Source organism: Pinus tabuliformis, chromosome 3_2 (assembly GCF_031772625.1).
Source record: "Pinus tabuliformis cultivar Carrire ecotype Pingquan chromosome 3_2, CPIR1, whole genome shotgun sequence".
In the NCBI taxonomy this organism is placed as follows: domain Eukaryota; kingdom Viridiplantae; phylum Streptophyta; class Pinopsida; order Pinales; family Pinaceae; genus Pinus; species Pinus tabuliformis.
Window position 1 is genome coordinate 948,421,860 of NC_142302.1, and position 72,089 is coordinate 948,493,948.

Below are 72,089 nucleotides of genomic sequence, written 5' to 3' on the forward strand. Positions count from 1 at the left end.
TGGCAGTGAGCCTTAGCAACCTTTTTGCTGGAGCTCCAATGGATTATATCTATCCTTTGCTAACCTAAACAACTGTAAACAAATTCACCATAAGCAAATCCTATCTAAATTCATGAAAAACAAGTAAATTAACAACCTGTAATTCGAATTGCATGTGGAAATGAAAACTCAAAGTGCTGAAACGAAATGGAAACAACACTACAGCAGAGGGGATCTATGGCTCTCAGGTTGGGCCCTAACCTGAGAGCTATAGTCTCCTTAGTAATTCAGAATGAGCCCAAATCTGCCTTCTTTATTCATAACCAAAAATCAGATGCCATGCCAAAACTGGCTTACAACTCGAATTACAACATGACTACCAACTAGCTGCAAAAATGACTAATTAGCTAATCCCAAAAATGACTAACTAGCTACACAAAATGACTACCCACTAGCTAACCAAAATGAGGCCCCAAGCCCTCTTATTTATACAATTTGAGGACCCAACAGTCCTCCTAAAAGTTAGGGACTTGGCTGCCCAAGACTTGTAGTTAACATCAGTCCTACTTGACTTGCTTGGCTGCCCTTGTGCTCATTGATTTGGTGGCCTTTGAACTCCGAGCTGATGGTGGAGAATTCGAGGTAAGGGCCCATAAATGAGGGGGACACCTTCCTACAAATCCTCTAGCTTGTTCTCCCACGAATTTGGCTGCCAAGTGCTCATTAAGACCTTCAATTTTGTCTCCAAGTTGACCAACAAGGCTACACAAAGCACCCATTAGACTTGTTGGCATAATGACTAACCAAATTCACTCTATTAACATAAAAATAATCAAAAACATGCAATAAACAAATGAGAATGGTGGACTAAGCCAAATTAGGAGGTTGAATGAGCCCAAATAATTGTACATTTTTGGGGCTCATCACCTCTTTTTGTACCTTTTGGGACAATTGCTAGTTTATTAGAAATCACTTTAACCTTTCGTTGATGGAGTTTCTTTACAACACCTTTCCTCAACTTCAGGTTTGGGCAATGTAACGCAGAAAGATTCAGCAATGACATACACTGTTCAACACCATCCAACTCTTCTAGTTCAAAGCACCGATCGACATCTAGTGATTCCAGCCTTGTTAGGTGGGCCAGATCGGGTATGCTCTTCAACTTGGAACAACCTGTTGCAGTCAACTCTTTCAATGATACCAATGCCTTCATGCTCGGTAGACTCACTAAACTCGTGCAATTGAACAAATCCATCTGTCGGAGGTTTGACAAGTTACCCAGGGACTTTGTTAGCCTCTCCAAATGTACGCAATCAGACAGCACCATGCTTTGGAGGTTTGTCAAATTACCGAGGGACTCTGGCAGCCTCTCTAAACTTACACATTTAGACAGCTTCAGGAATTCGAGGTTTGTCAAATTACCGAGGGACTCTGGCAGCCTCACCAAACTCATACAAGCAGACAGCTCCATGCTTTGGAGGTTTGTCAAATTACTGAGGGACTCTGGCAGCCTCTCTAACATGAAGGACACAGACAGCACCATGCCTGAGAGGTTCTTCAAGTTACCGAAGGACTCCGGCAACCTCTGCAAACTGCTGCACTTAGACAACTCGATGTGTTCGAGCTTCGTCAAGTTGCCGAAGGACTCCGGCAAACTCTGCAAACTGCTGCACTGAGACAGCTCGATGTGTTCGAGCTTCGTCAAGTTGCCGAAGGACTCTGGCAGCCTTTCCAACGACCAGCACTGAGACAGTTGCACGTGTTGAAGGTTCGTCAAGTTACCAAAATAATCTGGTAGCGCCTTCAGGTTTTGGCATCTTGCAAACCCCAAAACCTTCAGACGCCTCATCTGGCAAAATTCTTCTGGCAAACTTTGGAAAGAAACACCGCTGAAGAAAATCCGTTCGAGGTTGTTAAATTGTAATTTTGAACAGTGCGGCGGCTTTTGGAAAACCGCCCGGTCTCCCCGCACCGCCATTCACCAAAGGTGGTATCCATAGCTGAGGCTCCAACACAATCACACTCCGCCACGCATCCTTAGTACGACGCCAAAAACCGCTCTCCCCGGACGCTAAAGGTAGTTTTGTTTGCGCGACCTTGGCGAGCGAATTGTGTTGGATCGAGTTTGGTGGCTCGGATCTGCGCGAAGCTGCGCGGACTTTAGCGACCGGGCCCGACGAATGGGGTGGCGACACGTGGCACCGAAGTGACGTCAGCCGACCCCCGCCCGCGTCAAATGAATTTTTTTTTGTCGTTTTCCTCGTTGACCGCCGTGGAGGAAACGTTGTGGTCTTTAATGCATTTACGTAGTTTTGGTGGCGGCCTTTAATGAGATGATGGGCATACGTCCCATATGTTTAATATAGTTATGGGGACGTTTTAATATATGTTTTTTATATATTTGTTTTATATATGTCGTAAAAAAGGTCTACGCGGGTAAGTTTTTTTTTATGTGTTGTGAGTGGTGGCTACGCACGATAATGCGATTTTCTTTCGTAAATGCATAGCAGTGCGATATAGAAATGTGTATGTAATGTCTTGATTTAGCCATTGAAGAACAGAGAGCTGTTTTTGTAATATCCACAGCAGTGGAAAATCTGTGATAGTAACAGAGTTTGTTTTGTGAATCCCTCTTTGCACAGAGGATGAAATATGTATCAGTCTTTTTGTTTTAAATCAATAGAAATGTGTTGTGACTGTGTAATGGACTGTGTTCTGAGTTAATTTTTTTTAAAGAGGTTCTCTGCAAAAGATCCTGGACAGAGTAAACAGAGCATCGTCTCTGTGGTGAATATTTAATTGGTTTTTGGTATTTTCTCCATTGAAAAATACCCAACAGTGGTATCAGAGCAAGGCCCAGGCTCTTTAAAGAAGTTAAAGAAGCTGAAGGGAGAAGGTTGTTGCTGCAGCAAAACTTCTCAGGCAGACAGAAGACTCAGACAACGAAGGATTCAGGTATTCTTCATAGCTATCTTGTTTGTTATTGAAGAGACAGTCAGTTTTTAAATACACAGTCAAGGAATGGCTAGCACAAGCATTGGTATGGGTATGTTTAATACCCAGCTCCCACAGTTTAATGGGAAGAACTATGACTACTGGTCAATAACTATGAAAGCCCTGTTTGCCTCTCAAGACTTATGGGAAATAGTTGAGGAAGGTTTTGAAGAACCAGCAGATGAAACTGAGTTCAATGCATTAACTCAGGGAGAGAAGGATCTGCTGAAGAGCAATAGGAAGAAGGATTCAAAAGCCCGTGTGTTGTTGTATCTAGCAGTAGACCAGAGTGTGTTTCCAAGGTTAGCAGCAGCTAAGACATCCAATGAAGCATGGGAAACCCTTAAGACAGCCTATCAAGGCATGGAGAGAGTGAAGACAGCAAAACTACAACTACTGAGGAAGGATTTTGAGAATATGTGCATGAAGGAGTCAGATAACATTGACTCATTCTTCACTCATGTGATTGGTGTAATCACACAAATGAGAACTCATGGAGAAACCATTGAAGATAGAAGGATTGTGGAGAAAATATTGAGGGTCTTACCCTCAAGGTTCGATGCCATAGTCACCACCATTGAAGAGACAAAGGATCTCTCAAACTATTCAGTTGATGAGCTACATGCATCACTGATAACACATGAGCAGAGGTTGAGTAGGAATGAAAACTCATCTCTTGAGCAAGCCTTCAAGACCCAGATGTCCTTTGGAAGAGGAAGAGGTCAAGGAAGAGGAAACCGAAGAGGAAGAGGCAGAAGCCAGAACAGAGGTGGAAGGAACAACCCATCAAATGCACAAGGAAGAGGCAGCAATCCAAATCAGAACCAAGGCCAAGGCAGCAGCCAACAAAGAGAACAGTATCATGCTCAAGGACAAAGGTATGACAAATCTAATGTTCAATGCTATTATTGCAAAAAGTATGGACATTATGCTAGTGATTGTAGAAAGAAACAACATGATATGAACAGCAGACAAAATGCAAATGTTACAAGAGAAAATAACAGTCAAGAAAATGTCTTGTTAGCTTGTAACATGGCTGAAACACATAGTGAGGACATATGGTTTTTAGACTCAGGTTACAGCAACCATATGACAGGGAATATAGCCCTCTTTTCAGCCTTAAATCAGAATTTGAAATCAGAGGTCACACTAGGAACTGATAGTAAAGTGTCTGTTATGGGAAAAGGGGAGGTAAAAATATTTACAAAGCAAGGAGAAAGGAAAACCATAGCAGATGTCTACTATGTCCCCGGAATGAGATGTAATCTCTTGAGTATTGGACAGCTTGTCCATAAGGGTTACAATGTTTTCTTTAAAAATGATGTATGCACCATCATGGATATACCACCCAGCAAAAGATGCATTGCTGAAGTGAAGATGACAAGGAACAGAATGTTCCCTCTTAGAATAAGAGCAGATTTGAAGAACAAGAAGGAAATGGCAGCAGTCACCCAAGAGGCTTTCCAAAGCGTGCTAAAGGATGAAAATTGGTTATGGCACTTGAGATTCGGGCATCTAAATTTTGGAGGTCTAAACCTATTAAGCAGAAAAGGAATGGTAAGAGGATTACCATTGATAGAGAAGCCGGACAGCCTTTGTGAAGGTTGTATATTGGGCAAACAACATTGAGAGAGTTTTCCATCAGGGAAAAGTATAAGGGCCAAGGCACCCTTAGAGATTATCCACTCAGATTTGTGTGGACCAATGCAAGCTCCATCATTAGCTGGCAGCCTATATTTCTTGACATTCATTGATGATTTTACAAGAAAGACTTGGATATATTTCCTCAAGAACAAAAGTGAAGTCTTTGAGAAATTCCAAAATTTCAAAGCACTTGTGGAGAACCAAAGCGGGCTGCATATAAAAGTTTTGAGAACTGATAGAGGAGGTGAGTATATCTCCAACGAATTCCTAAAGTTTTGTAGAGAAAATGGAATTCATAAACAGTTTACAACTCGGTACACCCCACAGCAAAATGGAGTTGCTGAAAGGAAGAACAGAACCATCATGGAGATGGCAAGGAGCATGTTGAAGGCAAAGCATTTGCCAAATGAGTATTGGGCTGAAGCTGTACATTGTGCAGATTATATTTTGAACAGGTGTCCTACAAAAGCAGCCATGAACAAAGTGCCAGAAGAGGCATGGAGTGGGAGAAAGCAAGGAGTCACCCACATGAGAGTTTTTGGATGTGTGGCCTATGCACACATTCTAGATCAGCTAAGGAGGAAGTTGGACAGCAAAGGGGAGAAATGTATCCTTGTTGGATATAGTGATGAATCCAAAGCCTACAGGCTGTATATCCCATCTACCAAGAAATTTTTTGTCAGCAGAGATGTTCAATTCATTGAAGCTTGGGATGGAAGCATAGAGAAAACAGTGAATGTCAAGAACTGTTTGTCTCATGATGAAGATGAAGAGGAGGTGGCTGAAAAGCATCCCCAAACAGCAACACCAACACAAGGACAGCAAGGAACACCATTGAGGATCAATGAGAGTGCTTCTCCAAGCACACCACAAGGAGGAAATTCAAGTGCATCTTCAAGCACTTGCACACCAAATGAAAGAGGTAAGAAATTTAGAAATCTAAGTGATATTTATGATGAAGGAATGAATTCCTTATTTGCCTTGTATTGTCATGTTGATGATCCTATTCATTTCGAGGATGCAATCAAAGATAAGAAATGGATAGAAGCTATGGATGAGGAGATGAATGCCATAGAGAGAAACAAAACATGGGATTTGGTTGAGCTACCAAAAGGCAAAGAAGTCATTGGTGTGAAATGGGTCTACAAGACCAAGAGCAATGCTGAAGGCAAGATTGAAAGGCATAAAGCAAGGCTGGTTGTCAAAGGCTACAAGCAGCAGTATGGGAGAGACTATGAGGAGACTTTCGCCCCGGTTGCAAGAATGGAAACAGTGAGAGCAGTGCTGTCCATAGCAGCACAAAAAAAATGGAAAGTCTACCAAATGGATGTGAAATCAGCATTCCTAAATGGAGTGTTAATGGAAGAGGTCTATGTGGAACAGCCTCTCGGATATGAGAAGAAAGGTGAAGAGCACAAAGTGTGCAAATTGAAGAAAGCTCTTTATGGGCTGAAGCAAGCGCCAAGAGCATGGTACAACAGGATAGATTCATATCTATTGGATAATGAATTTGACAAATGTGAAGGAGAACCCACCGTCTACATCAAAGAAAAAGATGGTAAAATTTTAATTGTTGTCTTGTATGTAGATGATGTTATTTTCACTGGAAATGATATTTATCTTATTGAGAATTTTAAATCAGTCATGAAGGATGAATTTGAAATGACTGACATGGGTTTGTTGAGATACTTCTTAGGCATAGAAGTAGATCAAAATGAAAAAGGAATTTTTATATCTCAAGCAAGATATGTAAATCAAGTTTTGGGCAGATTTAACATGCAAGAATGCAAGGCAGCCATCACTCCCACGGTGATGGGATTAAAGCTCAGCAGAGAGGACAGCAGCAAGGATTTTGATCCTAGCCTGTACAAAAGCATTGTGGGCAGCCTTATGTATTTAACAGCAACTAGGCCTGATATTATGTATGCTGTTAGTTTGATTTCCAGATTCATGGAGAGGCCAAAGGAGGCGCATTGGCAGGCAACAAAAAGAATTTTGAGGTATGTCAAAGGCACCAAAATGTTTGGAATTTTATATCATGCCTCAGCACATTCAGATTTGGTTGGATACACAGATAGCGATTGGGCTGGAAGTGTAGATGATCGGAAGAGCACTTCCGGTTATGTTTTTAATATGGGTTTAGGAGCCATTTCATGGGCTTCTAAGAAGCAATCCATTGTAGCATTATCTACAGCAAAGGCAGAATATGTGGCAGCGACAGCAGCAGCTTGTCAGGCAGTATGGATGAGAAGGATGTTGAGAAGCTTAGGCCAAGAGCAGGCAAAAGCAACAGTGGTCTTTTGTGACAATAGCTCTGCTATTGCTTTGTCAAAGAATTCAGTGTTTCATAAGAGAACGAAACACATTGATACAAGGTTTCACTACATCAGAGAATTAGTGAACAATGGAGAAATCGTCCTAGAACATTGCAGGACCCAGGAACAGGTTGCAGACATCTTGACAAAGCCACTGGTTCAGAAGAGTTTCGAATTTTTGAGAAAATGCTTGGGAATGACCGAACGCGCGGCTGTTAAAATTAAAGGGGAGTGTTAAATTGTAATTTTGAACAGCGCGGCGGCTTTTGGAAAACCGCCCGGTCTCCCCGCACTGCCATTCACCAAAGGCGGTATCCGTAGCTAAGGCTCCGACACAATCACACTCCGCCACGCGTCCTTAGTACGACGCCAAAAACCGCTCTCCCCGGACGCTAAAGGTAGTTTTGTTTGCGCGACCTTGGCGAGCGAATTGCGTTGGATCGAGTTTGGTGGCTCGGATCTGCGCGAAGCTGCGCGGACTTTAGCGACCGGGCCCGACGAATGGGGTGGCGACACGTGGCACCGAAGTGATGTCAGCCGACCCCCGGCCGCGTCAAATGATTTTTTTTTTGTCGTTTTCCTCGTTGACCGCCGTGGAGGAAACGTTGTGGTCTTTAATGCATTTACGTAGTTTTGGTGGCGGCCTTTAATGAGATGATGGGCATACGTCCCATATGTTTAATATAGTTATGGGGACATTTTAATATATGTTTTTTATATATTTGTTTTATATATGTCGTAAAAAAGGTCTACGCGGGTAAGTTTTTTTTTATGTGTTGTGAGTGGTGGCTACGTACGATAATGCGATTTTCTTTCGTAAATGCACAACAGTGCGATATAGAAATGTGTATGTAATGTCTTGATTTAGCCATTGAAGAACAGAGAGTTGTTTTTGTAATATCCACAGCAGTGGAAAATCTGTGAGAGTAACAGAGTTTGTTTTGTGAATCCCTCTTTGCACAGAGGATGAAATATGTATCAGTCTTTTTGTTTTAAATCAATAGAAATGTGTTGTGACTGTGTAATGGACTGTGTTCTGAGTTAATTTTTTTTAAAGAGGTTCTCTGCAAAAGATCCTGGACAGAGTAAACAGAGCATCGTCTCTGTGGTGAATATTTAATTGGTTTTTGGTATTTTCTCCATTGAAAAATACCCAACAGAGGTGGGTCAGCTGCCCTATGGATTTTGGAATCTTCGAGAGCACACCAAAAATCTCCAACTCCCTCAACTGAATAGGTGGCTGCAACATGCGTTCAAACTGCTGTTAAAAATATTGAAGTGGATGATTGTCATCTACGCATCACTTATAAATCCTTCCGAGTCTTGTGGTGCAATATTAACAACCAGAAACAAACAAACTCCAGATTACCTGCAATCTACCTTGCCACAATGCTTTGAATACTGTCCCATACACCTTCAAAACCCTTAAATTCTTGACTGGAATCCAGGAAGGTAGGTAGGAGTATGGGCAGTCATACCAAGAAAGCCACAGGAGATTTGGGGAGTGCGCCCTCCGCAAAACGTGCTCCAAGAGATGCCCTCGAGTCTGAAGAAGTTGCAAATGGGTGATACCAATACCAAGAAAACGATAACGTGTGTTTTGCAATCTATTGTAAAGCTCCATCACGCGGTTCCGGAACAGGTCTCCACTCCTTTGCCACCATGAATCCGTATCCCATGAATCCGTATCATTATTAAGAAAGATCCTAATTCCCCGCACTTCGGTTACTCCCTGTCCATTCTCGAGAAACGATCAAAAATTTTGACACTCTATACATACTTTTACAGAAAATATTTAAAAACAATAAATGATAACACTTACAGATGGTTGTTGCAGAAAATCATGAATGTTTTCTGCTGGATCGGAAAAACGGCGGGGCAATTCACCCCGCGCAATGTCCCGTCCCAAATCGCGGAGCTGATCATGCATCTGTATACAATTAGCACCATCCACATCAACCAAACATTTGCTTTCTAGATTTTGAAACCCCAGCGAGCCTTTCCAGTACGGATCGTCCCATATTCGCACACTGATATCCCTCCTCTCTGCTATGAAAAAGCAGGCAATATCTAAAAACATTTCCTGTTCCTTTGTATTGAGTGCATCATAACTGATTTTTAATTGCTTCTGTATATCAGCTGGCAGTTGATGTACTTGGGAAAGTGTATCCCTCCAAAAAGATTTGTTGTCATTTCTTCCTAAAAAGAGTGCCCCGAACACTTTTAAAGACAACGGCAATCCCTGGCACGCCTCTATAAACTCATTTACCAGAGCTTCAAAACCTTTGAGGGGATAGGGTTTACAGAAGGCGTAAGAACAAAATAGCTCTCGCCAGTGCTTTGTAGAAAGACCTTTTAACTTATAAATGGAAGACTCTTCCACTCCTGACTTTCTGAGGACCTCTCTGTCCCGAGATGTAATTAAAACTAAGCTATCAAAACGCAAGACATCTTTAACTGGTAAAAATGCATCTAGCTGATCCTCATGATCTACGTCATCCAAAATTAATAGGACATGACAATCTCGGAGGTACCTTTTCAGAATCCCTGTACGTTGATGAGTGTTCTCTATATTCACATCCTGTTGAGTTAATCCTTTCAAAACTTTACTCTGCAACGAATGTAATGAGCTTTTTCTAGCATTTTCTCTTACATCTAACAAACAATAGGATTTATTGTAACCTGAATTCTTCCTATTGAAAAATTCTACGGCCATGTCGTTCAAACACCATGTCGATTCCGTGTATCTCGGCGAAAAGACGGCCACATGGACCGATGCAGCTCGAATAGCATGCACTATTTGAGAAGGGAAATCAAATCCCGCTTCCAGCTCCTGCTCGTCTAAAAAGGGTCTGAATCCATGTGAAAGAAGACGACGGTACAGAGGGCTTGCGAAGGTGGCCTTGGTGTCCGGACCTCGATGGTTTATGAACACGTCATAAACCATGGGATCAGTAGCATTGGACGACGAGGCGGAGGCAGAGGTGGAGGCGAAGGAAGATTGAATCATAGTTGCAGGAGAAGAACGTTGAATTTCCATTTCGATTTCAGATTTCCTTTGGGGAAAGGAGGATGCAGACATTGGGTAGTATGCCATTGCCAACTGCTTTGAAAAAATAGAGATAAATATAGAAACTGGATATGGGAAGCTCTGAAAGCAAGTCAAAGGGTAGTTTCAGAGGCGCCGGAGAACAACTGATAACCAAAACAGGATGGAGATACGAATGCAGTCCAAACGAAGCAATGTCTCGTTAGACTACCTCATAGAATGACGGAACTCCAAAATGTCTCCTCTCCGGCTTTTCACGGTTGCCGGACTTTTTGACGAGAAGTAAATCGTCCCGTCATTACCATTCAACGGAAAAAAAACGCAACATTTCATCTCTTTTATCTTTTTATAATTATATTTCTCATTATTTTACATTTATTATCAAAACAATGCAATTTAAAGTCAACGATTTTATTTTATGAAGAACCTCCACTAAGCCCTCTAATCTCACACAAAATAAAATAATAATTTATCTCGATAAAATTTATATATCAAAATAAAATAATAATTTATGTGAATAGAATTCATATAATCATTCAATATTATTAATTAAGTTTATTTTCGCGTGTAAATTAGTTGATAATACAATATGTTTCTAAAATATGAATTATTAATTCTATATATACGCGTGCAACTTGCCAATATTTTTAAATATTATTAATTAAATTGTTTTGGTGTGTTTAATAATAAAATATGTTTCAAGATATATTTTGAATTATTAATTTTATAATATATTTATATTTATATTTATTATTAAAAAGTTTTTATTTTAACTTAATGTGGATGAGCATCTATTGACTTTTTTTTTTTTTTGAAGGCCCATATTGATTCTCAAGGGAATATGTTTAGCATATGCTTAATCTTAATGGCTATAGTGTATTATAGAGTTTGTTAGGTTGCATTGACTTTTAATAAATTTAAAAAATTAGATGTCCACCATTTTCCTAGAGATTTTAGATTATTCTAATTTTAATAAGTTCCTCCATAATAAGTTACTCATTATTATTTATAACATTTATTTATATATAAGCTTGCAAAATGGCCAATTACTTTTAAAAAAATTTAAAAATTAGATTCTTGCCAAGTGACTCCCCACCCCACCAATTTCCTAGAGATTTCATATTATTCCAATTCTAATCAATTCCTCCCTGATAAGTTCATCATTATTATTTATAACATTCATTTATATATAAGCAAATTTTATTTAGCACAATGATCCATTTTACAATAAGATGTGTAATTCCTTTTTTTCTTAAGTTAAAGTTTACCCATAACCTTTTCATACATGCTTAATTAAGTAAATGCGTGAATTAGTAAGACATTTTTCTTGTTAGAATAGTTTTTCTGGTTATATTTATGAAGTCTTAGGCTATATCAACCACATTAATATTTTTAATGTGGTTGTATTAGTTGATAAGTATGTGTAACTAATATATATATATATATATATATATATATATATTAGAAAAACAAAGGTACCCACACACTACAGAACAATTCTACTACACACTACAGATCACATGGATAGATCACATATTTATGGTGCTTGTAAGATCCAACCAATTCCAAATATGATTAGGGAGCTTGAAATATTCTTTCAACATCCACCTACAATTCTGCAACCAATTCTAAACTGAGCATGGAAGGATTATCTTCCAAGTCTCTCCCTTAATTCTTACATGCACAATTACAATACATATTATAACAATAAAATTGATCTTTGTCTAACTGGTCTTCATTAGGAACTCTACCCACTCTGCAGTATTATGGACTCTGCTCTTTCTTTCTCGACATCTTCGAGCTTACCTTTCAACTCATTTAAAGTACACCCACTTCAATGATGAACTTTGCAAGAGCAACAATATTGACAACTCGGCTCATCAGGGCTTCCTCGATAAGAGCTGAAAAGTAATGAACTATCCTATGGACCAGTCACTATCTGTCAGATATTTCGTTTTTGTCTATCCATTAGTTGCTAGGCAAATGGTCTGAATTCTAAATGTGTTCAAAAGCTGATCTAACAGCTTGACCGGTTTCACACACATGGATCTCATACTGTAACCTGAAGTCGTTGTTCAGGGGTTTCCAAGCGCTAAGAACAACAAACCATAACAGTATAAACACAATCAAACTAGTGATGTGTTCAAGGGTTTTCGAGCACCAAGAACCACTAATTCGAATTATGCAACATTGTTCATTAATTGGCTCTGATACCAAGTAGAAAAACAAAGGTATGCACACACAATGGAACAATTCTATTACATACTACAAATCACATGGATACATCACATATTTATGGTGCTTGTGAGATCCAACTAATTCCAAATATGAATAGGGAGGTTGAGATGTTCTCTCAACATCCACCTACAAATCTGCAACCAATTCTAAACTGATGATGGAAAGATTATCTTCCAAGTTATATATATATAATTAAGTTTTTTGGTGTGTATAAATTAGTTGATAATAAAATATTCTTTTAAGATATACTTTGAATTACTAATTCTATAATTTATTCAATTTGCCTCAAAAGTGTCTATTTATTAAAAAATGAAATTATAAAGATATTATATATATATATAGATAAAATTGTGTGCAGTAATTAAAAATTATTTAGGTAAATGTTAAATACTTTCCAAAATTTATATGGATGTCAATAAATATAATGCGGCTATTGCGAATCTAAAGTATTGGGAATTTGGAGTATTTAAATATGATTAAGATTATTATGGGAAAAAATTATCGATTCAAAATGGGTCCCTTTTATCAAAAATAAAACGACATATGATGTGTTCGATGAGTTGAGAATATGACCATTTTTCTGGTTAAATATTTTTAAAAACTTGAGTTTAAATTGTTTAATTTGTACCCCAAGGGTTTTCAAATGTGTTGAATCTATTTATGCATTCAAAAATGTATTTTAAAAAACAAAAAACCTTGAAATTATATTGATAGATTTTAGTGAATTCTAGTGAAATAAATTATTTCATCTACAAATTAGACTATATATATATATATATATATATTCTTTTTTTAATGAAGTAGACACCTTTCAAGCAAGTTGCACATAATTATTAATAAATATTAAATATTATGGAATTAATAATTTAAAGTATATCTTAAAAGCATATTTTATTATCAACTAATTTACACACCAAAAAACTTTATATATATATATATATATATATATAATACCTTTATAAATTTTTTTTTAATGAGGTAGACACCTTTAAAGATAGTTGCACATACTTATTAATAAATATAAATATATTATAGAATTAATAATTCAAAATATATTTTAAAAGAATATATATATATATATATATATATTGACAAATTTGGTTGCTATTATAAATCTGAAAAAAAAGAGGGAGACTGAGCTCCTGAAATACATGCTGAGGTGCCAAGAAGAGCTAGGGAAGGAGTTACAGCTTAAACAAAATTCCTCCTTAATCCTGCCTTTTGGGCTTCTAAAAACCAAAGACCAAAGGTAAATCCTAACAAACTGCAGTAGTAAATAACAACATTTACAAAGCATATCAATCTATATTACTGTGGCTGATGTGTCGAGCAGTGGACTCTTCAGGTTTGTCGTCGGCGCCGACTTGCTTCAAGCTTGACGAACTTGTTGGAGCTACGTTTTTCTTTTTTGTTGTTCCTTTTCTGCTGTTCCGTTTCTACTATTCCACTTCTGCTATTCCTTTTCTGATGTATTTTCTGCTGTTCCTTTTCTGTTGTTCCGTTTTTTCTGTTGTTCCTTTTCTGTTGTTCCTTCGGGAAAAAGGAACAGGAGAAACCAAAGGTATATCGAATGAACTGAGATGTTGTTCGGATCCAGGAGGTCTCTTCATTATGGTATATGCTAAAATGATTCCACGCCATTGTAGATAAGGCAGCCCAGTGATCTGGCACAAGCTTTGTTGGCTTGACTGTCAGCAATTTTATTGAGCAATCACAAAACATGATAGTAGCGCACATCTTTCATGGTGTGCCCTAAAATTTGACACCGTCAGATAATCTACTGAAGGAGAGCATTGGGAAGATCCCTGTTCTGAACCATTGCACTGACGACTATCGTCGAGTCTCCCAATATCATGACTGTGTCTATACCAAGCTTCCCAAGTTGGATAAGACCTTGGTAAAGGGCGAGGGCTTCTGCTCTATTATTGGAAGTGTGGCCAAGACCCCACTCGTATGAGAGTATGTTATCCCCATTAGCATTAAAACTAACTCCTCCTACCCCTGCTGCCTCGGGATTCGACTTTGAGGCCCCATCGAAACAGAGATAATGCCTATTGCTATTTTTAAGCCAACCTGCAAATTCTTCCTCTCTTAGTCTGATCTTCCAGTTAGGGGAAACATTGTTGTTTCTGTTGCAAGCAGCGTTGCCCTTCTGATTGTTGGTGTTTTGGTCTAACAAGTGTCCAATGAAAATGTGTTCTTCTATGCTGAGTTCACTGACATTTATACTTCTCGGATTCTTAACTGTGATGATCTCAAGGGCAAGACTCCTTGCCTTGGTGCAAAGGCTTCTAACAGTCGAGTCCTTATCCTTAAAAACCTTCCGATTTCGTGCTAGCCAAATATTCCATAGCATATTGTGGGGAAGAATGTCCCAGACTCTCTTCACTGTGTTATTTTTCCTGTGCTGCCAGGGGTAGGTTTTTTTCCATTTGTAAAGAATTTCTCCTATGGTGTTTTGGGTGTTCCATGGGATTTGATTGTTATGAGACAAGTTCCTCCAACAGTTGATGGAAAAATGGCATTCAATAAAGAGATGATGCATTGATTCTTCAGCAGCTAGGACAACGAGAGGGGCCATTAATTCCCCTCTTTTGCAAATTTTCGGCCATGAGGACTTTCCCTTTGAGGATGGTCCAGAGAAAAAACTTGATTTTTGGAATTACCTCGGATTTCCAAACCACCTTCCAGTGGTGCCAACTTGGCATGGGGTAGCTGATGTTGCAAATATAATGGTGAGCAGCTTGGATGGTGTAAGAGGATCCGGATGGGTCCCAACGAAACCCATCAAGATCGTTCTTTTTGACAGGGGCTAGACTGTGCAAATGGGATTAAAGGACAGAAAGACTTGCGTTAAGACTATTGGGTATGGCTGGGAAGGCCCAACCTGACCAAAGAAGGGTGTGAGGATCCCATTGGGAGATCTGGTCTAGGTAATGAATGCATGTTATTTCAAGAAAAAAAAGGATAGGGTGGACTCCCCCATGTCTGTTTATTGGCTGCTGACCCATGATTCTGTCTGCTCCAATATTGATGCTTGCACCTCCCTTGGGGATTTTTGAAGTATTTTGAGCGATTAATGGAATTGCTCTCTTGCATAATCGCCAAAATTTGGAGGATTCTCTATTGGGAATATCTTGATCAAGAAGCTGCTATCTAGGAAAATTGAGATATTTAATTTCTAAAACTTTTTTCCACCATGCTGGGAGTCCAGTAATGAGTCTCCAAACAGTTTTGCCTCCAAAGGCTAAATTGATAAATTTAGGAGATCTAATTCCAAGACCTCCTCGGTCTTGGGGCTGGATCACCTGCTTCCAATTAATCAAGTTGAATTTCCTTTTATCATTTCCCCCCCCTGCCATAGGAATTGGCGAAGAACGATTTCCATTTTGTTGTGGAAGGAGGCCGGAGCTTGAAGAAGAGAAAAATGATATAGGGGGAGAGAAGATATACCTGACTTAAGAAGAGTGAGGCGACCAACTGGGTTGAGCCAAATAGATCCCCACTGCTACACTTTTCTTTTCATTTTGTCGACTACTGTGTCCCAGACTTCTGGTCTCAAAGGTCCAGCACTTACAGGCATGACCAAGTAAGAGAAGTGAGTCCAATCATACTTGCATGTGACTCCAAATATGTTGGCGATATTGTGAAGCACTTGTACTGTTGTGTTCCAGCCATATATGCAGCTTTTCAAATTATTTACCATTCTGCCAGAGTAGCTCATGTATTTGTCAAGGAGAGATTTGAAGCGCTTGGCTATTGTGGTGGAGGCCCCTCCAATCAGTAGGGTGTCATCGGCAAATTGTGAATGATTTATGTTCTTGACCTCGTCCCCAAATTTTATTCCTGTGATTAAGCCAACCCTCCGGCTGAAGTCCAACGCTCTGCTGAAGGATTCAGCCATTAGAATGAAGAGATAAGGTGAGAGGGGGCAACCTTGTCGAAGACCTTTGGAGGATTGGAAAGCTTCTCCAGGTCTGCCATTTACAAGAGGGGAGATCCATGGCCCCGAAATGTAAGCTCGAATGAGTTTGAGAAAGCAGTCATCAAATCCCATCTTCTTCAAAGCTGCCGAGAGGAAGAAGTGTCTCACTCTGTCAAATGCATTGGCCAGATCAAGCTTGAGGATAAACCCTTTCTCATTTCTAGTTTGACTCGAATGGATGGCTTCTTGCACAAGTAAAATGGAATCAGTTATTTGTCTGTTGGCTAAGAATCCCCCTTGATTTTCGGAAATGAGAGAAGGGAGCAAAGGCTTTAGGCGAGTAGCAATGATTTTTGTCAAGATTTTATAGGAGGAGTTACAGAGTGATATGGGCTTGAAACAAGCAAAGGAAGATGGCCTGTTTTCTTTGGGGATGAGTGCTAGATGAGTAGCATTGGTATATCCTCCTATTTTGCCTTTTCGTTGGATCCAATTGAGCATTTTTGTCAAGTCCTTTTTAATAATTCCCCAGAATGCTCGATAAAAGCAGATGGGAAAGCCATTCGGTCTCGGGGCTTTATCAGGTTGAAGAGTCTAGATTGATCTCCTAATTTCCTCCTCATCTATCTCCTTGCTTAAAATGTCATTCATTTCCCTGCTTATCCCTGTTGAAAGATGTTGCAATAAATATGTATAATCCTTTGCTTCCTTTGTTTCAGTTCGCAGGTCCCGATAGTGATCTGTAGCAGCTCTTCGAATGGCTTCCTGAGTGCTTTGTCTATCACCTTTTGCATCTAGGATGGAGCTAACATTATTCCTTATCTTTCTGGCTGTCGTTTGCTTGTGAAAAAAAGCTGAGTTCTTGTCACCCCCTTGTAACCATAATTGTCTCGACTTGAGCCTCCATTTTGTTTCCTCTGCTCTGTTAACTCGTTATAGTTGTAAGTAGAGTTCATTTTCCTATTGTTTGTTCTCTTGGGAAAGGCCATTTTCCTCTATTGCTCTTTGGATACTCTCCAGATTGTTCTTAATTTATTTTTTTACCTTCTCTGGTTCTTGATACTTCGTTTTAGCCCATTCTTTGATGGCTTGTTTTGTTTTCCATAGTTTTGTTTCCCAAATGAAACCGGGAGAGCCTTCCACGTGTTGGATCCAAGAGCTGTATACAATTCCTGCAACTGCTGGTATATCATTCCAAAGAGAACTATATCTGAATGGGATGGGCCCAAGTGGCCTATGATTTTCCAGTGTTAGAGTTATTGGGAAGTGGTCAGAGGTAGAGCATGTTATAATGTTAGCATATCTGACAGAGAAAGCAGAGAGAAGTGTAATATTAATGAGAATTCTATCCAACCGCTCCATGATGTTACCAGCACCCAACCTGCGGTTGTTCCAGGTGTATCTACAGTTTTTTGGAGTGACATCCATAATATCATGCTCCTGCATGATATTTTCCAACTGTATTCTATATGGATCAGGTGTAAAACTACCTCCCCTTTTCTCATTGGCATGGAGGATTAAATTAAAGTCACCTCCTAGAATAATGTTAGTGTTCTCTTCTGCGTCCAAACTGTCTTTTAGATCATGCCAACAACTATCCTTATCTCTGCAGTGATTCAGCACATAGATGTTGTAGATGATAATGGCTTGCTGATCTGCTTTATTTTCCAGAGTTGTTTTGATCCAGTGTTGATTTATTGTTTCCGAAATACAATTCCATATACCTTGATTCCAAATTGTTGCTATTCCTCCTAAGGCTCCTCTTGCCTCACTAATGCTTCCTCTATACTGTCTCTGCTACTCAATGACTTTACTCATTTCCTTGTGGTTTTGTTTTGTTTCTGTAACATAATACTTCCTAGCTTCTCAGAAATGATAAGATCCCTTAGGGCTACTACCTTAGAGGGGTGCCCAAGTCCCCTGATGTTCCAAGATAATATTTTCATCATTGGATATGTGGTGTGTGGGGAGGTGCTCGCCCCCCTTGGTCCTTGTTGATTGCTTCTTTGTCATGCTGTCCCAGGATATAAGTTTCTATGGGTGTCTGTGTTCCCATTGCTATGTCCTTTTGCGCGTTCTCATCCCTGTGCTGCTTAGCAGATTTCCTGCCTGGGCCAGGTTTCTTGGAGGGTTCACTAGAACCCCCGTGATCTTTAGATGAGCTTCTGGTAATTCTGTTGAGGGGAGGATCAAGAAGAGGCTGAGAGGAAATAGTAAGAGGCAATGAGGATTCGATAGTGTCTTGGCGTTGGCTTTCAGGGAGAGGGGGCTCCTGGGGATCAGGGGTGGAGAGGACAGAGAAGGGGTTGGATGAGGGAAGGGTCTGAGGATGGGAGAGGGGAGGTGGTTTGGAGGGAGCAGGGGAGGAAGGGGTGGGATGGGCTGCAGAAGAGGTCGAAGGGCCTGAATCAAGGGGAGCTTTTACTGAAGAGACCGTTTTCTTTTTTTAACCATTTCCCATTGTTCTTCTTGTGATCCATTTTCTACATCAATAAGCTTAGTGCATCTATTGGCAAAGTGGCCATATTCGTGACATACCTTACACTTAAAGGGGATCTGCTCGTAATCCAGTTGCTGTATGTGGCTCTAGTCGTCCACTTTAAGCTTGATGGCTTCCGGAAGGCCTTTTCCGAGGTCCACTTCAACACAGATTCGCGCATAGGCTTGCATATTTTCTTTTGGTTCACTGCGATCAATATATTTGCCGACTGCATTCCCGATGGCGCGAACCGATTCATCTCCCCAACAATGAAGAGGGAGGTGAGGGAGCTGGACCCTGGTCGGGAGCTTCATTAATGAAACATATTTTTAGTTCTGTGCAACCATGGTCGGGAGCTTCATTAGTGTAACATTTTTTTAGTTCAGTAAATAAAGATGCGAGAATCACAAATACTCTACCATCTTAAACAAATAAAGCAATCGAAGTTATCATTCTTGTTTTCAAGATTATGAGCCATGGTACCTCTAGTATGCATATGAAGTATTATGATATTTTGGTTTCCATTGTTGTTTTAATTCTCATTTTAAAGGTTTTTTTTTTTTCTTTGAAGTATAAAATATTGTTATAAAATATTGTAATGTTATTTATAGCTAAATCAAGTTACACAACCAAAAAAGTGGATATCAATTCATTCTTGGTCCAAGTAAATAATCTCCGCCTCCCAGACAATTTTGTCACTATTGCCAGCTCTGATACCAATACCAAATGTTGGTGTGAATATGCTCAGAGATCCAACGTACTGTTAATCCAAATAATAACTTTAGAATCTCGAAGTATTTTTTGCTCAAACATATTTAATGGCAAAGGGTACAATGTTTCACATGAAAGTAAAATGATCTGCAGATCTTAGTCAATATATGTTTTGATTGTTTAGAAACTTATCATTTGCATAACTCAAATATTTGTTCACATGAAAATAAAATGCTCTGCATATCTTAGTAAATATATGTTTTGATTGGTTAGAAACTTATGATGTGCATAACTCAAATATTTGTTGGTTGAATCAGTCATTGTGAACATCGAAGTTTGACGTAGATGATCTCCCTGTTATTCATCCTTATATGTGTCGTAGAACAATTGCAGAAAAGCTATAGTCATCATTATTTGCCACGAAAATAATTACAGTGATCGAGAATTTTCCTGGCCGTCATTTGGAGTTTAAAACAATTTTAACATTCAAAATCACAATCCTTCTGAATTAATTTAAATATTTGTTAATTTGAAATTCTTCTCAAGTGGAATTAAATTTTTATCAAATGCTTATATTTATGAAATTTCTTAAAATGAAAATCTTTAAAATGCAACTGCTTTAAATATAGTTAAATATCATTATTCTATTGGTTTTAAATATTATTTTAACATTTGAAATTAATATTTAAGATGAAAAATTACTAAATAAGAATATTAAACAATGTTTAATGAAAAAGTAAAAATGAAATATTGATTTTATTTTTTTATATATTTATTAAAAAAATATTTTCTATGTCATTTTTTTTAAATTATGATATTGATTTTCTTTATTAATATTATTTTTTACTATTAATAATTGTTTTGATAGACATCTCTCTACAATAAGTATCAAAACAATTATGGCATGATGTTACTAAAATTTTAAAAATCATAAAAATGAATTAACTTATACTTTTATGTACTTTAGGTGCACCTACAAATTACATCTACGCACAAAAACGCAACAGTTTATCGATATTTCTGAATTTGTTGTATTAATATTTTGTAAATTAAAATTATTTTGATCAAAATCATATTGGAATTTAGGCGTTTCGAACCATCCAGTGTGGTTAATCGTCAAGACTAAGATGAAAGGCCTAAGAATAAATAATGAAAAGAATGCACAAGGAACTGAGTCAAACTTACAAAAAATACTAAAACTAAATGACGTTCAAGAATACATTAATAATAAATATTGAATCAAAATAAATAATAAGAATACAGAAAATAAAAATATAATGATTAAATCAAGTCAAACACAACAATACATATTACAATCTATCTATCTATCTATATATATATATATATTCATGAAACATAACAATAATAAAAACAAATCAAAACTAAATAAAAATAAATTGGAAACAAGAAAAAGTCAAAACTAAAATTATTAAAAACAAATTTCAATAAATTCAATTTAACTCTCAAAAATAAAGATCCAAAATAATAAAACAAAATAACTCAAAACAAAAAGAACTGTGTAAAAGTCAAATACAACCAAAATTTATATATATATATATATCTATATATATATATATATAATCATAACAGGAAAAACTATATAATAAAGAATCTAAAAAAATATATGGTAAAGTAAACTTTTAATTAAAAAATCTAATATAAAATAGATATAGCTTATTTAAAAATAAAAATGCACCAAAAAATATTTTTAAAATATAAATAATATACATAAATTAAATTGAAGGAAAAGAGTCCTAAATAATATAAAAAGTTTGGATAGACTATTAAATTATGGAAAATTTGAAAGGAATACATGATCAAAAAATAAATCAAGTAAATACAACAATTTTAATTAGTCAAATAAAACAAGGTCTAAAGAGCCTGTAAGAAAAACAATTAAAAATAAGTTCATTGACATTTTAATTCATATCTACTTTGTTTGATTTTTATTATGATTATTTTTTTTTTAAGCTTGGTAAGACTACATCTTCATCATATTCAATAAATCACCCCTATGGATATAGGGAAATGAACGAGTGACTTCACATCAATGAGTGCCTTAACAGAACACCTAACCGTCTATGCAAGCCCTGTTGACATTTTTATGATTATATATATATGTTTGTCTTTTTAAACTTAGAGCAATTAGTTTGTATTTTAATACATAATTGTATTAATATATATATATATATATATATATATATTTTTTTTTTTTTTTTTTTTTTTTTTTTTTTTGCTGAAGCAAGAGTTGGTCCTTCTATTTAATTATATCATAAAAACAAATTACATAAAGTACAACATACCCAAAGGAGATGTAGGCCATAAAGTTATCGAGCCACACAAAGCCTTGGGAGTCGAGCCAAAGGCCCACAATCCAAGCTAAGGGCCCACAAAACATTACATCGTGGCCTCCAAAATTCAATCTTTCGCCAAGATCGTGTGATCCGCCTCCCGAGATCTTACGATCGAGGATCTATTTCAGAAAACTAACATGCAAACCCTTTAAGCTTTGAATTGGACCCGATAAGGATATAGAGAGCAATATAAAGATTTCAGGTCTGCCTGGGAGGATAACCCTCGAGCATGTAATCCGCCCGAAATCCACCGATCCTAACCTTGCTGAGTAACTTGCATGGTGATTAACTACGCCCCTGGACCCGAAGTCTAATAAAGCCACCGCTTAAATTAATTTCGGGTTCGTTTGGCATGGTATCCACCTTGCTATTTGCCATGCGAAATTCCTAGGATTGCCTCTATTTTCCCTATCTGCCAGCACATTATCTAAGCTCCCGGCATAGCTAAATCAAAGGTGATCTTTAGTGAATTTCGTTTTCATAAAAAGACTTGTCCTATATATTGACTCCCGCTCGAGAACTTTGGGTTTGTAGAGTTTTGGGTACATATTCCCGCCCGAAGACCGAATATCCTATCCGCATAATTCCATGCACTGCTTCCCCGTATAGACCAAAATTCCTCTATTTCCATTGGTCTAACTCTTGCTAGTTTCCCCTACTCTGATAGAACTCCCTGTCCGCATTCGCCTATCTGAGACACTCTTCCCTCAATCTACCTTGGGGGGTCTCTATCTAGTCATATTTTTTATTGCTCTTAGCACAAAGTACACCTTCATTAGCTAATATATCCACTAATTTGTTGGTTGTTCGGCGCACATGAGTAAAACTAAGGGTTCTCATGTTCTGCAGGTGGGATTGAATCCGTTGATAAACTTGCAGAAGCCGCCAATGTCTCGATACTTTATCTAGAGCTGAGCCATAGCAAATTTTCTTGACCGAATTAATAATCAATTCAGAATCAGCTTCAATTATGGTATTATGAAGATTTGAGTCCCTCAAGATTTCTAGGCATTGCTCAAGGGCCATGAGCTCTACCATATTGTTAGTGGCTTTCCCCAAATGACTATGAAAGATGGTTTTTATGAAACCCTTTTCATCTCTTATTACTCCTCCATACCCAACCCTACCGGGGTTTCCTTTTAAGGCCTCATCTATATTGCATTTCATAAAACCTTGAGGGGGGGGTTGCCAGAAATCCTTATTAGTTAGTATATGACTTACATTCATGTTTTTGCCCTGTGGGACAAATCTCTGAAGACCCAAATGTAATAGTATCTGCACATTTGTGTCTTTTGATTGGTCCTCAGGGGGGTTTTTAATGAGGGTTCCTACCATCTCATTAAGCTGTATTAAAATCTAAGTCATGATGCTCTGGGAAGAACCTTTCCTATTCTTGAATATTCTGTTGTTGCGTTCTTTCCAGACATCCCATATTAGAAAGCCTGGAACTAAAGCCCAAGCTTTGTTGATTATTTCATTATCAGAGAAATTTTTCCTCCACTTCTTCAAAGTGCTGGTAATGCTGCCCATGTCCCTGTCTGTTTGTCTGAATATTGAAGCTACCCAATTCCACAAGGTAGATGTGAAAGGGCAGAAGTTGAGTAGGTGATCCATAGTTTCTTCTTGTAATTCACATAGTTGGCATCTAGATGGACCGGATACCCCTCTTTTTCTAAGGTTTTCCCAGGTCAGAATTTTTTTATTCTGCACTAACCACGTGAACAATTTGATTTTCATCCAACTTTGGTTCTGCCATAGGTCCTTCCATACCCAATTAGGGTTTGGAAAGTCAAGCCCAAGGGCTATGCGTTTGGCATCTTTGAGGTTAAAGTTGCCTTCATTGTTTTTGCCCCATATCAGCTCGCCTGAATCTGCTGATGTTAGAATCTTTCTCTATTCCAAGATGGTTGTTAAAGCTTCTGCATGTGCCTTCAACAGAGAGTCATCATTGTATACCAGGTTCTTCCATATTCTCCATTTTCCATCGCTTCTTTCCTGATCCCAGAATTCATTTACCCTAAGTAACCCTTTGTTTTCAGTATCGTTCTTGAGATTGATGAATTCTTCTCTTAACAGCTTAGGTTCTTGTTGCCAATTATCTTCCCAAAACCAAGCAAGGTTTCCATCTCTTATTTCCCAGAAACTGTGTTTCTGAACAATGGCTCTATTCTCCCAAGCTTTGTTCCAAATGTGGGAGCCTTTGATGAGCCCAAACATTCTAATGTGATCCCTTTCTTGCCAATTGTTTGCATATTTATGTTTCCAAATTTTGGCCCAAGGTGAAGCCAAATCTTTTAGCCATCTCCACCATAGTTTTTCCCCCAAAACTTTGTTAAGTATTTCAAGATCATCAAGTCCCAAATCTCCATGTGTCTTAGGTTTACAGATATTTTCCTAGGCTACCAAAGCCCATTTTTTTTCTCTTCCCCTTTGCCCCAAATAAAATCTCTTTGAATATTTCTGCATTGTTGCATAACTCTTTTAGGAGCTGGAAGGGCTGAAAACATAAATATGGGGACAGTTTGTAGGACAACTTTTGTGAGCACTAGTCGTCCTGCTAAATTTAAAGACCTGTTTGCCCATTTCTGGATTTTCTCCTGGAGCTTATTAGTCACAAGCTCCCAAACTGCCTTACTTAGAGGTTTGTCTGTTAGAGGTACTCCCAAATATTTGGAGGGTAGCATATCTCTTTGAAAGCCTAGAATTCTAGATATATTTCTCTGAATAGCAACATTCAATATTGAAAAAGAAAATCTTTGTTTTGGTAAGGCTTACCTCTGTACCCGCAGCCATTGCAAAGTCATTCATGATTTGTTTGTAGGCTAGAGCTTCCTTGACCGTGGGTGTACCCTGCAACATGGTATCGTCCACAAATTGTTGATGGGTCAAAGCATCTCCATTCATGGTGAGTTTGAGACCCTGGATTTGGCCTTCTGCTTTGGCAGATTTGATAGCATTGCCTAGCCCTTCCATCATGAGAATAAAGAGGAAGGGTGAGAGTGGATCTCCTTGTTTGAGACCTCTCGAAGGTTTAAAGGTTGTGGATGGTGAACCATTTAATAGGATTGAAAAACTGGAGGTACTTACAAGGGCCATTACCCATCTTATCCAGTTATGGTCGAAGCCATAAGCTATTAGAACTTCCCTAATGTAAGCCTAGCTTAGATTATCCTAAGTCTTTTCCAGGTCAAGTCGTATAATCATTCCTGCCTGCCTATTGTTCTTAAGTGAGTGAACCACCTCGTGAGCTTGAATGATATTGTTGAGAATTTTCCTGCCTTCCACATATCCAGTTTGCTCCTCAGACACGAGAGTTGGAAGAAGGGGCTTAAGCCTGTTGGCAATTATTTTGGAAATAATTTTGTACACCACATTGCATAATGCTATTGGTCTAAATTTGTCTGGTGTCATAGCATTATCCTGCTTTGGAATCAAGGATATGAAAGAGGTATTGAGCGCCTTCAAAACAGTTTTGTTTTTCCTTGAGTCCTCCACCACATCGATGATATCGTGCTTGACTATTCCCCAACATGCTTTAAAGAAGTCAACATTGAAACCATACGGACCTGGTGCTTTTCCATTTTGCATCTCTTTGATGACTCCGCTGACCTACTCTTTATTAACTAGTCTGTTTAGATTATAATTGTCTTCTCTTGTCACAAGATTAGGAATGTGCTTTGTAAAGTCATTGATGAATTGTGATCTATCTAAGAGAGGTTCCTCAGCTATGCCTTGGAAATGTTGAACCAAAGAAACTTCTATTTCTTTGTGGGTATTGAGTTGATTTCCTTGAAAATCTTTGATTTTTGAAATCCTATTATGAGACCTATGATCCATGGTAGATTTGTGAAAAAACCGTGTATTCCTTTCTCCTTCTTTTAACCATTGTACCCTTGATTTCTGTTTCCAAAATATCTCCTCTTGCTTGCATAATCCTTCCCATTCCTATTGATGATGGTCAACTTGTTCCTTTCTCTCCTCATTGAAGCCATCTGTGATGAGGATCTAGTTAATTTCTTGTAGCTTCTATTCAACTACTTTTTTGGCTTCAAAAATGTTGCCAAACTCATTCTTATTCCAATCTTTAAGCCTGAGTTTGATGTGTTTCAATCTTTTATGCAGGAGGAACATTTTAGTGCCCTGAACTTGCATATCCTCTGTCCACCATTTTTCAATATTGCTGATAAAGTCAGGATGGGTAAGCCAAATGTTTTCAAACCTGAAAGGTCTATTTCTTGGAGTTCCTATAAAGGACGCTTCAAGTTGAATAGGCCAGTGATCCAAGCCACCAAAAGGGAGTATCGTAGCTGACAAGTCAAGGCCTATAAGGATGAGGTCCTCCGAGACAATAAATCTATCTAGTTTTGAGGCCACTTGAGACTCTTCTCCCCTTTTATTTTTCCAGGTGAAGATACCATTACTTGTCTCTATATCTACTAGCCTCATGTTGTTTATGAAATTCTGAAATGCTATGCAATCTCTGCCTAGTGATCTGGTGCCACCTTCTTTTTTTTTCTGATAGGGACCTGATCATGTTAAAGTCCCCTACCAAAATCCAGGGGATACTCGAATGTCTGTTTCTTAATTCCTCCAGTGAGGTAAGAAGCCCGAGCTTGTCTTCAGGCTTTGGTGGACCATAAACATTTGTGATCAAATAAACTTCCTTTTCCCCCAAAGGTTGGATGACCACTGATAGATAGTTCCTGGATGCTTCAGCATCTAGGATTCCTATTTTCTGAGGGTTCCAAAGTGTGAGAATTCCTCCTGCTGTTTTATCTACTTTAACTTCTAGATATTCATATTTAATCAACCATTTGTTGTGTATTTCTCTTATTTTTTCTATTGAACATTTTGTTTCCTGGATAAATATCATATCTGGTTTTTCTTCTTTCTTTCTATTGCTAAGATTTCTTTGTTTCCTTTTGCTTCCTAGACCCCTAATATTCCATGTTGTAAGCTTCATTAAGAAATATTTGTAAATGAGTAACTAGTTAGGTCTTTCATCTTACCTGAGTTGATCATGAGTTTTCCACATTCAATCAGCAGCTCATTCTGTTTTTTTCTTCCTCTTTTCCTTCTTGGGTTCTTGGGAGCTTGTCCCCCTGTTGCCTCCATAGTTTTAACCCCTCCATTATCCTGACTATCATAGTTTCTTTTGACCCCTGCACCCTTTGCCTGCGTTCTCCAAAGGAAGAGCTGTTGTACTCTGTTAAATTCATCTTGAGGTAGCGAATCCACTCCTTTGGTTGTTCCTTCCTCCAGGAACTTTTCTAGATCGAGATGCTCCCTTTCCAGTATGTCCTGCAGTTCATGATCCTCCGTTCCCACTTTGCTTGGGGTCATCTCTTGGTCCCTATCAAGTTCCATAGTGCTTGGTTGATCCTCCTTTTGCTGGCTTTTATCAAGTCTATCCTCCATTCTCTCATTCTTTTCCTTCTCTACAGGATTGTCCTTCATTACTTGATTCGTTCTTTCATCCCCTTCTTCTTCTTCTAATATTTTGAACCTATTTTGACTAGGTTGTTTTTCCTCATAGCTTTTTTTTGGGTTTTTTCCCCCTCCTTTTCCTTTGCCCCCCACCTTGGTAAAGCTTTCAGTCTCTTTACCTGAGGTTGCTTTGATGCTGCTCTCCATTTTACGTAAAGGACAGTCTCTGAAGAGATGCCTGTGTTCATGGCATTTGTGACATCTGAAGGGTACATGCTCATAATCCACCACCTGTATCCATTCTTCATCATATACTTCTAAAATTATTTCATCCGACAAAGCCCCAGAAAGGTCCATTTCCACGCATATTCTGGAAAAGGAGGTATATTTTCCTTGCAGAGTGGCTTCTGATATTTTTAAAAAATGCCCTACTTTATTACCTATGGCTTTTAATGATTCTGGCAGCCAATAATCTAGAGATAGGGAATATAGTCTTACCTATACCAGCACCGATGTAAATGTTTCTCACTCTGGAACAAAATTCATTAACCATGGCCTCATATAGAGGCCTGCAGCCGCATAGAAGTAAGGTCCTCCTTCAAACACCCTGTCTTTATCCATTAGGTTCATAAACACAACTATGAAGAAACCCTTGGATGCAAGGTGTAGATCTATTTCTCCCTTAGGTTTCCAAAGGTTTTTTACACATGCGTGTAGTGTGTTTGGTCAATTTAGTGTTGTCTAAATTGCTATCATAAATTGTCAACCCGGGGCTCGTAAGCTGATGAAGTGAAGTGTACAATATATACTTAAGCAGCGTTTTCTAGTTCTTTTTGTCGTTTTTAGTTCTTGTGTGACTTATCTTCCTAATGTGGAGTGATGTCTTTATAAACAAATGAGTGAGTGTGTGTGTGTATATGGTGGTTTCTAAATGAGTGAATGTGTGTGCAAATGGTGGTTTCTAAGTGCTTCTTGAACTTTTAAAGAGAAAGCTTGAAAAGTAACTTGAAATGGAATTGAAACTTCAAATGAAAGAAAAGCATTAAACAAAGTGACTAATGGCACTAGTCCACTATCTATGCTGCTGATAAGAACAAAAATAGCATCTATGTTAACTCAATGGAAAGTGAAAAACACTACTTTAACTGCAAAACTTAAATGACAAATCATAACACTTCATTCTTCCTTAACATTCTGCCTCTAGCTGAAATTGTTCATGTGAAAAATAGTTAAGAAGGAATCAGTAATATGAGTCCAAAAGCTAATCAAACCAAGCTGCCACTCAATGATATTTTGGTCCAATAAAGGTTAGTCAATTATGATGAGAAGACCATCAAAAGGTTAGTAAGCAACTTGTCAAAAACTTGATAAAGTAAACTAGCAATGAAACTAAGTAAGCAAGGTAAAAATCAGCAGCTAAGACAAGACAACTTCAAATACCATCAGTGATAAAAAGAAATAAAAACACACTATCCCGGGCTCCTAACACACCTGCAAGAACAAACTGATCAGTTCTGAAAAGTGCTGGAAATGTAAAGGCATGAAATCAAACTGTACATTATTATACATGTTCAAAGAAATGAAAACTGCAGAAATCAAACTATACATTATTGTACATGTGAAAATGAAAACAAAGAAAGGCAGGAAAATAAAGTTTAATGCTACTGTACATAGGTTGTGGCAGATGGGGGCCCTCCATCCACTCAACCAGCTAAAGATCGGCTACGTAGAGATGAACAGGAACAGTCTTCTTATATTAAATCAGCATGTCAAAATACAGTGAAAAAGTGTTGTAAAAACAGTCTTTAAAACAGAGTTTGGTAACCAAAATAATTACAGCAATTACAATATCAAAAAGCTAATCTCTAAGCGGTGGCAAACGCTTTATTTATAGGCACAGGGACAAACTGTCCTCTACGTAAACTAAGCAACTACAGTCTTGACTAATTAACTATGCAGCAACACGCAGGAAACTCCGTGCACGTTTGAAGGAAACGGTCATCATGGGGAGTAAATCTATGGTTAGATCCTGTCCCTTGCTGTCTTCGTGGCGTGGAGGAAGTGCCAGCTGTGGTTCCGTGTCTCATTTGCTCACGCAGAGCCGTGCCACCGTTTGGAACTTTGTTGTTTGACCGTGGGTGCACCTGCGTTGACCGGGGGCAAATGTGACCGATTTGGCCCAATTAATAGCATACGAACCATGTATACATCCATACCAACGTGCCCATGTGGCCCGTTCCTTGAGAAGACACGTGGAGTATAGCAAACAACAAAAAGGCTGCGGAATCTCTGAACAGCTGCGGAATTGCAGAACAGCTGCAGAATTGTTGTACATGTACCAAAATTCTAAACCAACAGTCAATCATTAGCACAGTCAACAAATCATGTTAAAAAGACATATAATGCAATGAATTGAACAAGTTGATGGAGGAAATGATGACAAAAGAGAGAAGTGAATAGGGAAAAGCTGTTGGGAGGATAGGTAAATGAGTGCAAGGTTGAGGCTCAACATAGTGCCTTCTCCGTTGGCCAAAACCCCATGAATTTACAAATGACTGCATAAGTCACCATGTGCTCCCTGTGCGCCTATAGCGTTGGGCCACTTAACACCACTCGGGGTGTGATGGATTATTTAGGTTTACATGGTCCTATCCTACTGCTGGTGTCAGCCTTCTGACTGTCTACTTCTGTACGCTTCTCTCTTCTGACTTCCTCCTGTGTTTCTGCCTACCTCTATGCTCTGCTTTTTTCCTATTTTCCTCTGTCTGTACCCCCAGTTTCCGCTTCCATGGGCTTCTTGAAGCGGTTTGATACAACATGACTATAAGAGGGAGTGGAGCTCCCCCCTTCTCACCCCTCCATGGTGCCCAACTCTGAAATCCTGCTGCAAACCCTAGTTCCACACGTTTTCAGAGCTCCCAAGTTCTACGATAGTCCATCAAGTTGATTAATTCTTTAAAATATATATAATTGTTTTAATACATAATTTTGTATTTATCTATATTTTACTTTTGATTTTGACAGGTCCTTCTAATTTTAGCATTTATAGAATCCTCAAATTCACATTGAACTTTTCATAGAACTAGAAAGTAGTTACTCTACTTAATTCCTACTTTCTCCATTATTTTTCAAGGTTATTAGACATAGTATGATAATTTTTAGAAAACCAAAAAAAATATTAATAAATATTGTTTCTTATCTTTATTTCAAAACGTCAAATTATGTTTGAATTCTTAAGCCAAAAGAAATACATGAAAAATACCTCACAATTTTCACATTATTAGTCCCTCCCCAGGAAAGACTCTAGCATCATGTTAAGCCTCATGCCAAATTGATCAACATTATGCAATTGTGCATTGTACTAAACAATTTGTAATTCTGATCTCTATGAATGGGACATCCATTTAGTTGCAAATGCACATAATGTAAATGTGATTTGAACACGTGCTACCAAAATTACTACTTCGTAATTGAATTACAAAAACTAATTTTTTATTGGGAAAATATAAACTAGCAAACTTTATCATATAAACATGAATACAATAATCAATTTTTGTTTCATATTTTATAGTATGCTTTAAATATGATTTATATGTATTATGCTAGCCGCTTCTATATGCAAATTTTGTAGCAAAATAATCCTTCATTTCAATAACAAGAATTTTAAATTCATGTTTTGATTAAATATGTTACGTATCACTAAAATTTTATATTAATAAACTATTTATTTTAGTTATTTTAAAATGCAATTATATATTTATGTGGCTATATTTATTGTTAATTATAAAATTTATTATAATTATATTTTATTTTTTATCCTAACTTTTGTGCAATTTATAAAAAATATTTGAAAAATTACTCTCTTCTTTTATATATATTTCAAAATATTTATAAATATTATTGAAATTATAAATAGTATTTAAATAAAAACTAACTTAAAAATTTATGAATTAAAAAAACCAATTACAAAATAATTACCATATATTCTTCATAATTGAAAAAACCAAATCATTTAATATATATTTTATTAGAAATTCACTTGAACCTTTCATTGACAGAGCTTCTTTACAACACCTTTGCTCCACTTCAGCTTTGGGCAACCCCACGTATAGAGATACACCAATGATATACAATGTTCAACACCATTCAACTCTTCCACTTCAAGACACCTATCCACGTATAGAAATTCATGCCTTGTTAGGTGGGCCAAATCCGGTATGCTCCTGAATTTGGAACAATCCGATGCTTTCAAAGTATTTAAACGATACCAATATCTTAATACTCGGTAGACTCTCGAAAGTCCTGCGGCTCGACCACTCCATTCGTTGGAGGTTCATCAACCTACCCAAGGAGCTTGGTTGAATCTCCAAACAATTGCAGTGAGACAGATATAGAAGTTGAAGGTTCGTCAAGTCGCCTACAGACTCTAGCAGTTTCTCCAAAATCTTGCACCAACACAGCAACAGGTTCCAGAGGTTTGCCAAGTTACCCAGGGACTCTGGTAGCCCCTGCAAACTGTCAGTTAGACAGCCCCATGTAGTGTAAGTTTGTCAAGTTACCTAGGGACTTTGGTAGCCTCTCCAAATTGTCTTTGTCCTCGTCAGCCAGCTCCATGTACCGGAGGTTTGTTAAGTTACCCAGGAACTCTGGTAACTTCTCCAAACTTTTGGAGCTAGATAGCTTCATGCTTTGGAGGTTCGTCAGGTTACCGAAAGACTCTAGTAGCCTCTCTAAACTTTTGCAGCTAGATAGCTTCATGCTTTGGAGGTTTGCCAAGTTACCCAGAGACTCTCACAGCCCCACCAAATTCCACAGTAAGAGATTTTGATGCTTGTGAGGTTCTCCAAATTACCAAGAGACTCTAGGAGCCCCATGGAACTCCCACATTTAAAGAATACAATGTTTGTGAGGTTCGTCAAGTTATCGAGAGACTCTTGCAGCCTCACCAAACTCCCACACTCGGAGAATTTGATGCTTGTGAGGTTCGTCAAGTTACCGAGAGACTCCGACAATCTCTCTAGACTCCTGCACTCTAATAGCTCCATGTGCTTGAGGTTCATCAAGTCACCTAGGGACTCTGGCAACCCCACCAAACACCTTAACCGAAGGCTCACGCTTTGGAGGTTTTTCAAGTTACCCAAGGACTCTAGTGTTAGAAAATTTACAAAATTTACGCGAAGAGAATTTTCGCAGAGTGGCAGAGGGTTATGACTCTCGTGAAGCTACTTTTGAGCAGCTAGCTTTGCACAACACGGTGCTAATTTCGCGCAACTACCTATGCGCACCGCGGAGCTATTTCACATACTTTGATTTCGGGGAGCTATTGCAGAGACTTAATAAATACACAATATTCACTTATGGAAAAAACAAAATAAAAGCTTGGAGCATCACAAATAAAACTTAGGATTGATTTCTAAATCTTGCAAATACATTCACATGAGACTGCGGCTCATTCACCAAGTAAAAACTAAGGTTTATACTGATTTACATTCACGTGGAATAACACACAGTAAAACATAGTAATTGTTGTTTTCACACGCCCACCAAAATTTGCTCCACCATTTTCTCCTCATAGACTTGCACTCTTTTTCTCTCCAACTCTCTTACTCTCTAACCTATCAAAATGAATTTTACATTCATATTTAACTCAACATACAATTTTACATTTAATTCATGACAAAGCAAAAATAATTAATATGATGTTGTTGTTGAGTGTGATCAGAATCGCGTAGGTGTTTTTGGAGTGTGGGAAATAGTTGTTGAATGAATGTTTGTCCATATCTATTTACCAAAGTATATTAACTGCTTTAAATTCCTTGTTGTGTTTCGAAATGGTTCACGCCTAGCTTCAGTCCTTCCATCTTCAAACAAAGACACAACCTACAAAAATACGTCTGACAAGTATGACTTCTGCCAGGTTGTTTATTGCGGTGGTTGGGATTATTATTTCCAACACTCCCCCTTAATCATAATTTCCACCATTGACAATTCCCAAACAGTTTCTGAGATAAACAAAACTTTCACCCGCCAATGGCTTTGTGAAAATATCAACAATTTATTCTTGTGACCTACATTGCTGCAACACAATTTCATCATTGTTAATCAACTCTCTAATAAAATGATATTTAGCATCAATATGCTTAGTCCTTTTGTGGAAGACAAAATTATGTGACAATGCAATAGCTGAGGTGTTGTCACAGAAAATAGTTGTCGCTCCCTCTTGGTCATGATGAAGATCCCTCAACATCTTTCTCATCCAAACTGTCTGACATGTTGTTGTTGTTGCTATGACATATTCAGCTTTTGCTGTTGACAATGACACTATTGGTTGTTTCTTGGAGGCCCATGAAATGGCTCCAGAACCCAAATGAAAAACATATCCTGACGTGCTCTTTCTGTCATCGACACTGCCTGACCAATCACTGTTAGTGTAACCAACCAACCTGAAATCACTTGTTGCTGTGTACAAAACGCCATACTGTTTTGCCCCATTGACATACCTTATAATATTTTTCGCTGCTTGCCAATGTGTCTCCTTGGGTGTCTCCATGAACCTCGACACCAAACTTACTGCATACATTATATCCGGCCTAGTGGCAGTCAAATACATCAAGTTTCCTATCATGCTTTTGTATAATGTCAAATTGACATTGCTGTTGCAATCTTCTTTGCTCAACTTCAACCCTATGACAGTTGGAGTTGGTACGGACTTGCTATTTTGAATTTTAAACCTCTCCAAAATGTTTGCCACATACTTTGCTTGAGAGATAAAAATTCCATTTTCTGTTTGCTTCACTTGTATACCCAAAAAATATCTTAATAGCCCCAAGTCAGTCATTTCAAATTCACACTTCATGACTTGTTTGAAATCAGCGATGAGGAAATCATCACTGCCTGTAAAAATCAAATCATCTACATATAAGACGACAATGAGAATCTTACCTTTGCTCTCTTTGATGTAGAGAGTAGGCTCACCGTCACATTCGTCGAAACCATTGTCCAACAAGTAGGCATCTATCCTACTGTACCATGCACGCGGTGCTTGATTCAATCCATAAAGATCTTTCCTCAACCGATACACTTTGTCTTCTTGGCCTTCAACCTCATAACCAGGCGGTTGTGCAACATACACTTCCTCTTTCAGCACTCCATTCAAGAACGTTGATTTTACGTCCATCTGATACACTGTCCATTTATGTTGCGCGGAAATCGCCACAACTACGCACACTGTCTCCATCCGCGCGACTGGCGCGAACGTCTCTGCATAATCTCTTCCATGTTGCTGCTTGTATCCTTTGACAACTAGTCTTTCTTTGTGCCTTTCAATCTTTCCCTCAATGTTGTTTTTGGTCTTATAGACCCACTTCACTCCAATGACATGTTTTCCTTTCGGAAGGCTCACTAACTCCCATGTGTCATTCCTTTCTATTGCTTCTATTTCTTCCTCCATTGTTGCAACCCATTTTTCTTCTTTGACTGCATCTTCAAAGTGGATTGGTTCATCTATATGACAAAATAATGTAAATAAGGAATTCAGACCTGCGCTACTATCAACCTCATCTTGCTCATAAATTTCATTTAAATTTTTGAACTTTGGTCTTCTTGTGCTTGCTGAAGATGGGCTTGACATGTCACTTGGTGTCGTGCTTCGCAGTGTGCTTGGATAAGCACTTGCTTGGCTGCACGAAACTGTCCTATTATTTGTTGATGGTGTTGCTTGTTGTCTACTTTGTTGCGCTTGAATAGGAGTAGAGGGAGTCACTGTTGAGGAATTACTTCTTGTTGTAAATTCATCTTTGTCCTCATGTGGTATGCATGCTTTGACATTGACTGTCTTTTCTAAACTTCCATCCCATGCTTCCTCTTCTATGAACTGCACATCCCTGCTGATTATGACCTTCTTGGTCAATGGATTGTAGAGTTTGTATGCCTTGGATTCATCACTATATCCAACAAATATACATTTCTCCCCCTTACTGTCCAACTTCTTCCTCAACTCATCTGAGACATGTGCATAAGCCACACATCCAAAAACTCTCATGTGAGTGATACTATGCTTTCTTCCACTCCATGTCTCTTCAGGAACTATGTTCTGGACACTTTTGGTTGGACATATATTCAAGATATACGCTACACAAGCGACAACTTCAGCGCAATAATCATTTGGCAAATGCTTTGCCTTTAACATACTAATTTCCATTTCCATAATGGTCCTATTCTTTCTTTCTGCCACACCATTTTGCTGCGGTGTATATCCTGTTGTAAATTGCTTGTGAATTCCATGTTCCCTACAAAATCGAAGGAAATCAATTGAGATATATTCGCCACCTCTGTCAGTGTTGAGGACTTTGATGTATTGTCCACTTTTCTTCTCAACGAGAGATTTGTATTGGCGAAAGCGCTCAAAGACTTCACTTTTCTATTTTAGGAGAAAGACCCATGTCTTCCTTGTGTAATCATCTATGAAGGTCAATACATAGTAACTGCCACCAATTGATGGTGTCTGCATTGGTCCACATAAATCTGAGAGGACAATCTCCAAAGGTGTCTTTGCCCTTACTGACTTTCCTGCTGGAAATGTCTCTCTATGTTGCTTGCCCAAGATACATCCTTCACATAGGTTGTCTGGTTTTTCTATGAGTGGAAGTCCCTTCACCATGCCTTTCCTATGCAGCAAATTAAAACCCCCAAAGTTGAGATGTCCAAATCTCAAATGCCATAACCAGTTTTCATCTTTTACCTTTGCTTGAAAGTTTACTTGTGTGACAACTGCCTCTTTTCTTCCCTCTTCTTGTCAGTTCATTGATAGTTGTGCTTGTGCACCTTCTTTCTGCAAATTTGATATTATTTTTAGGAGAAACATTCTATTGTTTCTCATCTGAACCTTTGCAATCAGATGTCTGCTTGGAGGCCTATCCAAAATTGTGCACACATCATTTTTGAAGAAGACATTGTAGTCTTTTTGCATGAGCTGTCCAACGCTCATGAGATTATGTTTCAGACCAGGGACAAAGTAAACATCTAAGATGTATTTCTTCTCCCCCTTCTTTGTTAGGATATTAACTCTTCCTTTTCCCATGACAGAGACTTTGCTATCAATCCCTAATGTCACTTCAGATTTCACACTTTCATCTAGATTCAAAAACATTTCTATGTTTCTTGACATGTGGTTGCTACAGCCTGAATCTAGATACCATATATCACTTTGTTTTTCTTGTGCTACATTACAAGCTAAAAACATGCTATCATGATTCTGATTTTCTCTTGTGAAATTTACACTTGGTTTGTTACTGATGTCATATTGCTTTTTTCTACATTCATTTGCATAATGACCATACTTCTTACAGTAATGACATTGAACTTGAGATTTATCATACCTCTGACCTTGTGCTTGATTTTGGCTTGGGCCTTGACTTGGATTTTGATTGCTGCCTCTTCCACTTGAGCTTGAAGGGCTGCTTCTTCCACCTCTGTGTGGGCTTCTTCCTCTTCCTCTAGCATATGATCTTCCTCTGCCTCGACCTTGACCAAATGATACTTGTGTCTTGAAGGCATGCTCCAATGAGGAGCTTGCTGCTCTATTCAGTCTATGTTCATGAGAAATCAGTGATGCATTAAGCTCATCCATTGAGAACTGTGAGAGATTGTTGCTTCTATGGCCACAACAAAGGCCTCAAACCTTGCTGCAAACTTCTCAAAACTTTCTCAACTATTCTTCTTTCCTCAAGTGTCTCACCATGAGACTTGATTTAAGTAACCAACCCACTTACATGTGCAAAAAACGAGTCTATATTCTCATAATATTTCATACAAAGTGTTTCAAAATATCTTCTCAACATTTGCAGCTTTGTTGTCTAGACTTTTGCCACGCCTTGATAGGCTGTCTGGAGGGTGTCCCATGTTTGCTTGGACTTCGTTGCTACTGCAACCCTTGGGAAAATACTTTCATGAACTGCTTGGAAAATATAAAACAGGGCTTTTGAATCCTTCTTCCTGTTGTCCCTTAACAAATATTTTTCTTGTTGAAATAAGGCATTGTACGTTGCTGCATCTGCTGGTTCTTGAAAACCATTCTCCACCAAATCCCAAATGTCTTGAGAAGAAAACAAGGCCTTCATTGTAATAGCCCAATAATCATAATTTTTTCCATTAAACTGAGGTATTTGAGGATTAGTCAATCTTGTGTTTGATGTTGCCATTTCTGAGCGTAAAAAAAACTTTCTACCTGCTGGTAAATATGCTAAAAACAATATGCCTTCAAAACAATTCTTACTGCTAGTAAAAACAAGTGTTTTTACACTAACAATATTTAACCTGCGCTCCGATACCATGTTAGAAAATTTACAAAATTTATACAGAGATAATTTTCACGAAGTGGTAGAGGGCTATGACTCTCGTGAAGCTATTTTCGCGCAGCTAGCTTCGCGCATTGCAGAGCTGATTTTGCACAGCTACCTCCACGCACCATGGAGCTATTTCACAGACTTGGATTTCGTGGACCTTGATTTCGCGGAGCTATTGCAGAGACTTAATAAATACACAATGTTCACTTATGGAAAAAAACAAAGTAAAAGCTTGGAGCATCACAAATAAAACTTAGGATTGATTTCTAAATATTGCAAATACATTCACATGAGACTGCAGCTCATTCATCAACTAAAACCTAAAGTTTATATTGATTTACATTCATGCGGAATAACACACAGTAACTGTTGTTTTCATGCGCCCACCAAAATTTGCTCCACCATTTTCTCCTCAGAGACTTGCACTCTTTTTCTCTCCAACTCTCTTACTCTCTAACCTATCAAAATGAATTTTACATTCATATTTAACTCAACATACAATTTTACATTTAATTCATGACAGAGAAAAAATAATTAATATGATGTTGTTGTTGAGTGTGATCAGAATCGCGCAGGTGTTTCTAGAGTGTGGGCAATAGTCGTTGAATGAATGCTTTCCCATATCTATTTACCAAAGTACATTAACTGCTTTAAATTCCTTGTTGTGTTTCGGAATGGTTCATGCCTGGCTTTAGTCCTTCCATCTTCAAATAGAGATGCAACCTGCAAAAATACGTCTGACAAGTATGGCTGTTATCAGGCTATTTATTGCGTGGTTGAGATTATTATTTCCAACATCTGGCACCATCTCCAAATTGTGGCACGCACTCAGCTTCATGCTTTTGAGATTCGACATGTTACCGAGGGACTCTAGAAGAGTTTCCAAACGTTCACACTTATCTAGCTCCATGCTTTGAATGTTCGTCAAGTTACTGAGGGACTCTGGTAGTCTCTGTAAACTCGGGCATTTGAGCTATGGAGGGCAAAAATGCATTAACAAACTAGAATTAATTTGATAATTAGTACCTCAATTTGATAATTAGTACCTTCTCTGGATCAGAGATATGGAGTTGAATGCACAAGTTGAATGCGCAATTTGCAGAAGACTTCAATGTAAGTTTGCACTAATTGATTTGGTAGTTGTCGAAGTTGTAACAATTTGGCAAGGAGATTTTGGATATATCCTAGGGGATAGAAGCGTTCTCTTAAGCCCTGGAAAAAGTTATCCCAAGATTTGATAGGTGCCAATATGGTCTCTATTGGTTCTCCAAGTTCGACAACCAAGGATATATTCTCCAAATGAGTATCCCACCATGTTTGTGCCCAACCTTCCAATTGTACACTGGTGATTTGAAGCCTCAATTCCTCTTCCATCGTTGGACATGTTCTGAAATAGTTTGAGATTGCATCGTTGGAAATTTTCTGAAATAGTTGGAGAGACTATAGAACCAAGAATCGAGAACCTCACCATTCATTTGGCCTGAGAATTTGGGCAGCCGAAAGCGTGTATCGAGCTGCAATTTCCTTGCCCTGGAGGGCACCGTTTTTGCTGCAACATAATTAACCCTTGAAGAGCTGGAGGGCATTGTTGTTGCTACAACATAATTAACTCTTGAAGAGCCATGGCTAAGTCATGGACTGGTAAGTCCGCAGTTGAGGGCTCTTGATGGGGAGGTATGATTTTCATCCCCCGAATGGATTGAAATCTATGAGTCTAAAAAAAAATCCTCGAAGAGGTGGATGGTTTCCAAGATCTTATTCTGTGATACCAAGTGATATACCTGCAGTTCTGAGAGATAATCACATAACAAAGAAAAGAAAGAGAGAATAATAGAATAGCTATGGAAACAATTTCATCTTTTATTATGAGGGAGAGATGAGCATTTTATAAAAAATGCAAACATTCTCCTTATTTTTTATTTTTTAATTATAAAGATATTACACAAAAATCAAATACATTATTAGATAAAACAAATACATTGAGATGGTTCCTTTTTTTTCCAGTTTTTTAGATGTTTCCATCTTTTCTACTCTTAGATGTTTCAAAAAAAAAAATCTACTCTTAGATGTTTCCAAAAAAAAAAAGACCGTGTTTTTTCTTGGTTACCCAGTCAGTTAGAAGTTTCTGATTTGTGTGCCTGTCTTAGTTGCCCAAGTAACCCCAAGTACCCCAAGACAATCAAAGTAGTCAAAGTTAGTTTCTTTAGCAAAACAAACTACAATTAATATTAAAAAGAGCAATAAACAAATTACTTCTAGCAAGATAGAAATCAAAGGTAATGTAAAAGCTATTAATTGGCAGGTCCTTTGTTGGAAATAATATAATAATCCCAACCACTGCAATAAACAGCCTGACCCATACTTGTCAGACTTATAATATTAAAAAGAGCAGTAAACAAATTACTTTTAGCAAGATAGAAATTAGAGGCAATGTAAAAGCTATTAACTGGCAGGTCCTTTGTTGGAAATAATATAATAATCCCAATCACCGCAATAAACAACCTGACCCATATTTGAAATATTTTTGCAGGTTGTGTCTCTGTTTGAAGATGGAAGGTCTAATATTTTTTCAGGTTGTGTCTCTGTTTGAAGATGGAAGGACTGAAGCTAGACGTGAACCATTCCGAAATGCAGCAAGGAATTTAAAGCAGTAAATGTACTTTGGTAAATAGATCTGGGCAAGCATTCATTCAATGAGTATTGCCCACACTTCAGTAACACCTGCGCGAGGCGATTCTGATCACACTCAACAACAACATCATATTAATTATTGTTGCTCTATCATGAATTAAATGTAAAATTGTATGTTGAGTTAAATATGAATGTAAAATTCATTTTGACTAGGTTAGAGAGTAAGAGAGTTAGAGAAAAATAGAGCGCAAGTCTTTGAGGAGAAAATGGTGGAGCAAATTTTGGTGGGCACGTGAAAACAATAGTTACTGTGTTTTACTGTGTGTTATTCCGCGTAAGTGTAAATCACTGTAAAACCTTTGTTTTACTTGGTGAATGAGCCGCAGTCTCATGTAAATGTATTTTCATGTTTAAGAACTCAATACTAAGTTTTAGTGTGTTGCTCCAAACCTACTTTGTTATTTTTGCCGTGAGTGAATATTATTCATTAAGTCTCTGAAATAGCTCTGCGAAATCCAGGTCCGCAAAATCCAAGTCTGTGAAATAGCTCTATGGTGGGCAAAGGAAAAGGTAGCTGCCCGAAATCAGCTCTACAGTGCGCGAAAGTAGCTTCGCGAGAGTCATAGCTCTCTGCCCCTCCGCGAAAATTAAATTTCCTAAAAATTTCTAGCATGGTCGGTTAAATATTGTTAGTTAAAAACAAGTGTTTTTAGTAGTAGTCAGAATTGTTTTGAGGGAATATTGTTTTTATCATATTTAACAGCAGGTAGAAAGTTTTTTTTATGCTCAAAAATGGAAACATCAAGCACAAGATTGACTAATCCTCAAATACCTCAGTTTAATGGAAAAAATTATGATTATTGGGCTATTACAATGAAGGCCCTGTTTTCTTCTCAAGACATTTGGGATTTGGTGGAGAATGGTTTTCAAGAACCAGCAGATGCAGCAGCATACAATGCCTTATCTCAACAAGAAAAATATTTGTTAAGGGACAACAGGAAGAAGGATTCAAAAGCTCTGTTTTATATTTTCCAAGCAGTTCATGAAAGTATTTTTCCAAGGGTTGCAGCAACAACGAAGTCCAAGCAAGCATGGGACACCCTCCAGAAAGCCTACCAAGGCATGGAAAAAGTCAAGACAACAAAAGTCAAGACAACAAAGCTGCAAATGATGAGGAGAGATTTTGAAACATTTTGTATGAAAGAGTCTGAGAATATAGACTCGTTTTTTACACATGTAAGTGGGCTAGTTACTCAAATCAAGTCTCATGGTGAGACACTTGAGGAAAGAAGAATAGTTGAGGAAGTTTTGAGAAGTTTTCCAACAAGGTTTGAGGTCATTGTTGTGGCCATAGAAGATATAAAGGATCTCTCGGAGTTCTCATTGGATGAGCTTAATGCATCACTGATTTCTCATGAACATAGACTTAATAGAGTAGCAAGCTCCTCATTGGAGCATGCCTTCAAGACACAAATATCATTTGGTCAAGGTCGAGGTAGAGGAAGATCATATGCTAGAGGAAGAGGAAGAAGCCCACACAGAGGTGGAAGAAGCATCCCTTCAAACTCAAGTGGAAGAGGCAGCAATCAAAATCCGAGTCAAGTCTCAAGCCAAAATCAAGCACAAGTCAGAGTTTTGATAAATCTCAAGTCCAATATCATTACTGTAAGAAGTATGGTCATTATGCAAATGAATGTACAAAGAAACAATATGACATTAGTAACAAACCAAGTGTAAATTTCACAAGAGAAAATTAGAACCATGATAGCATGTTTTAAGCTTGTAATGTAGTACAAGAAAAACAGAGTGATATATGGTATCTAGATTCAGGGTGTAGCAACCACATGTCAGGAAACATAGAAATGTTTTCTGATCTAGATGAAAGTGTGAAATATGAAGTGACATTGGGGACTGATAGGAAATTCTCTGTCATGGGAAAAGGAAGAGTTAATATCCTAACAAAGAAGGGGGAGAAGAAATACATCTCAGATGTTTACTTTGTCCCCGTTATGAAACATAATCTCATGAGCGTTGGACAGCTCATGCAGAAAGGTTACAATGTCTTCTTCAAAAATGATGTGTGCACAATTTTGGATAGGCCTCCAAGCAGACAATTGATTGCAAAGGTTCAGATGACAAACAATAGAATGTTTCCCCTAAAAATAATATCAGATTTGCAAAAAGAAGGTGCACAAGCACAACTATCTATGAACTCACAAGAAGATGGAAGAAAAGAGGCAACTATCACACAAGTAAACTTTCAAGCAAAGGTAAAAGATGAAAACTGGTTATGGCACTTGAGATTTGGACATCTCAACTTTGGAGGTTTGAATTTGTTGCATAGGAAAGACATGGTGAAGGGTTTACCACTCATAGAAAAACCAGACAGCATATGTGAAGGATGTATCTTGGGCAAGCAACATAGAGAGACATTTCCAGCAGGAAAGTCAGTGAGGGCAAAGGCACCTTTGGAGATTGTCCACTCATATTTATGTGGACCAATGAAAACACCATCAATTGGTGGCAGCCACTATGTATTGACCTTCATAGATGACTACAGAAGGAATACATGGGTCTATCTCCTAAAATAGAAAATTGAAGTGTTTGAGCGCTTTCGCCAATACAAGGCTCTTGTTGAGAAGCAAAGTGGAAACTACATCAAAGTCCTTAGGATTGACAGAGGTGGCGAATATATCTCAAATGACTTCCTTCGATTTTGCAGGGAGCATGGAATTCACAAGCAATTTACAACAAGGTATACACCTCAGCAAAATGGTGTGGCGGAAAGGAAGAATAGGACCATTATGGAGATGGCAAGGAGTATGTTGAAGGCAAAGCATTTTCCAAATGACTATTGGGCTGAAGTTGTCGCTTGTGCAGCATATATCTTGAATAGATGTCCAACCAAAAGCATCCAGAACATTGTTCCTAAAGAGGCATGGAGTGGAAGAAAGAAAAATGTCACTCACATGAGAGTTTTTGGATGTGTGGCATATGCACATGTCCCGGATGAGTTAAGGAAGAAGTTGGACAACAAGGGGGAGAAATGTATATTTGTTGGATACAGTGATGAATTCAAGGCATACAAGCTCTACAATCCATCAACCAAGAAGGTCATAATCAGCAAAGATGTGCAGTTCATAGAAGAGGAAGGATGGGATGGAAGTTTAGAGAACACAATCAATGTCATAGCATGTATACCACATGAGGACAGAGAGGAATTAACAACAACAAGTAATTCCTCAACAGTGACTCCCTCTACTCCTATTCAAGCGCAGCAAAGCAGGCAGCAAGCAATGCCATCAACAAATAATAGGACAGTTTCGCGCAGCCAAGCAAGTGCTTCTCCAAGCACACCGTGAAGTGCAACATCAAGTGACATGTCAAGCTCATCTTCAACAAGCACAAGGAGATCAAAATTCAGAAATTTAAATGAAATTTATGAATAAGATGAAGTTGATAGTAGCGCTGGTTTGAATTCCTTATTTGCATTATTTTGTCATGTAGATGACCCAATCTACTTTGAATATGCAATCAAAGAAGAAGAATGGGTTGCGGCACTGGAGGAAGAAATAAAAGCAATAGAAAGGAATGACACATGGGAGTTAGTGAGCCTTCCGAAAGGAAAACATGTCATTGGAGTGAAATGGGTCTATAAGACCAAAAGCAACATTGAGGGAAAGATTGAAAGGCGCAAAGCAAGACTAGTTGTCAAACATTGAGGGTTCCTTGTGCCGTGCTGCGTCCACCTGTTCTTTCAGCACTTTGGCCTATTGCGTCTATGCGAGCCTCTAAGTGAGGGGCACCGTCTACGCAGTTCCTTTGACGTTGTCACCCTACTATTGGATTTCTCGTGCCTCTATCTCTAAGTGTTGGATGTTGGGGTCCTCATGTAGATTCGTGAAGACCTCAAATGACTCCTCTAACATGTTGGTGTAGTCTCTCACTATACCGCCGATCTCGTCCAGTCCTGTTGTAATAGTGCTAGCGCCCTGTTCTCTGACCTCCAAAGGGGTGGCTGGTTGCGCCTTTAACCGCAGCTCAGTGATCTTAAGGTTCAGCTCCAGCTGAACCTTTGTCATTTCCTCCCGCGCCTCGTGCACCCCAGCTGCTAAACTGTGGATGTGTGCCTTTGTTGGTGTGTCTGCTGGGATGGCTAGCTCAGGGATGCTTTGACAAGCTTCATCCAGTGCATGTACCAGCTGCCGATTCTGCAACACTACTTCGTTGTGTTGCAAGCACAACTGTTCCATGTTGATTCTCTGCTTGTTGAGGACTTACAGTGCGCAGCTCACCCTAGCCCGCAGTTCTGCAGTTATGTCTCCCGCGAGAGTGCAGCCATGTTGATGTTGATACCCTTCAGTGCACTAATTGTAGGTATGTCGGCCTCATTTGTTGTCACCAGTGCCCCTTCTAGAAGCACTACAGTGTTTTTCACCGAAGCATGCAACATCTACTTTGTTGTAGTTATCCCTACTGCGAGGCTGGTCGAAAGGGTACCAGCCTGAGGAGTGCGCACCTACAACTCCTGTAGCTATGCTCTGAGGGCCCCCAACACAATCTGGTTCTCTACATAAAATTTTGGAGGGCCTCAGAGGTGACATCGTGCACTGTCTCGCCGATGTCGTCTAGATCATCCTCGATAAGGGTGATCGGGTCAATAGACAATTTTGATGCCTTGACCTTCTTGCTTGGCCCCATTCACTCGGTCGGGTGTTGGCGCTTCAGTTGTGTTAACACAGTTTGTGGATCTGCGCTGCCCTCTTCTTCCTTTGTTTCCCCTTCCTTCTCCTGCTCATGCGAAGGCGACTTCGGGCCCTCACGCCTTCTCAGCTGCCTCCTGCCCTGCTGTTGCTGCTGCTGTTGCCTTTTTTTGTTTAGCTGTTGTTTGTGCAATGTCCATTGCCTCCTGCGCTTCTGCTGCTGCTTCCTCCTTCCTTCTCTTTTCTGCCAACTATGCCATGCACAGTTTGGCCTCCTCTTTCTTCCTCTGCGTCGCAAACTTCTCTATTTCCGCGATGTCTGGAGCATGCCACTCCGGTGGCCATGTCTCCAGTACATTAAAGATTACATCGTCCATGGCTACAAAGGGTAACTCTCTCCATTGCTTGGCCGGGTCCTTGCACGCTCTAATGTATATGTTGTGGAGGTCCGCTTTAAACTCTGCAAAACTTTGTAGGCTGTTGTAGACAGTGGGTGACAACCGCGGCTTGCGGTTGATCCCGATTCTGAGGTTCATCTCCATGAACACCCAGAATATCTTACTATCGCAAATTCTATTTGCATCCTTTGTGGCCCAAAGCGAAGCGTACTTCGCGGCCTCCGACAAATCCCTGTGAATTATGGGGAACTGGCTATCCTCCGGGAATTCCCCTGCCACAAGCACTTTGGACAGCAAAAGCCATGTTTGTGGAAGGTTTTGCCTTGTTCCTAAGCCTCGCAGCAATTCTCGGAAAATTCCTTGCAAGAGGAACTCAGACCAGTTAAACTGGACCACCTCCGCGCACTGCTTAGCAAGTGCTACCACTGGCGCGGGTACCTCGTCTGCATGGCACTTGTGCATAACCTTACCACCCAGTGTTTTGGTCGCCACTTTCATTGCTTTGTCGTTGATGTTGGATATGGCGTATCCCATTTTCTTCTTTTCTAGTTTATACTTCTTATTCATGGCCTCCACGATGGCCAAGTCACTGTTTTTTCCCTTTGAGACTTCCACAGGGTCCTCTCCTTTGCATGGCAATTGGGTGATGCGGTGAATCAAATGCTTCGTGATGGGGATGGGCTCCTCCAACCACAAACACCCACCATGCACTAGGCAGAGTAGCTGCCTGATGATGAAAATTATTATTGAGGCGCAGTGGAAATGCAGCACCCAAAGCAGGTTTAGTAGCCTTGCCTTTTCCACTCCGCGCAACTAATTTCGCGACTTTAATTCGGTAACCCCTACCGCGGTGTTCTATTAAGGCTTCATAAGCTGCACGATCTCTAGGTGAGGGAACTTCTCGTGGTCAGCAAGGTCCTAATATTCAAATTTTAAACTAGGCACCTGTCCCAGGTGCGTGCCCTAAAAAATGACGTTGTTAGGGAGAAGTAGGGTCTGGAGAGAGCTCTTGCTCTTGTCAAGATCCTTGGGCACTTTAGCCTTCCCTTTCCACAGGGGGATATAGGTGGGCAACTTTGTTGGAGGGTGCGCAGGCTCAGTTTCCTCCTCCATGCCTTCGTCCTCATCTTCTTCGATGATAAGGTCCTCCAGGTCTTCTTCTTCCTCATCAGTTTCTATGGTAACGGCCTTCCCCTTCTCCTCCATCGACAGCTTGGTGCGCAACAGGTTTCACGGGAACACGCGTACGGGAACCATCGCTTGTTTGTCCTTCTTTGGTCTTGGCGCGCGTGGTGATTTCTGGATTTCTGCCACAATCTCGATGCCTTCTGGGGCATCCCCCACAGTTGGGCCTGCACGGCCTCTCCGGTAGTCATCTCTGTCATTTCCATAACTTCCTCAGTTGTTGCCATCGTGTCCGTCCAGAAATCTATCACTCGCGAACTCAAGGGCTCAATCAACGCTCGGCATAAAACAAACAGGGCTCTGCTCAATAACTCAATTCGCAAATGACCAAGTATTGCTTTTTGGGCAACCCTTTGTAATTTATAGTGCCTTTTGAATTTGAATTCAACTGTTCCCCCCAAATCCAGTTCATTAATGCTCCCTTGGCGGCAGATTTTCTCAAATCTTTCCCATAAATCGCGTCTTAAATGTCTACCGCCCGCTCCATTTGATATCAAGTTGAGCATCACATCTTGAATAGTGACTCCAACGGTCACTTTTTGGTCAACCTACGCGACAGCGTAGCCCCCGATGCACGGTCGCGAACCTTGTGACTCTTTGCTTCTACACGCAACTCCAACATGGCGCAGCTCTTGTCGAGATTTTCTGTTAATTAAATTTGGAAAAAAATCTCATGAATGTGAAAACAATAGGATTTATTGCTAAATTAGCTCCATTTATTCCTGGTGAGGAGTTATTGCATCCTATATTTGTTGTGAGTGAATTTATGATTCAATTTTCTACTCCCAGCTATAAAAATGTAAGCTCGTAGAGGATATGTGTGATGAGAAGGTGTGAGGAATTCTGTTGTTGTAATCTCCTGTTGAGTAATAAGATTGTTGATGCCTTTGTTTGGTGGATGTAGCCCAGATTGGTTGGGTGAACCACGTTAAAATCTCTATGTTTTTCATGGTTGAATGTTGTGTGTCTTATTTGTTTTTAAATTTCTGCTGTGTTAACTCTAACACTTGGTATCAGAGCGTGATCGATCCACTGCTTGTTGCTGAAGAGTGAACCTGTGTGTTGTTAGCATTGCTGCTAGCTGCGTCAGAGTTTAGATATTTACAGCGGAAAAGCAAGGTTAAGCAGCAGCCGTGAGACCGAGACAGTCTCAGCATATGCGGTAGCAGAGACAGGTGCATATGCAGATGCACTAGCGTCGACGTGTTTTCCAGTCGATCTGCGTGGCCGTGTGTGTTGATACACTGCGCCATGAGCTGGTAGAAGAGACCAGATTTGTTATCAATCTGCGTGGCCAGATCTGTCATCGATCTGCTGTAGAATCAAAAGAGGAAGAGTTGAATTGAGGCTGCCTGCTTGTTGAGTATATGCTGTGTGGAGAGGAGCGTTGTGAGCTGGTGGAACATTCCATATCTGTTGATGAGTGACCATTCACGTGGAAAATCTAATTGGTGGAACACAAGTTTGTGGCTGCATAATTTGGTGACAATCCTTCAGGCGCTGATCGACGGCCCGCTGTGGATACAGTGTTGAATTCTGCTCATCTACGTGGAAGCTGTTTGATTTGCAGCGTTGAATGGTGAATCTGCAACGGTCAAAGGTGAGTTGCACGGTGTCTTCACGTTTTTTCTTTTACATCGATTATTAAAATGCCACGTTGAACCATTGAAAAATCGATATTTGATTTGGAACTTTTTGAAATGGGTCTTTAAAAACAATTTCAAATGGGTCGATTTGAAGTTTTTTATAAAGTTATTACGAAATGCCTTTTTTACAAAACAAAAGAAACGATTTGTATTATATATGATATTATATTTATATCATATTTCGTTTTTTAAATGGTAATATGCCATGATATTATAAGGCAAAGGCATTTTATTGATGAAGGGCAGTTTTTAAATAAAAACTTCATTTATTAAAAGTTGCAATTGGAGATTTTGTGTGACACAACATGGAAAAAACTCAAAGTGCTCGATTTGAGATCGAGAAGTTCAATGGCAAAAACAACTTCGAGATCTGGAAAGTGAAGATGTATGATCTACTCGTGCAACAAGGCGTGGCGAAGGCACTGTTGGGAAAAGCTAAATAGCCTTACACCATGACAGATGATGAATGGAGTGACTTGGATGAAAGAGCACTGAGCAGCATTCGACTGTGTTTGGCAGATGATGTTTTGTTTAACATCGTGTCAGAAAAAACTGCTGCTGGTTTGTGGACAAAGCTTGAAAAGCTGTACATGACAAAATCCTTAACCAATAGGATTCTTCTGAAGCGACAGTTATACAGCTTGCGCATGAAGGAAGGTATGACAATAACTGATCATCTGAATACCTTTAATACTCTCTTGGTGCAGTTAGAAAGTATAGAAGTAAAATTTGAATTAGAAGATAAAGCTGTAACTTTATTATGCTTGTTGCCCGAGTCATGGGATCATTTTGTTACTTCTATAAGTCTTAGTTCATTAGAAACCCTTGAATTTGATGATGTTGTTGGAGCTCTGTTGTCCAAAGAAACAAGGAAGAGGTCAAATTTAGAAACCTCTACATCAGAAGCAATGATGGTCAGAGGTCGTTCTAAAGAAAGACGCTTCAGTAAGCACAACAACTCGTGTTCAAAATCGAAAGGGAAGAAGAGTAAGGTAAAGTGTTGGTTTTGTGGCAAATCAGGACATTTGAAGAAGGACTGTTGGAAGAGACAACAAACATCCAAAGAAGACTCTTCGACAGAGAAGAAAGAAGCAAACATGACAGATACAGGTTTGGCATCCATTTCAGTTATGAGTGATGAAGTGTTATCAGTTAGTTTGTCTAGTCATGATCAACATTGGCTATTAGATTCTGGTGCGTCAAATCACATGTGCATTCATAGAGAATGGTTTAAAACTTATAAATCAATCAATGATGGAGTATTTTACATGGGAAATTATGTCACATGTAACCTTGTGGGAATTGGTAGTATCCAGATTAAAATGTTTGATGGGACAAATAAAATTCTAATTGATGTAAGACATGTACCTGAACTAAGAAAAAACCTCATTTCACTAGGAGTACTAGACACTAATGGATATAAAACCTTTATTCAAGGTGGAGTAATGAAAGTTTATAAAGGAATTTTACTAGTAATGAAAGCAAAGAAGGTTGGAAATCTTTTTCAGTTAGAAGGAAGAACAGAATCAGATCATGCTTCTACAGTATCTGAAAACGACAGTAATTCTATTCATTTATGGCATCAAAGGTTGGGCCATATGAGCGAAAGTGGTCTAAATATTTTAGCTGATCGTAAGTTACTTCCTAGTTTAAAGTATGTTAAGTTAGATTTATGCAAACATTGTATATATAGGAAACAAAGCAAGCAGAAGTTTAAAGCTGGAAAACATACTAGTAAGGGAATCCTTGATTATATCCATTCTGATGTTTGGGGTCCTTCTCCTACAACCTCATATAGAGATCATCATATTTTGTATCTTTTATTGATGATTTCTCTAGAAAAGTGTGGGTCTACATGTTAAAGAAGAAGTCTGATGTATTCACAACTTTGAAACAGTTTAAAGCATTAGTAGAAAACATCACTGGAAGAACCATTAAATGTTTAAGAACTGACAATGGTGGTGAGTTTACTTCAAAGGAATTTGATAATTATTACAATGACATTGGGATAAAAAGACATAAAACCACTGTATATACTCCTCAGCAAAATGGAGTTGTTGAACGCATGAACAAGACTCTTTTAGAGAGAGCAAGAAGTATGCTTAGTAACGCCAATTTGCAGAAGGAATTGTGGACAGAAGCGGTTTCTACAGCTTGTTATTTGATAAATCGATCACCATCAACTGCAATAGGATGCAAAATTCCTCAAGAGGTATGGAAAGGTCATCCTTGTGAATATTCTAAACTGAAAGTTTTTTGTTGTGATGCATATGCTTTAGTTCCGAAACATCAGCGTTCTAAATTAGATCCTAAATCAAAAAGATATATCTTTGTTGGATATGGTGATGGGACTAAGGGATACATATTGTGGGATCCTACTACTCACAAGATCATCATTAACAGAGATGTTAAATTTAATGAATCTTCACTTGAAAATCCATATGTAGATGATAAATTGAAATAGGATAATGTATCTAAGCTTCAACACATTCAGTTTGAAACCAGTGCAAATACTAATGATAGTCAAGATGAACAAGTTTCAGATGCAGATCATGAAAAAGTTTTAGATGCAGATCATGAACATGTTTCAAATGCGGATCATGAAGAAGTTCCTATAGATAATAATCAACAAATTGTGGAAGTACTAGAAACATCTTTAAGGAGGTCCACAAGAATCAAACGTCCTCCTAAAAGGTATGATGATTATGTTACTTCAATTGCTTTAACCGCTAATGATGATGAACCTTTATGCTATCAGGAAGCTGTAGAAGGTTCTAAAAGTGAAAAGTGGAAAGAAGCTATGAAGGACGAGATGACGACATTAGTCAAGAATGCCACATGGGATCTGGTAGAACTTCCTAAAGATAGAAAAACTGTGGGATGTAAATAGGTTTACAAATTGAAAAGGGGTGTTGATGATACAGAGGACAGGTACAAAGCAAGGCTAGTCGCAAAAGGTTTTTCTCAGAAAGAAGGCATTGATTTTCATGAGATATTTTCACCAGTTGTAAAAATTGTTTCAATTCGAATTGTATTAGCATTAGTTGCTTTACTTGATTTATAATTACAACAACTAGATGTTAAAACTGCATTTTTACATGGAGATTTAGATGAGGATATTTACTTGGAACAATCAGAAGGGTTTGTTCAAAATCGCAACAAGAAATTTGTCTGCAAACTCAAGAAATCATTGTATGGTCTGAAGCAGTCGCCTCGACAATGGTACAAGAAGTTTTATTCTTTTATGATGAGTCAAAACTATATAAGAAGTGAATATGATCATTGTGTTTACTTTAAGAAATTAAGTAATGGCATGTTCATTATCTTAGTGTTGTATGTTGACGATATGCTTTTAGCAAGCAAAAGCATAACAGAGATCAATAGGCTAAAGGCTCATATGTCTAGGACATTTGATATGAAAGATCTAGGAGCAGCAAGACAAATTTTGGGCATGGAGATTTTCAGAGATAGGAGCAATGGTAAGTTGTGGCTATCACAACAAAAGTATATTGAGAAAATACTCTTGAGGTTTGGTATGAACAATGTGAAGCCTGTTTCAGTCCCTTTAGCTTCCCACTTTAAGCTTTCTTCAAGTTTATGTCCTAATACAAATGAAGAAAAAGAATATATGTCTCGAATTCCATATGCCAATGTAGTAGGTTGTTTGATTTATGCGATGGTTTGTACTCAACCAGATATTTCACATGCAGTTGGGGTTGTCAGTAGATATATGGAAAATCTAGGAAAAGAACACTGGTCAGCAGTGAAATGGGTGCTTCGGTATTTGAGAGGCACAAGTGATTACTGTATCACTTATAATAGGAGTAGTGAATTTGTTTCCAGATATGTTGATTCCGATTTTTCAGGTGATTTGGATAAGAGAAGGTCAACATCAGGGTATGTCTTTACTCTTGCAGGTGGAGCTATTAGCTGGATGTAAAAGCTACAGAACATTGTTGCTTTATCCACTACTGAAGCAGAATACATAGCTGCTTCACATGCTTGCAAAGAAGCGATTTGGTTGAAAGGTTTGTTTGGTGAGTTTGGTAGGTTACAGGACAACATCAAGTTATTTTGTGATAGTCAAAGTGCAATTCATTTGGCTAAGAATCCGGCCTATCATAGTAAATCAAAGCATATACCTATCAAGTACCATTTTGTAAGACAGGTTATCACTGAAAGGGGAGTCTCTCTTGAAAAAGTGCATACAAAGGAAAACTGTGCAGACATGTTCACGAAACTAGTTTTGTTAGAGAAGCTATGTTGGTGTCTGGCTTCTCTTGGCTTGAGATTTTCTGTTAATTAAATTTGGAAAAAAATCTCATGAATGTGACAACAATAGGATTTGTTGCTAAATTAGCTCCATTTATTCCTGATGAGGAGTTATTGCATCCTATATTTGTTGTGAGTGAATTTATGATTCAGTTTTCTACTCCCAGCTATAAAAATGTAAGCCCATAGAGGATATGTGTGATGAGAAGGTGTGAGGAATTATGTTGTTGTAATCTCCTGTTGAGTAATAATATTGTCGATGCCTCTGTTTAGTGGATGTAGCCAAGGTTGGTTGGGTGAACCACGTTAAAATCTCTGTGTTTTTCATGGTTGAATGTTGTGTGTCTTATTTGTTTTTAAATTTCTGTTGTGTTAACTCTAACAGCTCCCGGGCAGAATAGTTTATAGTTCCGCACCTCCTTTCAACTTCCTGGAGCGCTAAGACTATGCTTCCCTCGGCTAGTCAAGTGGCCACACCACTTGTATACGATTTACTCCTGTCATCCATCACTATTCCTGGAAAATACCCACCTTTTATCATTACTAGTGGCATCACGCACTTCATCATCTGCAGTGCATCACCCTGGTTAATTCCATTAGTAATATGTGGTCCAAGCCAAGGCATTAGACTAATCAATTCGCGGCGATAGTTCTCAAACTTATCAGCATGATCGTGCACACCCTGTTTTATGACCTTGGTATTCTTATCGATAAAATCGTCCTTTATCTCGTCCTCCAGCTTCTTGACTTCTGCTTCTACCAGAGCGCTTTTCTTCTCCAATGACACCCTTTCTTTCTCAAGTTCTTGGAGCCTAAAATTTCCTTGTTGGATTTCTTCCTCAAGTCCCAAGCGTTCTGCTTCTTTCAGTTGTGTGATCCCTTCTTTCAAGGCTCTACGAACTGTTGTATCTACTGGTGTTGTCATGCGCAGACTAGGCATTTCATGCTCCATGGGGATTACAACGTTCGCTTCATACTCTAGCCTCGGAAGTGCCTGCGCTGTTAGGTTCTTGCACGCGGTCCTATATGCCCATAGAAATATTGGTACGTGCAGGTCCTAGTTAGTCCGCTTCGCATTGTGGACCGTGTTCAGTGCTTCGCATACTTTGTTAAAGGCTTCTGTGTGGATAACCTTTTGTGCACTTGATCTTTCCATACTCTGTGGTTTCAAGCGGAGGGGCCGTTCGCGCCATTTCCTTGCCCGCACCTGCTTACTGACCGTGTCTCCTAATGTGAACACTGTGTGCATCAATGTAGGTTTCGTACCATATGCCTGCATCCATCTAGATAGGTGGGCACACAAACCGTTTCGGCCAACAACCTTGTCTGTTAATTGCATATGAGGCTTCCCAAACCACATGCGCATCATCCTTCTGCAGTGGCGCCAATCCTCAAAGCTTCTTTGGTGCGTACCCCACCACCTTGCAGGCGTAGCGTGCAGTACCCATTTCAGAGTGTCGAAGCGTTGTTGTTCCAGCACTTCTCTTTCAAATCTGTTCAGGAATTCATCCACCTCGCTTAACCCATCATACGTAGGCAGATCCCTTACCTCCATTGATACGCGGTGCAACGATCTCGTCATGATATTACAGTTCAGCATGGTTACCTCGTGCAACCGGTTCAGCCATCATTCTATCTCCTTGTCAAGATCCGATGTGCAAGAGCCTTCGCGCTCCCATGAGATTCGTCCATCCATGGTCGGATTCACCCAGCCTTGATCTCGTGCGGTTATCTTGTAAATGCAGTCCAAGTCATCGTCGTTGTCGTAGTCGCGCACTGGCTCCATGTAGCGCGATCCTTTGGTAGGGTCCAAAGGTACAACCATGCACAAAGACTTTTTCTCAAAGATCATTTTGCGCTTCTTCAGATTTATCACCCCTTTCATGTCAGTGGCCCAATCTATTCCTAATAGCGCGGGGTAGGGATTGCTATCATCAACAATCTCTATCACTTCGAAATCTGCTAGCGCACTTGCTCCTTCGATATCTACTGTGATTCCCTGCAATCTCCCCATAGGTAGTATCTTTTGTTGGTTCGTCGTTCATAGTTTGATAGGAGACCATTGCAGTGTAGGCTTTCCCATGCAATCCCATGTCTGCTTCGGCAGGACGTTCGTGTCCAATCCTAGATCCAGAATTACTTGGTCCATTTCATATTCCCCAATCTGCGCAGTCAATCTCATTTCCCTTCCCGTTCGTGTTGTGTGCTTTCCGAGCTTCCAGACTATGGGTTGTCCTAGCGCATCTATTTATGAGTTCCTGCAACCCCTTTACAACCCTGCTATCGTGCAGCAGTTTCATGCATGTTTCCAGGAACGTTGTGAGCATCGATGGGTCCATTTTCGGCTCCAGTCTATCTTTACTTCCTGAAGTGGAGGCCTCAGCGAAGCTCTTCTTGGCTTCCATGAAGGTTTCCTTAGCATGCTCCAAATTGAACTCTGGTTCCTTCATTTGAGCCTTGCGAACCCAAGTACTTTATTTTGGCTACTTGCCTTTGTCATCCCCTATCTTAATTCCACTTCAGAGCAGAATATTTACATTAGGGTCTTCCTCGCACAGCTCAGACCTCATCATTTGCAAGTTTTGAGTTGGGGGAGGTTAGAGTGCTCCTTTATCATGCAACCTCGCTATTAGTGTAGGACAGTCCTCCGTCTCATGATTAAACAATGTACAATACAAACATGATGGTCGCGTTGGATCCGTACAATCACAGGCATGATGTCCTGGCCCTCCACAATTGTAAGATATCAATTGTCCGCGACCTCTTCCTGGTCCTCCTCCACCTCGGCCTCGTCCGCACCCCTAAAATCTGGTTCGTGCCATCCCTGCATTTTGGTCAAGGGGCCACGTTTCGGCCTGAACTCTGTAGGTAGGAGTTCAATCCATCATCACCAGGTAACTTCTACAAGTGTGCTCATCATACCTATTGATCTACAGAAATTACAGAACAACTATTGTGCATTCTATGTCTATTTTTGCAATAAGTGGCAGTTATCTGTAGCACGCTTTCCTCCTATCTGACAAATCATGCACCATAATGCAGGCGCCGCGCTGGGTCCTACTTATGCCTCCGGTCTCAATGGCATTGGTCCTCCTCCCGCAAGGTAATTCGCGAACACTGCGTGGTGGTCCTTATCATATCCCTGACCTTTTCACTTTACACACCATACCTCCTCGTGCATTTCTGGGCAAGCTGTCCCATCTTGTTTCAAACTCTGCATCTCAAGGCACAAGTTTTTCAACTGCGCGTGGATCTGTTGAACTCCCAGGTTAGGATCTTGTATTAGGGTCTCATGCAGCCTCATCACAATCTCCAAGGCCTCGGCCTGAGTGGTTAGCCTCTGTTGTGACAGCACGTTCCTTAGATGCGGCGTTAGTGATGCTACAAACCATGCACAGCGTTGTCCATCCATCAATGTCATATTAGCTTCGCGAATTGTACACTTCAGTCTCTGATCCAACTCCCAAGGGGTCTCGCCTAGAAGCATCGCGATTTCCTTGAACCCAATGATCGACTGCGTCTCTGACTTCGGCCTGCTAAATTCTTTGTTCAGCGCAGCTTGGATATCCACGATCCCCGCATTCGGATTGTCATTGGAATGCTTAATGTACCAGGTCATCGCGCGATCCTGTAGAGCGCTGACCAACATCGCTTTCTTTATATTGTCATCTGTGACTCCCTATGCTTCCCATGCAGCTCTTATCACGAACCAAAACTGGTCCGGATCTTCATTCCCTACTCCCTTGAACACTGGCAACTTTATCATGCTCGCCATATTGATTTGCGGTGGTGGCGGAGGTGGTATGGGCGAAGATGGGGGTGAAGACGGTGAAACTGGCAATGGTGTGGGTGGGGGTGGTATGCGCGGAATCCTCTGCCTTATAAAACTGATCGCACTTCTTGGTGAGACCTTCGCAAGTTCTTCCTCATCCCCTCGCGAAGGTGAAATCAAGGGGCTAGTTTCTAGTTCTGTACTACCTTCGTTTCTGTAGATTCTCCCACTTCGCGTAGCCCCAAACATTAATTTATTTTCATAACCCATTTCTCACACAGTAACATTTTAATCCAAGTGTTCAAAGATTTAACGTACTTACTTCACGGTCCTTTGAGGAAGTGTCATTCTGCCTCGCTATAATTGACTGAAGTATCTACCGCGAACTTGGTGATCAATCCTCCTATAATCCGATCGAGCCAGTGATCAACACCGCGTGTGATATTATCTTCCAATGCTTCCAATCTACGCCCCAATTCTGGAGTCCACACAATAGGACTGTCGAGTTTACACCTTCCTTGGATATCTACTAGCTTCGTGATCCACTCTTATAGCTCAGTGGGGAAAGATGCGAAGAAAATTTCGTGGATCTCTGTGTATAAGTAGCAATCTAACCACTCCTCCTTTGGTAGTCGCGAATTCCTATTTTCCTGCGCTGCGAACTCGTGAATTTTTATGTCCAACCAATCTTCAATTCCTTTCTTTGTCAGATTCCAGTGATACGACATCAGACATATCTATGCAGATCCTAGTCCCGGCAATGAAACCATTTGTTGGCTTATTGGGGCCTGACCCAAGTTCATAGTTAATTATCCAAACAAATCCCTATACTACTTGCCCTTTCGGCAACAGTCCAAGGAGCACGGACTGAGGTCTCACCCGAAGTAGTATGGGAGGGTGCTAGAACGAGGTTTCCACACTCTTGAGATGTCTGAGAGTTTCGACTGGTCCAATTGTTCGTCCCTGAGCACAGGTTGCTTCGCGCACTTCCCAGGCCTTCACGTCCTGATATGCTTGCCTTCGCACAACCCTAACCAGGGGTTGGGGAGATTTCGCGCTGCTGGAGTAGCGCTCTACACTATTCCCTTAAGACGCACCCGAGATCTTACTTAGCTTCTTATACCAATTAATTATCCTCGCGTAAATGGATGTCTTATGTTATATTTATTTATACAACACATTCATATGAGTTCGCACAACAGATAAATATTACACTTGCAATTTATACCCAATCATACATTAAAACAGGAAAATATACAGAAATATGGTAAAATTCTCTTTATTAATTCTTCTAACGGTTACAAATTTGACCTGCCCTGCGCACTTAGCTGCAGGGGTCCACACACTCAGCTGCAGACTACTAGGCCTCTGCGCACTCAGCTGCAGAGCCTTCTCCTACTCTATGACCCAAAGACACCCTTTACACTTTTACTCAATCACTTAGACTCATCATACTTCCATTCTTCGTTATTTCTCTCTTCGCTACTTAGAGCCTCGCTCTATTTATACAATCCCATGGTCCGCGGACCATGGGTAGGTATATCAAGCCAACCTTACATTACAAAAACTGGGGCGGACAACCCTGTGGCTCTATTATGATTTCACGCTCCGTGCCCACAATTCGCGGACCTTTTACAAAAGACTTGGTCAAAACTTGGGCTTTAAGCCCCAAAACATGCCTTGGGGGGATTCCATGCCCAACAAGCAACATGGAAGAGATTACGCAGAGACGTTCACGCCAGTCGCGCAGATGGAGACAGTACGCGCAGGTGTGGTGATTGTCGTGCAGCATAAATGGAGAGTGTATCAAATGGACGTAAAATCAACGTTTTTGAATGGAGTGCTAAGAGATGAAGTGTATGTCACGCAATCACTTGGTTATGAGATTGAAGGCCAAGAAGACAAAGTATATCGATTGAGGAAAGCTCTTTATGGGTTGAAGCAAGCACCATGCGCATGGTACAACAGGATAGATGCTTACTTGTTGGACAATGGTTTTGACAAATGTGATGGTGAGCCTACTCTCTACATCAAAGAGAGCGAAGGTAAGATTCTCATTGTCATCTTATATGTAGATGATTTGATTTTTACAAGTAGTGATGAAATTTTCCTCATCGCTGATTTCAAACAATTCATTAAGAGTGAATTTGAAATGATTGACTTGGGATTGTTAAGATATTTTTTGGGCATAGAAGTGAAGCAAATAGAAAATGTTTTTTTTATCTCTCAAACAAAGTATGTGGCAGAAATTTTGGAGATATTTAAAATGCAGAACAATTAGTCCACACCAACCCTAACTGTCATAGGGTTGAAGTTGAGCAAAGAAGATTGCAGCAGCAATGTCAATCCGACATTATACGAAAGCATGATAGGCAGCTTGATGTATTTGATCGCCACTAGGCTGAATATAATGTATGTAGTAAGTTTGGTGTCAAGGTTCATGGAGACACCCAAGGAGACACATTGGCAAGCAGCGAAAAGGATTCTGAGGTATGTCAATGGGACAAAATAGTATGGCGTTTTGTACACAACAACAAGTGATTTCAAGCTGGTTGGTTACACTGACAATGATTGGGCAAGCAGTGTCGATGACAGAAAGAGCACGTCAAGATATGTTTTTCATTTGGGTTCCAGATCCATTTCATGGGCCTCCAAGAAGTAGTCAATAGTGTCACTGTCAATAGCAGAAGCTAAATATGTCGCAGCAACAGCAGCAGCGTGTCAGGCAGTTTGGATGAGAAGGATGTTGAGGGATCTTCGTCATGACCAAGAGGGAGCGACAACTATTTTCTGTGACAACACCTCAACAATTGCATTGTCAAAGAATTTTGTCTTCCACAAGAGAACCAAGCATATTGATGCTAAATATCATTTTATTAGAGAGTTGATTAACAATGATGAAATTGTGTTGCAGCACTGCTGGTCACAAGAACAATTTGTTGACATCTTCAAAAAGCCCTTGGCATGTGAAAGTTTTGTTTATCTCAGAAATTGTTTGGGAATTATCAATGGCGGAAATTGTGATTAAGAGGGAGCATTGGAAATAATAATCCCAACCACGCAATAAATATCCTGGCAACAGCCATACTTGTCAGACGTATTTTTGCAGGTTGCATCTCTGTTTGAAGATGGAAGGGCTGAAACCAGACATAAACCATTCTGAAACACAACAAGGAATTTAAAGCAGTAAATGTACTTTGGTAAATATATATGGGCAAGCATTCATTCAGAGACTATTTCCCACACTCCAGAAACACCTGCGTGATACTGATCATACTCAACAACAACATCATATCAATTATTTTTTCTTTGTCATGAATTAAATGTAAAATTGTATGTTGAGTTAAATATGAATGTAAAACTTATTTTGACTAGGTTAGAGAGTAAGAGAGTTAAGAAAAAGAGAGTCCAAGTCTCTGGGGAGAAAATGGTGGAGCAAATTTTGGTGGGCACGTGAAAACAACCGTTACTGTGTTTTACTGTGTGTTATTCCGCGTAAGTATAAATCACTGTAAAACCTTTGTTTCACTTGGTGAATGACCCGTAGTCTCATGTAAATGTATTTTCATGTTTAAGAATTCAATACTAAGTTTTAGTGTGTTGCTCCAAACCTACTTTGTTATTTTTTCCATGAGTGAATATTATTCATTAAGTCTCTAAAATAGCTCCGCGAAATCCAAGTCTGTAAAATAGCTCCATGGTGCCCAAAGGTAGCTATGCGAAATCAGCTTCGATGTGTGCAAAGCTAGCTGGGTGAAAGTAGCTTGGCGAGAGTCATACCTCTCTCCCCCTGGGCGAAAATTAAATTTCCTAAATTTTTCTAACATCCTTAAAGGTTCCCTTAGATTTGAAAGGCAGAAAGAAAAATCACCCAGATAGTTTTGTCATGCAGGCCCTTTGCAATGGTGAAGAAAGTAACCTGGATAATAGTGCAGTAAATAATAAGTATAAGGAACATACATATGTATGTGTTACAGAGATGCATATTAATGATTCCAAATCACAAAATGAGGAAAATAATCAGCCATTGAAATCAGACTATTGGAAGACAATAGAAGATAAAGAATAGGGAAAAGGATCTAATCTGGATTATAGTTCTGGAAAGAGAGAAACCTCAACTCCTCTAATTGAAGTGGCTATGTCAGACTCTCCCTATTCTAGGTAGCTTGATGCGTAGAGCCAGATCACAAAAGTTGACTTTCAATCTTCATCTTTTAAACTCTAGAGATCTGATCTTGAGTGACCTTCTGAAGCAAGGGTTGTGCATGCCTCATCTCTTGATGATCCAGATTCGAACAGTTTTGAGTTCAGCTTAACCCCTGAAAATGATATTCCATCTGAAGAAATATGTATGCACTCCAAAGTTAAGTAATTTTGAGTTTCGAAAACCTCTTATCTGATTCTCCAAATGCAAGCCCGCAGTTAATTACAACAAACTATTTTATCAAGGGAAAATAGAAACGAGTTACTCTTGTTAATTACAATAAGAATGCTAATAGTTCCCAAAAAAAGAAAAAGAAAATGATGTTGTTGTAGTATAGTTGGCTAATAGCCATAACCGACGATACAGTATGCATAGTCTGCATGCCTGGAGGGTTGAATCCTGGTAAAAACAAAGAGAGAAACTTTGTCGCATTAGTAAAGAAATTTAGTAATGCAGTGAGTGGAAACAGTTGGAGTAGGAGTAGCCGTAAGGACATATGTCATCTGAGTGATGCGTTATTGGATAGATGTCACATACTCATAGAAATGGTAGACGAAATGCTTAAGTGAACTGATTCTAAAAAAGGCCTATCGGCCTTCGGCCTAAAAATATGATCATTAATTTCTATAATTTATTACAAAACCCCTTCAACCTTTTGTTGATGGAGCTTCTTTACAACACCTTTACTCCACTTCAACATTTACTTCAACCTTTCGTTGACGGAGCTTCTTTACAACCTTTAGAAATTCACTTGAACCTTTCGTTGACAGAGCTTCTTTACAACACCTTTGCTCCACTTCAGCTTTGGGCAACCCCACGTATAAAGATACACCAATGATATACAATGTTCAACACCATTCAACTCTTCCAATTCAAGACACCCACGGACGTATAGTGATTCCAGACTTGTTAGATGGGCCAAATCTGGTATGCTCTTCAACTTGGAACAATTTGATGCGCTCGAGCCTTTCAACGATACCAATGTCTTAATACTCGGTACACTCTCCAAACTCGTGCACTGGAACAATTGCAATCGTCGGAGGTTCGTCAACCTACCCAAGGACTCTGGCAGAATATCCAAACTATAGCAGTCAGACAGAATCAGACGTTGAAGGTTTGTCAAGTTACTGAGAGACTCTGGCAGCCCCACCAAACTCCCACACTCACAAAATTTGATGCTTGTGAGGTTCATCAAGTTACTGAGAGACTCTGGCAGCTCCACGAAACTCCCACACTTAAAGAATACGATGTTTGTGAGGTTCGTCAAGTTACCGAGAGACTCTGGCAGCCCCATCAAACTCCCACACTTAGAGAATTTGATGTTTGTGAGGTTCGTCAAGTTACCGAGAGACTCTGGCAGCCTCACCAAACTCCCAAACTCAGATAATTTGATGCTTCTGAGGTTCGTCAAGTTACCGAGGGACTTTGGCAAAGTCTCTAAACACTTGCACGAAAGCAGCTCCATGCATTGAAGGTTTGTCAAGTTACAAAGGGACTCTGGAAGTCTCTGTAAACTCCGGCACTTGAGATTTATGCTTTGAAGGAGTGCCAAGTTACCGATGGACTCTAGCAACCTCACCAAACCATCCAAATCATACAGCGCCATGTTTTGGAGATTTGTTAATTTACCAAGGGACTCTTGCAGCCTCTCTAATCTTACACATTCAGACAGCTTTAGGGATTTGAGGTTCTTCAAGTTACCTAGGGACTCTGGAAGCCTCTCCAAACGCCACCACGAAAGCACCTCCAGGTGTTCGAGGTTCTTCAAGTTACCGAGGGACTCTGGAAGCCTCTCCAAGTTCTGGCAACTAGAGAGCACCGTTTCTTGGGAACTAGAGCGCTCCCACTGTGAAATCCCAGACAGCTTGATGTGTTGGAGGTATTCCAAGTTACCGAGGTACTCTGGAAGCCTCTCCAACCTAAAGCACCGAAGCAGCTTCATGCCTAAGAGGTTCTTCAAGTTAACAAAGGACCGTGGCAACCTCTGCAAACTCCTGCACCCGGAGAGCTCGGTGTGTTCCAGCCTCGTCAAGTTACCTAGGGACTCAGGTAGCCTTTCCATCCTCAAGCAACCAAACAGCTCGATGCTTTGGAGGTTCATCAAGTTACAGAAGGACTCTGACAGCCTCTCCAATGCGGAGCAGCCGTTAAGTTGCACGTGTTGGAGGTTCATCAAGTTACCAAAAGAGTCTGGTAGCGCCTTCAGCTTTGTGCATCTTTGAAACACCAAAACCTTCAAACACCTCATTTGGCAAAATTCTTCTGGCAATTCTTGGAAATACACATCGGTGAAGAAAATCCGTTCGAGGTTATTCAGCTGGCCTATGGATTTTGGAATCTTCGAGAGCTTACCAAAAATCTCCAACTCCCTCAACTGAATAGGAGCTTGCAACATGTGTTCAAACTGCTGTTAGAAATATTGAAGTGGATGATTGTCATCTAGGGATCACTTACAAATCCTTCCGAGTCCAGTGGTGCAAAACAAACAAACTCCAACTTACCTGCGACCTACATTGCCACAATGATTCGAATACTGTCCCATACACCTTCAAAACCCTTAAATTCTTCACTGGAATCTAGGAAGGCAGGTAAGAGTATGGGCAGTCGTGCCAAGAAAGCCATAGGAGATTTGGGGAGTGAGCCCTCCTCAAAATGTGCTCTAAGAGATGCCCTCGAGTCTGAATAAGTTGCAAATGTGTGATACCAATACCAAGAAAAAGATAATGTGTGTTTTGCAATGTATTGTGTGTTGGAATATTAATTCCAACTATCATGCAGGGACAACAACGGCAGCCCGGTTATTTTCCGAATCCGCCATCGTGCAGCAGCAAAACCATTCAGGAAAAACTGCCAACCTCCATCGGACCGCTTTTGCTGAGGCAACGGTATTCCTTCAATCGAGCCCGATGCAATAAAATTCAGCCACACGTCAAATGTACTTTCAGCAAAACCACTTTTCATCGAGACGTAAAGTTCGGTAGAAAAGGCCCATCCGATATCGTTCTGAACCGTCTGATTGCAAGGGAGGTTGTCCGCCGTCGATTAATGCCAAGCTGCGTACAAGCCTGCAGTTAATAAAGATTGCGTGGAGTAAAACAAATTTTGTGTTGACCGCCAGTAAAACATAAAGGCAATTTATTTGGGTTCGTAGATTGTTGGTAAAGTTTATTAATTTTAATGTTTTTTATTATTACGGAAGTATGGGCGTAAAAACGTATGTAAATTTTTTTGTAATGTTTTTGTGTGGAGTTGACCGGTGTGCGATGGAAGCGGTAGAATGCACAGCAGTGCACGAGTGAAGATGAAGATGAATTTGATGTGAATCGTATGCATTGTATATGCATTATAATGCAAAGCAAGGAGACCCGCACAATAGTACGAAGGCAGAACATAGAACAGGGGCAGCGTGGAAACTTCTGTGTGTGGAGCACATGGATTAGAATGCACAGCAGCATGGAAATTTTTGTGTTGGCAATGAAAACGCAAAGCAGTGCGAAGAAAAAGAAGAGAGGGCAGAGTTAATTTTTCCCAGTGAAGACATATTTGAAATATGCAGCAGCGCATATGAATGAGAAAATATTTACACAGCAGTGTAAATATATATTGCAGAGATAGTGTTGAGATGCAATTTTTTTTTATGAAATGTAAAAACGTGGCAGCGTAAAAGAAGCAAGAACAGGGGAGAATTTTTGAGCAAGTTAAAATGAGTTTGAGCACATGGAATGCACAACAGTGCGAAATGAAACAAGAATAGAGCATGAGCGTATGATGAAATTTTTTTTACAGCAGTAAATCTAGGTAAGAATTGTTTTTTACAGTAGTAAATGTAAATGAAAAATTTACACACAGTAGTGTAAATCCTTTTTTAAATGGAGGCAGAGTAATTTTTTTTGTGTAGAAGATCTTGGTGAATCCCTCTGTTAAAGAGGAAGTTGCTTTTCAGCACAGTCTCTTGGTGAATCCCTCTGTCAAGAGGAAGATGCTTTTCAGCATAGACTGGTGAATCCCTCTGGTTAAGAGGAAGATGCTCTTCAGCATAATCTCTTGGAGAATCCCTCTATGTGAGGAAGATATTTTTGTAAAAGCAGTGCTGGTGAAATCCCTCTGTTAAGAGGAAGACTCTTTTGTTGTTTGTGGAACTGCATCTGAAGCACTGTTGGTGAATCCCTCTGTTGAGAGGAAGACCCTTTTGTAACAACAGTTGTGTAATCCCTCTGTAAGAGGAAGAAATTTGTATCAGGCAGTTTATGAATGAATACAAGTTTGATTTGTATGTGGAAAACTCTGTTTGATCAGAAATTTTTTTTAGGCTTCCTTGTGTCAAAGATCCTGTGGCAGAAACAGAGCATTGTCTCTGTGTTCAGTTAATTTGTTTTTGGAATTTTACCAGAAAAATTCCCAACAGTGGTATCAGAGCTAGTCCAGGCTCTTTGAAGGCGTCAAAGAAGCTGAAGGAAGGTTTCTTTGCTGCAGCAGCTTCTCCAGCAGCGTGAAGACTCAGGCAAAAGAATCCAAGGTATTTCTCAGATTAGTTTTTTTTGTGTTACTGTTGAAGACAGTCAATTATTTTAGATACACAGTCAAATGGCGAGGTCAAAGAAGAAAGTCTCCAATCCTCCTAAAAATGTGTCTCCCTCTACTATTAAAATAGAAAACAATCAATTTGAAAGCATTCTATTTGAGGCTCCAAGGTTCAATGGGAACTTTTATATATGGGAAATAAAAATGAATCTCAAGGGATTGAAATTTGGGAATCAATGATTGATGATAGCAAGATGGATAGAGAATCCAAGGAGTACAATGCAAAAGCAGCAAAGACAATCTTGGATGGACTACCTGATTCTGTAAAGAAGAATCTAGGAAAATATTCATCAGCAAAGGATGTATGGGACAGACTTCATGATCTTCATGCAAAGGAGCACTGACCATGACCATCAGTCAAGAAGGAAATTCTGAACCCATCATAGAAGCTGAAAGTGAGAAGGTTGACCTCATCAAGCTTCAAGTACAAGAAAGGGATGAAGAGATTGCCAAGCTTAAGAAGGAACTTGATCAAAGCAAAAGGAAGCATCATGAAGAAGTCATATCCATGACTAATCAATTGAATAAAGCAAAGAAGCAGGAAGATACCTTATCAAGTCAACTTGAACAAAGGCACAAGAGAGTGAACAAACTTGTAGAAGAGATTGGACAGTACAAGGTAGAGGTCTCCTCCCTTAAGTCTGAATTACAAGAAGCCAGGAAGCAGGCACAAGGAGCTGAAAAAAAATGGAGAGCAGTCAAGCAAAGAATGAAGAAATCTTCAAAATGAAGTCAGATATCATCTCCCTTAAGATAATAGCAGCTGAAACTACTCGTAGCAAGGAAGAAACTGAGGAAAAACTTATAAAGAAGAATAATGAGTGTGAAATATTGGAAGAAGAGATTGTCCTCCTCAAGAAAAAGGTTGAAGGGATGAACAAAATCATGAAGATCTCTCAAGCCTTGGATGACATGCTTAGCTATCACAGATCTCCATCTGATAAATCATGACTTGGGTATGTAGGTGAACCCTCAAACAAGAATGAAAATTCTTTAAGAAAAGGAGATGTGAAGAAGGCAGAAAGAAATTGTGATGCTCCTAGTTCCAACAAAGGCAAGGAGAAAAATCAAGGCTACAATAGAAGAAATCCTACTCCAAGTAGAAAACCAGCTCCAAGAAGAAATGTTGATGATGTCAAAGAGGCAAGAGGCAATGGTTATCATCAAAGGATCTCAAGGCAGAAAAGCTTCAGAAGTACATCAAGAAAACCTCTATCTCCCAAGTACCAAAGTTCATTTTTTGGTTATTGTTATTCTTGTTCAAACTTTGGTCATATGGAAAAAGACGGTAGATAATTTCATAGAGATAGATGTTATGGTCTCCGACAACCTCCAAGAAACAATTTTACAGGAAGAAATCATGAAATCTTATTCATGGACAATGTAGAATGCTTCAAGTGCCATAACATTGGGCATATGGCACGTGATTGTAACTTAACATAGGCTCTTACACAAGCTAGACCCATGCAAAAGAAGAAAGTTACACACGTATGGAGAAGGAAGGAAATACAGTCCGAAAGTCCCTTGAGCTCCCCAGCTAATCTAAGTTTCTTTTGAGAAGACTCTGCCAAAAAGGAGACGATGCATACAGTTAGGGGGAGCTTGTAATTCTTGATCATTATTGTTGAACTATATTAACAGTGATTCTTCCCATGAATGGGAGAAAGGAATTGAAGTCCCTTGAAGATCTTCTTATAGGGGAGAGATATGAAATTAAATCTGCCATAAGAACAGAGAAGAAAAGGTTGCAGGATAGCTTGGAGATGCAAATATTGGAAATCTTTCCTAAGGCAGAGAGAAAGAGGATATTACATGATTGGAGGACCTGAGCACAGTAGTGAGAGCGATGAAAGGAAAGTTGATACGAATAGGCAGAAAAGTCTTGAATTTTTGATGAAATGACTGAGTATAATTGATAACCCAGCAGTTGACATTAAAGGGGAGTGTTGGAATATTAATTCCAACTGCCGTGCAGGGACAGCAACGGCAGCCCGGTCATTTGCCGAATCCGCCATCGTGCAGCAAAAAAACCATTCAGGAAAAACTACCAACCTCCATCGGACCGCTTTTGCTGAGGCAACGGTATTCCTTCAATCGAGCCCAATGCAATAAAATTCAGCCACACGTCAAATGTACTTTCAGCAAAACCACTTTTCATCGGGACGTAAAGTTCGGTAGAAAAGGCCCATCCGATATCGTTCCGAACCATCCGATTGCAAGGGAGGTTGTCCATCGTCGATTAATGCCAAGCTGCGTACAAGCCTGCAGTTAATAAAGATTGCGTGGAGTAAAACAAATTTTGTGTTGACTGCCAGTAAAACATAAAGGCAATTTATTTGGGTTCGTAGATTGTTGGTAAAGTTTATTAATTTTAATGTTTTTTATTATTACGGAAGTATGGGCGTAAAAACGTATGTAAATTTTTTTTGTAATGTTTTTGTGTGGCGTTGACCGGTGTGTGATGGAAGCGGTAGAACGCACAGCAGTGCACGGGTGAAGACGAAGATGAATTTGATGTGAATCATATGCATTGTATATGCATTGTAATGCAAAGCAAGGAGACCCGCACAGCAGTGCGAAGGCAGAACATAGAACAGGGGCAGCGTGGAAACTTTTGTGTGTGGAGCACATGGATTAGAATGCACAACAGCATGGAAATTTTTGTGTTGGCAATGAAAACGCAAAGCAGTGCGAAGAAAAAGAAGAGAGGGCAGAGTTAATTTTTCCCAGTGAAGACATATTTGAAATATGCAGCAGCGCATATGAATGAGAAAATATTTACACAGCAATGTAAATATATATTGCAGAGATAGTGTTGAAATGCAATTTTTTTTTATGAAATGTAAAAACGCAGCAGCGTAAAAGAAGCAAGAATAGGGGAGAATTTTTGAGCAGGTTAAAATGAGTTTGAGCACATGGAATGCACAGCAGTGCGAAATGAAACAAGAACAGAGCATGAGCGCATGATGAAATTTTTTTTACAGCAGTGAATCTAGGTAAGAATTTTTTTTTACAGCAGTAAATGTAAATGAAAAATTTACACACAGCAGTGTAAATCCTTTTAAATGGAGGCAGAGTAATTTTGTTTTTGTGGAAGCTCTTGGTGAATCCCTCTGTTAAAGAGGAAGGTGCTTTTCAGCACAGTCTCTTGGTGAATCCCTCTGTCAAGAGGAAGATGCTTTTTAGCATAGACTGGTGAATCCCTCTGGTTAAGAGGAAGATGCTCTTCAGCATAATCTCTTGGAGAATCCCTCTGTGTGAGGAAGATATTTTTGTAAAAGCAGTGCTGGTGAAATCCCTCTGTTAAGAGGAAGACTCTTTTGTTGTTTGTGGAACTGCATCTGAAGCAGTGTTGGTGAATCCCTCTGTTGAGAGGAAGACTCTTTTGTAACAGCAGCTGTGTAATCCCTCTGTAAGAGGAAGAAGTTTGTATCAGGCATTTTATTAATGAATACAAGTTTGATTTGTATGTGGAAAACTCTGTCTGATCAGAAAATTTTTTTAGGCTTCCTTGTGTCAAAGATCCTGTGGCAGAAACAGAGCATTGTCTTTGTGTTCAGTTAATTTGTTTTTGGAATTTTACCAAAAAAATTCCCAACATTGTGAAGCTTCATTACGCAGTTCCCGAACAGGTCTCGACACCTTTGGCTCCATGAGTCTGTGTCATTATTAAGAAAGATCCTAATTGCCCGCACTTTGGTTACTCCCTGTTCATTCTCCAGAAACGATAAAAAAAATTGACACTCTATACATACTTTTTACATAAAGAAATTAAAAACAATAAATGATAAACACTTACAGATGGTTGTTGCAGCAAATCATGAATGTTTTCTGCTGGATCTGAAAAACGGTGGGGCAATTCACCCCGCGCAATGTCTCGTCCCAAATCACGGAGCTGATCATGCATATGTATACAATTAGCACTGTCCACATCAACCAAACATTCGCTCTCTAGATTTTGAAACCCCAGTGAGCCTTTCCAGTACGGATCGTCCCATTATCCATATCTCCATGGTGATATCCCGCTTCTTTCCTATGAAAAAGCAGGCAATATCTAAAAACATTTCCTGTTCCTTTTTATTGAGTGCATCATAACTGATTTTTAATCGCTTCTGTATATCATCTGGAAGTTGTTGATGTACTAGGGAAAGTGTATCCCACCAGAAGTATTTGTTGTCATTTCTTCCTTAAAAAAAGTGCTCCGAACACTTTTAAAGACAACGGTAATCCCTGGCACGCCTCTATAAACTCATTTACCAGAGCTTCAAATTCTTGGAGGGGATAGGGTTTACAAAAGGCGTAAGAGCAAAATAGCTCTCGCGAGTGCTTTGTAGAAAGGCCTTATAACATATAAATGGAAGACTCTTCCACTCCTGACTTTCTTAGGACCTCTCTGTCCCGAGATGCAACTAAAACTAAGCTATCAAAATGCAAGACATCTTTAACTGGTAAAAATGCATCTAGTTGATCCTCATGATCTACGTCATCTAAAATTAATAGAACATGACAATCTCGGAGGTACCTTTTCAGAATCCCTGTACCTTGATGAGTGTTCTGCAACGAATGTAATGAGCTTTTTCTAGCATTTTCTCTTACATCTAACAAACAATAGGATTTACTATAATCTGAATTCTTCCTATTGAAAAATTCTACAGCCAACGTTGTCTTCCCCATTCCACCCATGGCAACTATCCCAAGGACCTGGACTTTTCCGCTGTGTTGAGGCTGCTTCAATATCTCTCTTTCGAAATCCTCGAATTTCTCATTTAAACCCTTTTCAGCACAGATTCCACGACCTCATCTAACATGGCAATCTCATCTCTAGTTATTCATTAAAAAAACCATAAATATAAATAACTGAAACCATAACCAAGGCAAAGCATCATACATGTATATAAACTAGCATTTGCACCAGATGTTGCAAAGGAAACGACGTAAGGCATAAATTGAGGAACAATGGCAATATAGGAATAGGCACATCTAAATAAGGTGCAGAGATGTAATAGAAATGAAATTCTATGGTTGACCATGGTTAACCATGAATAATACCGGTAGTATGTTGACAAATAATAAGGGCGCTTTTCACTGATAATTTTAATTAGAACTCTGCTAATGTTTTGATGATTTGGATGCAATCTTATGTTCATTGAAAATTATTTTCAAATCGATAGCATCCAACTTTTTAAATGAAACTGATCAATTAAGATTTGCAATTTTAGGAATTAATGTTTTGATGATTTCAACTTTTTAAATGAAGCTAATCAATTAAGATTTGCAATTCTAGAAATTAATGTTTTGATGATTTGGATGCGATCTTATGTAAATTATTTTCAAATCGATAGCATCCAACTTTTTAAATGAAACTAATCAATTAATATTTGCAATTTTAGGAATTATCCTCTGTCAAATTTTTATAATATATATTTGATTTAAAACACTATTCACTAATTCCAAGAAAACAAAACCAACAGATAATTAGCCCAATTACTCTATTATGCAGATAAGTGTTTTTCACTAGTAATTATGATTGAAGTTTCATCATGGATTAATGATTTGGGATGTTGCTTAAAAGCTATGGGGCTCAAATGGATTAGTATTAATTTTGGTGTTTTTAATTAAATTAATATCATATGATGTTGATTAGAAAATGGTCAGCTTTCTTTTACATAATATTTTAGATCTCAACTATTTTTTCAGAAACCAGCACATTCTTTGTTGTGGGTTTGGAAATTTAATGCTTTGGTAAATAATTGATTTTTTTACCTTAATCGCATTATGGAGGATGTTACCATTAAAGAGAATTAGTGCCCTATTTACAAAGCGTCTCTTGATTATCACCCTAATCACATTAAGAAAATTCGGTGTTTGGTGTTCGAGCATCTCTTCGAGCAGAAGATGGAGAATTTTGATTTTGATTATTACCCTTGATCACATTAGAGAAGATATACAATTCAAACAATTTCAGCATTTTAGAAGTTAAAAAGTTTGCTTTTAAACAACAAGTCTACAACTGTTTCTAGAATTTATGATCCCAAGGTTGAGATGGATCATTTCTAGTTTGACTACAAGTCAATCTTACTACCTTGTGAAATTAGTATTTATACACGTCAAAGTTGATTATCGCTAGATTGATTTGGGTTTTGTTTATGGCATTATCTGTTATAGGCCTGATTCAAGGGTCTTCCTCACAGAGTATTTGCACCGATTTGTGGGATCTTACAGTGTTCCTCACAGAGTATTTTCACTAATTTGTGGGCTCTTACGTACTTTTTAAGTGTGTTGGGTTTTATTTTCGGCACTATTTTGATGTTGTTGGGCACAAGCTTCAGGGGAATACATTGAGCATCTTTTGGGTTTCGTTTTGAGCCATTTTCAAACTTCAGAAAGCTATAACTCAGTCAGAGTCTGGGTGATGTGCTCAGTGGGGTTCTGGGGATCTTCAGGCACTATTACAAGAAATACATGAGATTCAATCTTCTTTTGCAATTCAGTCATTGTTTGTTCCAGATCCGATACTTTATCCTTGCTATCTGTCAACTCCTTCATCAGTTTCTCTTTCTCCATCTCGACCTGTGCCAGCTCCTTTGTCTGGACATGTTCACTACCAGGCATCTTTAGCCTATGCCTTAATTCCTAATTTTCCTTCTAAGTTGATTGTAGAATGGCTTCCACAATTGATCCATAATCCCAGTTTAATTATCAACTCTTTATATGATTCCTTCTAGAGATATAAAGCTCTGGAGTTGGCCTTCTCCATTTTTACTTTATTGGAGACTTTTCCTATATATGTCTCAGCTTTACTGATAGTCATGAGGTTCTTACCCAGATCATTATATAACATCTCCCCAACCTGCTTATGTAAGTTGACCTTATCTGACAAAGGGACACTGGCTAAGTTCAGGGAAACATCCAAGGTCTTGAACTGGGACCCTGTAGGCAAGGACTGCACTGATGGGTGTTGTAGTGAAATTCTCATCTCATCCCTCTCTAGGTCCATAGCAGTCAGTAGTCGAGTATGGTGAGGTGTTGATTGGGAAGTCATTACTCTCTGCATTCTCTCCTTGACCTTTTTGTTTCTTTCCTCAATAGATTTTCCTAGAGGCCAACTAGATCTTGTAGCAGCAACACTGTCCTCAGGGTCTGGAATGACTACTTCAGCTGTGGATGAAGTTGTATTGCTGGTGGATTTTCCAGATTAATCTGAAAACCTGGATGATCAGACACTGGTTTCTCTAGTTG

The 72,089-nt window shown here is 39.3% G+C and overlaps 1 protein-coding gene across 1 annotated transcript; it reads right to left on the reverse strand.

The window, feature by feature from the left end:
• Positions 1-8,268: 8,268 nt before the first annotated feature.
• Positions 8,269-44,342, reverse strand: LOC149183772 (disease resistance protein Roq1-like). The gene is made up of 3 exons (XM_089415076.1): positions 43,998-44,342; positions 8,755-10,035; positions 8,269-8,664 (listed from the first exon to the last, which is right to left on the reverse strand). The coding sequence occupies exons 1-3, from the start codon at positions 44,340-44,342 to the stop codon at positions 8,269-8,271; spliced, it is 2,022 nt and encodes a 673-aa protein (XP_089271202.1).
• Positions 44,343-72,089: the final 27,747 nt, after the last annotated feature.

Bases quoted from the DNA above. Each gene is read 5' to 3' on its own strand.
- LOC149183772 (XM_089415076.1), bottom strand. From the start codon at position 44,342: ATGGAACAGTTGTGCTTGCAACACAACGAAGTAGTGTTGCAGAATCGG. The intron at 10,036-43,997 runs GTCTTCACGAAT...TTTTCAAAGCAG, and splicing joins TGTTAGAGGAGTCATTTGAG to TTGGCAATGGCATACTACCC. The intron at 8,665-8,754 runs GTAAGTGTTATC...GAGAATGGACAG, and splicing joins ATTTTCTGCAACAACCATCT to GGAGTAACCGAAGTGCGGGG.